Raw genomic sequence first — 72,089 nt, forward strand, 5'->3', positions numbered from 1 at the left:
ATTAATTGTAGGCTAATTAATGGCATAATTATGGGATATGTAAGTAGCTCAGAAATAATACCTAAGAATGCTTGTCAATAATTTCTCATCAATTTGGAATAAGATTCTGAATGGGGTAAGATTCAGTCCTGGGTCATGCATTCAATTTTTTTATTATTAATAGCTTGGATGCAAAGATAGAATGTATAGATGACAATATTTGAGTCAGATATCCAATATCATGGAAGACAGAAATAAAATTCAAAATCTGCGTGAAATAACAGAAAGACATTTGTGTTAAATAAATATAAATACTTTAAATATACTAAATTAAATACTAAATTAAATACTAAGTAGTTTGGGGGGGTATTCATACATAAAGGAATACCTAGTTTGATAAGAATAACTGAGAAAATATAAAGTTGGACTAGTACATGTAGTCTTGTACTGGTGACCACAATTTGAGCCCAAAATTTCCAGTGCTAAGAAAGAAAATTGTTAAATGAATTTTGCCCCATTTTATGACCTTCCTTACTACAGTTGTTAAGTGAATCACTCCAGTTGTTAAGTTAGTACAGGGGTCTTCAAACTTGGCTCTTTTATGACTTGTGGACTTCAACTCCCAGAATTCCTCATCCAGCGTGCCTGGCTGAGGAATTCTGGCAGTTGAAGTCCACAAGTCATAAAAGGGCCAAGTTTGAAGACCCCTGAGTTAGTATTACAATTGTTAAGTGAATCTGGCTTCCTCATAGATTTTGCTTGTTGGAAGGTCACAAAAAGTGATCACATGACCCAAGACACTGCAACTGTCATAAAGTAATGACAGTTGCCAAGCTTCCAAATTTTGATCACATGACCATGGGGATTCTGCAAAGGTCATAAGTCTGAAAAATGGCCATAAATGGTCAGTTTTTTTTCAGTGCTATTGTAACTCCAAATTATCACTAAATAAGTGATTGTAAATCAGTGGTCCCCTGTAGTTGATTGTCAGCTGAATAGCAATCAGCAGTAAGGTAGAGCTGCAAAGAAAAAAAAAAAGCAATGCAGTTTTAAATTGAATAAATTGGAATTCAGTTTCCAAATCACAAGTAGTAATGATGCTGCTTTATTGTACTTTGATCAGATGTCACTCTGAGGACTGTCTGCAGTTCTGGACAGCCCACTTTAAGAAGGATTCAGATGAACTTGAATAGTTTCAAAGAAGGATGACAAGAACAATCAAATGACTAGGAGACAGACTTAAGCAACTGGACATGTCTGACCTTGAGAAGAGTAGACTGAAGCATTGCTCAGTTTTCTGAAAGGATGTTACCCAGAGGAAGGTCAGGTGTGTTCTCTCTCCTTCAACAGTTCAGAGGATGGAATAATCCTTTTAAATTACAGGAAAGCAGGTCTTAGTTGAATGTTAAGGAAAAAAAATTCTTAACAGGGCAGTTAGGTTATAGAATCAGCTATGCCGAGAAAGAACCAATTCTTTGCTGGATATTTTCAAATGGAGGCAAAACAGTCACTCATTGGGAATGTTTTAATTCTCTAGCCTGATTGGATATATCAGTGGTGGCGAACCTTTTAGAGACCAAGTGCCCAAAATCTGGCCCCACCTCCACTCCAACCCCCTGCCCTGCCCCACCTGCCCATAGGACCACTCATTGCCTCCAGGGCCCGCCGCAGATGGCCCAGGCAGCCCAGCAGCACTAGGCGGCCAAACCCTCTGCCGAAAGAACCTGAATTTGCATGATGAACTGAACAGCAGTAACATTTTATCAGTGACTGCTGTGTAAAACTAGCCTACAGTGTGCTTACTGTTTGTGCTTTGTTCAAAAAGAGAAAAGTTGGCTGAGTAAAATCATGGTTAAGTAACAAAAGCATATGTGTCATAGGATCATCACATTTATTATGCCTCAGGGCCCAACCTTCTGGGGTAAAATTTATGCCCTTTATAGGAAAGCCACAGGAGAGAAAGAATTAACTAACACTATAATACATTAAATGAAGATATATACAAGGAAATTCATGTCCTTTCTATAAGGATTTCTTCAGTTTGCTGGAGCAAATCATGAGAACCACAGCTCCTTCTCCCTTCTCATCTGCTTTTTCAGTGAAAATCATCCCAGTCTGCCTATCTATTCAGTCAAGACCAGGAATCCAAGAATCAGTCTCCAAATAGTTTATTTGCAAGGGTTTTCATAGCCTAATCCAGGGGTCTTCAGACTTGGCCCTTTTATGACTTGTGGCCTTCAACTCCCAGAATTCTTCAGCCAGCATGACTGGCTGAGGAATTCTGGGAGTTGAAATCCACAAGTCATAAAAGGGCCAAGTTTGAAGACCCCTGGCCTAATCTATCACACAAAGGATATTAACAACATTCCCAAGGTGAAAGACACACTCCATCAAACCTCCTCCTCCTCCTCCTCCTCCTCCTCCTCCTCCTCCTCCTCCTCCTCCTCTTCCTCCTCTTCCTCCTCCTCCTCCTCCTCCTCAAACCCAAAAAAGTCCCTGCAATATTCTTGGCAAGATTTCAGAAGTGGTTTGCCCTTATTTGCTTTCATGTCCTTTGGGAGAGAGCAACTGGCAAAAGTCACCCAGCTGTTTTGGTGACTAAGATGGAACTACAGTAGAAGTTACTATCCCTTTTAGTCTTTACCATCACATCAAACTCTCCTCACCACCATAGACATGCTATATCTACTATAGGAACAAAGAGCCTCAATTTACAAACAGATTATTGATTGCAAATTAGGTGTCAAGCAACTCTGTAAAGTGATAGTAAGATAAGCATGCATCAAATTAGAAAAGCATGCATTAAGTACTTACTTATCTCTATTGTGCTATGTACTAACCTGTACCAAGTGCAGCAACATCTCTATTTTCATCCATCCATCCATAAACACCAACAGAGTGAAATCTAGAATGTAGTAGCAGTGAGAGAGAGAAAAATAAGGGTTTTTTTATGTGACATGCTATCTCAAGAAATGAAAGTCTCAGGGTCCCTTGAGTATATGGAATCAGGAGAGGAACAAGCAATCACATTACAAAGAAAACTGCACAAAACTGTTCTTGCATTCATAATGTCTGGCTACATATACAAAACTTGCAGCCAGAAACCAAAGTAGGCAAGATAAAAGGTACTCAAAGAAGCTAAAAAAAAATTCAATCCTGCTTTTCAAATCAGGCAAGACCTTTCTGGATTAGGTGAGATGGAAGGAACACATGAACAATCGAGTTGGAAGTGATAATATATAATGGCTCTGGCACTGTCGCTGGAAAATGGTGCCAGATGGAAAATATGGCTTTAATCTAAAGCTTTCCAAAGATAGTCAATATCATTACCATTTCTACCATCAACATACTGAAAAGAAGATCTGCAAAATCCAGGAAAACCTGGACCGATGCTGCATATTCATGCTTTCACAATGGTCCAGGTTTCTGTCTTAAACTGAAAATAGAAGCTGTCCAACCAGAATGCTTCTATTTGATATCCTGGCACGTGAAGAAATGCAGAAAATAGCAAAATCAACTCCATAAGATGCTATTTAGTATTTCTTAAAAACAAGGCTCTCAGTATAGAACAATTACCGAGAATGGCTTGTTTGGAGTCCCACTAGTTCTTGGTGCTCTCTGAACCTGGTTGCTTTGTTACCAATGTTTCATTACCCAACTAGGTAACATCACTGGTGCACAGATAATGTTACCTAGTTTGGGTAATGAAACATCTGCAAGAAAACAACCAAGCTCAAAGAGCACCAAGGACCCCTCATTTCAACCCTGGGTTACAATTTTTCTCCTTTATTGGTCCCACCAATCAAACTGTGTATTGTTTTCCATCTTGGTTATTTTCTGATGGAAGCAAAAACAGCAGGCAGCTGGCAAAAAGGGAAGAATGTGAAGCAAATGTGAAGAAAGGTCATTGGCTGTGTAACAAACTTCCTGAATGACAAAAAAGCACATATGATAACACTTGACGTTGCTAATGGAAAGAATTGCACCATCCATGGTCAGGTGATCATGGAAAGGACAGTGACGTTCTAAAACAAATCTTAAGAGAAGCAGTGAGATGGAAAAAGTATTGAATATATTCTACCTTATCTTGCTTCAAAAGGTTTAGTATTTCCTGCAGACAATCCGATAATGTTTGTAACCCACACAAAGGCCATTTCCTTGAAACTCTTAATAGCTTATTATGATGGCATCACTCAGGAGCATTTGCCAATGTCAAACAGAGGCCAAAATGATGGAAGGATGAGGTCCTTATCTCGTTTGTGACAGTGAGAATGAATTTATTGAATTCTGATGAAAATGTGTAGAAAGCCATCCTTGTAAGGGAAGGACAAAAGCATTCATTATTACTTCAAATGTGGTGTTATTCCTGATATCTCTGGTCAAGGTGTTATTCCAGTTTATAATTCACCACAAAGATATAAGCAGATTCAACATTAAGGAAAGATTTATTGAGTGCATCAGTGGAGAACAAGCAGCAGAAATACTCATTACCAACTTGAGAAACCATAACATTTATCTGGATGATTATAATGATCAAGGTTTTGAAAATGGCTCTAATCGTGCAGAAAAATAAAAGGTATTCAGGCCTGCATTATATCTAACATGAACTTGCTGCATACTTTCCTTCTGCTTCCCATTCATGTAACCTTGTAGGTGTAAATGCTGCTAGAGCAGTATGAATTGAAATATTAACTTTGCAGGGCTGTGTGCAGCAACCTTTTTGTTCTGCAGTGGTAGCCTTGTGAGGTAGAGGATTATAAGAGAGAAGAAACACAACTCCCTTGATTCTCAGCCACATACTGGTGTGTTATTGTTACTATTTATCTTCTTACAAAAAAAAAAACAAAACAAAACCTGCCAGGTATTTTAAAAGCATTAGAATATGTGGACCTCCACCTAGTTCTGGTAGCATGAGAATCACTAACTGTAGCCTAGTAATCAAGAGATTTTTAAAGCATAGGATACATAGATTAGTTTTTCCAGAACAAAAAAAAAAATGCATTGCTGATTCCTTTAGCTTCTCTTCAATTCATTAGTAAGAAGAGGAACAGGGATTAATTGCTGCCCATCTTGTGGAAAATGAAAGGACTCTTACGAATTCCAGAGGGTTTTAGCAGAGAGATTTATTGCGCAGGTTCAGAAGCAATAGCAACCAGCAATTCTGAACCCGAGGGCAGGTTCAGACTTCAGTTTTATACTTTCCTTTTCTCAGGAACAAAGGAATACACATTGTAATACACATTGTAATACATTAGGTTCATTTCTCACGGGTATACAATGGAGAGTTTGCTACATACATTGTATCCAAGTGCAATGCGCATTAGGTTAGTCACATACTACTAACACAGCATTATTCCAGTAATTATGCAGACACATCATTATTCTAGTGATTGATTATTATTCCACATTACCCATAGGCACACAACATTGGAGAGCACTGCTGAAAAATTGGGTGTGGCATTCAAAGTTTAGTGTGGGTGAGGCATTTGGGGTCTTTCATTATTTTTAACAAGTATACTCTCTTTTACCACTTCCACTAGAGCTGTAAACTGTTCCCAGTCTGAAAAAGGCAGAACACTATGCTCTCTCTTTTCAGGAATCAGGTCCTGTATCCCTGGGGCTACAAGGGGTTCATTTCTGATTTACTAAAATGGAGAGTGAATCAATTAGGATTTGGCAGTCCTAACTGATGATGATGATGTACTAGAAATTACACAGATTACACAGATCTATCACTTCAGGACTACCTCTTCTAACATAATCTAGAGACTCAGTTTGTTAGGGATTAGGTACGAAACTAGAAACCAGGAGAATGTGAGTTCTAGTCTCAATTTAGGCATGAAAGCCAACTGCATGACTCTCTCTCTCTCTCTCTCTCTCTCTCTCTCTCTCTCTCTCTCTCTCCAAAAAATAAATGTGGCATAGAATCAAGATAACTCAAAGTATTAGTACCGCTTTATAAAACCCTAGTAGGACCACATCTGGAATATTGCAGACAATTTTGGTTACCATATCACAAAAAAGATGTTGAGAGTTTGGAAAAAATTCAGAGAAGAGCAACTAAGGTGATCAAAGGCCTAGATACTAAAACATATGAAGAACGGCTGCAGGACTTGGGTTTGACTAGTCTAAAGAAAAGAAGAAATGGGCGACATGATAGCAGTATTCCAGTATATGAGGGGCTGCCACAAAGATGAGGGGAGGTCATGTTATTCTCCAAAGCACCAAAAGGCAGGACAAGAAACAATGGTTGGAAACTGAATAGAGAGAGAAGCATCCTAGAATTAAGAAGAAACTTCCTAACAGTGAGGACAATTAATCAGTGGAACAGCTTGCCTCCAGAAATCATGGGTGCTCCATCACTGGAGATTTTTAAGAAGACGCTAGATAGTTACTTGTCTGAGATGGTATAGATTCTCTTGCTTAAGCGGGGGCTGGATTAGAAGACCTCCAACATCCCTTCCAGCTGTTCTATTAAATTAAATATTTATTTTGTTGTTTTCTATTTTTGTTAATTAAACAAGAAATGAACTTAGTTCATTTCTTAGTTCATAAGAAATGAACTAAAACAAATCAACCCAAAAGCAGAATAGGGAAAAAAAAAATTAAAGCTGATGCCTTGGGGTAAAGAATTGTTAATATAAATGCCATTGAAAAGAGTACACAAATTAATCATCACCTTTTCATATACCTGAAGTGACTACCTATCAGGATAATAAATAATATAATAATGTAATAGATTTGATAATGTAATAGATTTTATTTCAGAATCTTTCAAACATTGCTGTTGCTCATTTAATTTTTTGGGGGATAGATGCATTTTATTCCAGACAATGGCAATGACAAAATCTGGCTTCTAACAATAGACATTATTATTTTTTTTTTAAAAAAAGCCATATGTTTTATATATTGATGGAAATATAGAGATCAGTTCTGTATCACAGGGGTCCTCAACCTTGGCAACTGTAAGACTTGTGGACTGGCTGAGGAATTCTGGGAGTTGAAGTCCACATGTCTTAAAGTTGCCAAGGTTGAGGACCCTTGCTATATCAGATCTATTTTGAAAGGTTTTGATATCATTTGCTTTAAACTGGACTTCTAGGGGACATATGGTGAATTGAAGACAGCTCTCCAAAAGACGATCCAATTACCACAGCAAAGACTAAGGAACAGGAAGATAGACTGGCTCCTTGAAACCTCTTTGGACAAGGAGAGGATGGGAGATCACCTTCATATGATCTGGAGAGTTGGTCCACATGAGAAGACCACAGGGCAGTGGTTTCTGTTGATTTGAGTGCCAGGAGATGGCAGGATTAGCCATCTTGGTTACAACCTCAGGGAAGGCTTATAAAGGACACTAAATTACAAATCTCACTTTCTAGTTGCTTCCAGAAATTTCTCATTAATTACTTCTAAACTATTAGAAACTTTTGCAATGACAAATTTGAAAATGCCAGGTGAGTCTGATTTCAATCCAGAATGAAAGAAGCTTTTAATCGTAACCTTAAAAATGGAAAGAAACTGAAACAAACCACAAAATGCTAAATAGAAATTGGCTCTGATCTAAAATTGTATTGATCATATTTATTTATATTGCACCTGGAAAGGTATTTTGAAAGCCTATTATTGAATATGCATCTGATCTTCACTCAGGAATAACTACTAAGCCTCTTTTAATTATAATATTCAGCAATTGAATATATACATTTAGAAATGGATCCCCAGCAGCTGAGAGTTGCTTAATGGCCTCTGAAGAGTCATAATGAATACACAGGAAATAAGCAAAGATGGATTAATAAAGAGGAAAAACATCAGAAACAGATCTCTAAAATACCCAGAGTGGTCCCAGATGCTTTCAGTATCAATGAAATCTTTCTTAATATCCTGAAATCCTCTAAAAGAAATGAAACAATACGACTCATTTTTGCCTATTCAAAAGTTGAGGAAAGAAAAACCTACAGACCAAAACAAAAACAAAAAATAAAAAACCCAACCCCAGAGAATTTTTAAATAAATTAATAATCCATTCCCTTCCCCTTCTGCAAACTGCCATTGTATTGCTTCTTCCCTGTGGATCTGCAGTAGTAGTTCTTCAAAAATTCCAGGTCCAATCAGGAACAGATCAGGGATGTCTGCAGGGACTGGTCAAAAAAGTCAAGATGGCAGCAGCAATAGTTGATTGAAGCTCCGCCTGTTATTTACAGTCACATGTTTTAAAAAAAGAGCTTGAGCATCCTGTTGTGGCTGCCATCTTGACTTTTTAAAAACACCTCCTATGGACCCATGAAATTATATCTCTGAAGCACTGAATGGCAAAGATGAGAATATGTTTCCCCTTCTATGTCAGATGACACTTCTACACAGTTTATTGGAACCCCATAAAATTGGTTTTGATTAGTTTAAATCCAGTCAAGGTGAGCACTTGGTATTCAGCTATATTACTTTTTTTTCTCCATGATTTAGAACAAAATGGACTCTTCAGTATTGTGCTTATTGTTCTGGTTTACATTTAAATCCCACTTGATGTAAGCTTTATTGTCACCATAAATGTGCTTTCTATAACAAAGGCTAAACATATTCAGTTTTTATTTTAATATACTGGTAACTATAGTATTGTTGAAATGCTGAGCATGATCTTGCTTTGTAAAAATCTTATCAGCCATCAAAAGGGAGAAAAAACCCGGAACACTGAGCAGTCAATCAATCATAATATGCCTTGTCCCAGATGTCATCTCACCAACCCAATTTGGAGAGTTCTTTTAATCAACAGTCTAAATCCTATTTTAAAGCGGGTGGATGTGTTTGATTTTTTTTTTTACTATAGAAGTACAGAGACATGCAAAATGCCTCAGCAGCTGCAACTACTTTTATTTGCCACTGTCATTTACTTATATATTTGCACAGAACTATAGCCAGATATGCCTAAATATAATAGTGTGTGTGCTGTAGCTTCTCTTCCTCCTCACCTCTCCCCCCCCCTTTAATTTGGAGATGAACAATCTTGGCTCTAATTAAACCACTCAATTTAGTAAACAAGAAAAATATGTGAGCCAGAAGAGTGGAAAAAAAGATAGAAATTGTTCTTGAGCTGCGTGCTTTAGGATTTGGGCTGGGAAACCTAACATGTTATGACTTGAAGCTAAACTAGTTCACTGCTTTGGACATTCCATGTTGGAATAAAGGAAGGGATGAACTCCTTTTTTGACTGTTCCTTGTAGACACCCCAATGTGGAGCCTAGATATGTTCTTGTGTAAAAGCCCAAGGGACTACATAATTCATTTCCATTCTTACAAAATCACTAAATCTTGAGGTTTGGGTCAGTCCCACTCAATCTTTTGCTAAGTCTTATGTAAAAATGCTGAAACTGCTCATGTTTTAGAGATGTAATTAAATTAGTAAAGGAAAACGTCAATTGGGATTGCAGTTTTAGGCATCTGTGGGACAAGGGTGGCAAAAGGACAAGTGACATCATGTTAGTGATGTGGACAATGCAAATCATATAATTTTCCATGATGGTGTATTGTATCCTTCATCTGACATCATCTACATAATTTGCCTTCCACCAAATACGTAAGGCTGCACATATTTTTTGGGAGATATGTCATTGGTAGCCTGACACTAATAGGTGCCATATTGTTATAATAAATAATTGCTTTGCAGTTATCTCATGTGCCTAAAAGAAGTGCTGATTAAGGAATAAATCAACCTACATTTGCAGTTGTTGCAGTTGGATTGCCATGCTGCAATGAAAACTGATTTATGCTAAAATTGATTGATTTAATTTATTAAAGCTTACAAGAGTTATATACCACTCATTGTAGAATTAGGGTGACATGTGTTAGAAAAAATTCATCTCTGAAGGAACATTTTTTTAGAATATGTTTTTTCAAGGCTGGGGAATTCTGGAAGTTGAAGTCCACATATATTAACTTGACAAGTTTGAGTGGAAGCTCATATATCTTAAAGGTTCCAAGTTTGAGTTGAAGTTCACACGTCTTACAGTTGCCACGTGTGAAAAACACTGCTTTTAGAAGATAACAGAAGTGACTTTGGAGATCTTCTACTCAAACCCCTTGCTCAATCAGGAAATCCTATAACATTTCAGACAAATGACAAATCTCTTCTTAAAAACCTTCAGTTTTGGATCACCCACAGTGCTGCCTTGTCTTCTGCAGACTATATTCTACCTAATTTGAAACATACCATTAGCAACTTTAAATTTACCTAGTTGTATCTCCCGCAGTTCTAGTTCTCTAGAATTCTCCTCAAAATGTCATAAATCATTACAAACACTTTGGGACACAGTAAGAATGCTGAGAAAACAGCCTTTGAATCTTGGTTGTGTTACAAGAGCCACAAGCCATGCATCAGCCATTATTATTATTTTTTTTAAAAAAAGGTGAAAATGACTATTGTTAGAACAAGTGGTTCCTGAAGCCGATTACTCAGCAGGATGTACAAATTCCTATATAAATTACTTGGCATAATGAGAATTCTTTGTTAGCCTCTAATCAAATTGTTTACTATTGCTGATACGTAATTATGAAGCCTTCTAGCAACATAAAATATATTCATTTGGTTTAATATTCATTTGTATTCCAGGTATATCATTTCAGGGTTTGGTTTTTTTTTTTTTTTGAATGGATCTCACAGAAAATTATAGACCTTAGAAACAAGACCCTTCCTGCTTTTCAAAAGGGACTTTTTCCCACTATTCAATTACTCTTAATAGTTCACTACAGCTATGACATGCGAGTTGTCATTCACACTGTAAGCTGTCATACCAGACTGGCAATAATAAAATGCTCTTCTACCCCTATGGGTGTTTCATGTCTTCCTAAATCTTGGGTCCAAGATTCTGCATAATAATGCTGTTTCTAGCATTGCACTCTTTTGGACAGGGAGCTTCATTGCCATTCTTTTGCTGTCCCTTTTGCAGTGAGACAGCAAAATCTGGGCTGCAAGGCGTTCAAACCGGTCAGCCCTACTAAAAAGTTCCATTTATTTTATGAATAAATTATTGAATATTATTATTGTTATTATTATTAATAGTTTAGTGTAGTGGAATTTTTATTATATTATATTGTTTATAAATTGGGATTTTAATTTGTTTATATGATAAAGTTTATTTGTAAATTGTTTACTCTGTGTTAAAAGAGAGTTAAAGTGCATTATATTTGTTTATCTACATAGTTGGTTAATGTTAGTTAGATTATGATTATTATATTTGTTACCCTGTATTCAGCTCTGGGAAGTGGGGGAGGGGGGGAGGGGGGTGGGTTTGGGGTATATTTTGTAATTTTTGTAAAGCTTTTCAATAAAAAAAAAAACAATCGGTCAGTCCTAGAGGAGATCAACCCCAACTGCTCTTTAGAAGGCCAGATCCTGAAGTTGAAACTCAAATACTTTGGCCACCTAATAAGAAGGAAGGACTCCCTGGAGAAGGGCCTAATGCTGGGAAAGATGGAGGGCAATAGAAGAAGGGACAACAGAGAATGAGGGGGCTGGATGGAGTCACTGAAGCAGTAGGCATGAGCTTAAATGGACTCCAGAAGATGGTAGAGAACAGGAAGGCCTGGAGGAACGCTGTCCCTGGGGTTGTGAGGAGTTGGACACAACTTTGCAATTAACAACAGCAATAACAAAGGCAAGGTCTTTGTGAATTATCGAATACAAGGCTGGAAGAGCCTTCTAGTCCAACCATCTCCTCTAGGCAGAAGCCTTATGCCATCTCAGTCAAATGGTTGTCCAGTTTATTTTTTAAAACTTCCAGTGATGGAGAACCCACAACTTGGGAAGGCAGGGAATGCCATTGACTAATTGTTCTCACTGTCAGAAAATGTGTCCTTATTTCTAGGTCAGATCTCTCTTTAACATGCTTCATGGTGCTTTGGAGAATAAATCAATCCCCTCTTCTCTCTGACTGTCCCTCAAGTACTGGAAGACAATTATCAAGACGTCCCTAAACCTCATCTTTATTAGGCTAGATCAGGGGTAGACAACCTTGGTTCTTTTATGACTCGTGGACTTCAACTCCCAGAATTCCTGAGCCAGCCATGCTGAGGGGAAGGGAGAGGTTTCCAAGTTGAGCCATGCTGGCTCAGGAATTCTGGGAGTTGAAGTCCACGAGTCATAAAAGAGCCAAGGTTGCCTACCCCTGGGCTAGATGTACCTAGTTCCCTTAACCATTCATCATACTATTGCCTCCAGACCTTTTATCATCTTTGTTGCTTTTCTCTGTCCTCTTTCTAACCAATAGGATAATAATCAACATGCACACTTTCTAATCAAACACGAGTCAGCAGTGTGCAGCAGCAGCTTAAAAAAGCTAATACAATCCTTGGTTGTATAATCACAGGCATAGAATCAAAATCATGTGAAGCATTAGTACCATTTTATAAAGCCTTAGTAAGGCCACACTTGGAATACTGCATCCAGTTTGGGTCACCACATTACAAAAAAGAGACTTTGAGACTTTGGAAAAAAATGCAAAGAAGAGCAGCTAAGATGATTAAAGGCCTGGAGACTAAAACATGTGAAGAACGGTTGCCAGGACTTGGGAACGGCCAGTCTAGAGAAAAGAATAAATAGGGGGGACATGATAATAGTATTCCAATATTTGAGAGGCTGCCACAAGGAGGAGGGGATCAGTTTATTTTCCAAAGCATCAGATGGCCAGACAAGAAACAACAAATGGAAATTAATCAAGGAGAGAAGCAACCTGGAATTAAGGAGGAACATCTTAACACTGACTCAAAGATTTTTTTTCATGAGGAAACTGGACTTTCTTGTTTTTCTCGAAGACATTTTGCTTCTCATCCAAGAAGCTTCTTCAGCTCTGACTGGATGGTGGGGAGTGGCAGGATTTATACTCCTTGAAGACAGTCATTTGCATTCTTTTAGTGAGTTGTTGAAGCCCCTTGAAGCTTTTTGGATGAATAGAATAGAATAGAACAGAACAGAACAGAACAGAGCTGGAAGGGACCTTGGAGGTCTTCTAGTCCAGCCCCCCCCCCCCCGCTTAAGCAGGAGAACCTATACCATTTCAGACAACTGATTGTCTAGTCTCTTCTTTAAAATCTCCAGTGATGGAGCATCCACAATTTCTGGGGGCAAGTTGTTCCACTGTTTAATTGTCCTCGTTGTTAGGAAGTTTCTCCTTACTTCCAGATTGCTTCTCTCTTTGATCAGTTTCCAACCATTGTTTCTTGTCCTTCCCTCTGGTGCTTTGGTGAATAATGTGACCCCCCTCTGCCTTGTGGCAGCCCCTCAGATATTGGAACACTGCTATCACGCCTCCCCTATTCTTTAGAAAGTTGTTAATGCAAGATGTTTAAAAGATATTAAGCTTGACCAAACATCAATACTTAATCAGTAGGGATTTGCAGGGGGTTTTTTTGTTTTTTGTTTTGTTTTGCTTTAGAAGAATCAAGACTCTTTGGAAAACAAATTATACTGCATTCATTAGGTGAGTTGTCTTTTCGTTAGATAAAGATTTTTTAAAAAATGATTTTAAAAGATTTTGAAAAATATTACTTTCCGGATTAAACAGAAAAAGGATTAGAATGTGGATTTTAGAAAGTTTTACAATGGATTAAGTGCTCAGATGGATTTGGAATTCTAATTTTAATTTTTTGGAGAAAAAAAACCTCTCATGAGAAAGTGCGATTGTTTATTCTTTCTTTAATCATAACAAGATAAAGGGACTTTAAATGTTAGATACTAGAGGGAGTTAAAGGATTACAAAAGAATGGAAAAAAATAGTTGATTTATTAGAAAATTGTGGAATGTTTGTGAACATTTATGATAAATGGTCTTTGAGCTCTCAGAAATGATTGAAAAATGGACAGTTAAGGATGCAATGAAGCAAAACAAGATTCCCAGAGTAAGTTTGAAATTAATCTGAATGTGGATATCAATCTGGCAAAGAATGAAAGGATGCAACAAGAAAAAAAGATCACCTGGACTTTCAGATGGAAGAGAATGATGCTTCAATGCATAAAGAAGAGATACAACCATTAAACCAAAAAAGAGAGATGTATTTTTTTTTTTACTGGATATAAAAAAGAGATCTATCAAAGTTTTGAAGGACTTTCTTAGAAGTGAAAAAAAGATGAATTTCTCTTACTGGATTTACAGACTTGCCAAATTTCTGAAACATCTTTTGGGAAACAATACAAAAAAAATGATAAGAAATTAAGCTGTGGGACATTATTTGAGGGGATTAAGAATTAAAGTTCTTAAAATGATAGGGAAAGAATAAAAGGTTGACTTATTTGATCAAGGTTTAGATAGCTAATTAGTTGTCTCTGACAACCCTTACTGTACATTTGCTGATAAGGAATAAATGATAAAGCTTTTGTTTTTAGTTTTTAGTTAAGAGATGAGATACAGGATGAGGAAAGTATTTGTTGTACTTTAAAAGGTGATCAATTTATTTAAATTGTGTACTTCTTTAGGATAGAGGGGGAAAGTTACTATTTTTTCTTCCCTTTTCTCTTTTTCTCTTTTCTCTTTTATGTTACATGTTCTATATTTTGTAACTTGTATAGTTTTTATTTCTTTTATTGTGACCTCTAATAAAATTATTTGTAAAAAAAAATAAGCCTGTGTACCATTATGGTTGAAATATATAATACTATGTATCTTACTTTTTACTGCATATTCTAACTTTACTGGATTTCACATTCTTTATTGAAAGCTTCAGCCCAATTTAATTTTTCCCTAAGCAAGAGGTTAGATGTTATTCCTCCAGGGCTGTCCACGAGCACGTGTTTTATAAATGAGATAAATAAATAAAATATGTTATTGATTTTTCCAAATTAGTTTTAAGGGCAATCACAAAGCTGACCATTTGTTCTTTTAAGGCAAGCCAAAAAGTTGTCAAGAAAGTCATTACTTGGGCGAAGGTTGTTTGAAATGTAGTCTTCTTACTTCTCCAATCATATTCCTACTAAATATGTGGATTTCACCTTCCCAAATTCCCAGGAGAATATCCATTTCTGGCAAGGAATTATGGGATTGTAATCTAACAAAACTGAAGGAAATTTCAAAGGGAAGGCTAGAGACAAAACAGTACACTACATGTTGCATCCAATAACTACAAGTCAAAAATGTGGGGTAACTTTATCTCTCAGTTACATACCTCAAGAGTATAGCTAGGTATTCAAGAGGTGCAGTTCATCCATTCTGCTAGTGTTCCTCCCTTATCAATACTGCTGTTTTATTTTATACCAGAGTGAAATATAGCCTTGCCCTCATAAAATATAGTGCTTAGAGTTCTAATACTTTCTCTCTGTTTGCATACATTATGGAAGGTCATTCATTCAGAGTCCCAGAAAACTATAGACCAATCAGCCTGACATCAATACCTGGGAAGATACTGGAGAAAAATAATAACAAAACAGATCTATCTAGAAACAAATAAAGTTATAACTAGTAGCCAACACAGGTTTGTTAAAAACAGATCATGCCAAACCAATCTTATTTCATTCTTTGACAGTGATTAAATTAGTAGACCAGTGAAATGCTGTGGACATAATATATTTAGACTTCAGCAAAGCATTTGACAAAGTAGACCACAATCTATTTCTTGGTAAGCTAGAAAAATATGGGATAGACAGCATCACCACCTGATGGATTTATAACTTGCTGACAAACCATACTCAATGAGTAGTCCTTAATGGTATTACATCTATATGGAGGAAAGTAAGCAGTAGGTACTACAAGGTTCTGTCTTATGCCCAGTACTCTTCAATATCTTCATAAATTAGGGAATAGAAGGGGATCTCATCAAATTTGTAGATGACACTAAGCTGGAAGGAATAGCCAACACCCAAGAAGACAAGCTCAGAATCCAAAAACATCTTGACAGTCTTGAAAAATGGGCCCTATCCAACAACATGATATTTAATGTGGAAAAAAGCAAGGTTTTACACCTAGGCAGGAAAAATCAAAGGTACAAGTACAGATTAGGAAAATCCTGGTTCAAAAACAGTAACAGTGAGAGGGACCTTGAGTTCCCAGTGGACAATCACTTAAACATGAGTCAGCAGTGTGCGGCAACAGCCAAAAAAACTAATACAATCCTTGAATAAAGAGAGGCATAGAATCAAAATCATGTGAAGTATTAGAACCCCTTTATAAAATCTTAGGCCACATCTGGAATACCACATCTAGTTTTGATCACCACATTACAAAAAAGGTGTTGAAACTTTGGGAAAAGTGCAAAGAAGAGCAACTAAGATGATTAAAGGCTTGGAGACTAAAACATATGAAGAACAGTTGCAGGACTTGAGAATGGCCAGTCTAGAGAAAAGTACTAGGGGGGACATGATAGCAGTATTCTAGTATTTAAGAGGCTGCCACAAGAAGGAGGGGGTCAATTTATTTTCCAAAGCACCAGTAGGCAAGACAAGAAATAATGAATGGAAACTAATCAAGGAGAGAATTAAGGAGAAACTTGCTAACAGTGAAGACAATTAACCAGTGGAACACCTTGCCTTCAGATGTTGTGAGTGCTTCATCACTTGAGGTTTTTAAGACTGGACGGCTACTTGTCTGAAATGATATAGGGACTCCTACATGAGCAAGGCGTAGACTAGAAGACCTCCAAGATCTCTTCCAGCTCTATTCTGATTATTATTATTTTTCAGAGTCTGCAAAAGACACAAAATCAAGCTGCATAAAACTCAATGCCTTCCTTCTTTAATAGCTGATGTTAAATCAGTGATAGCCATGCTAAGTCCACCCTATTGGGATCTGACTGATGGTTCTCAAGCAGGCCTCCCTTACAGATTGATAAGATTTTAATGAGCTTGCCTGGAAGACTGAGGTTCTGTGAGGCACACTCTTTGACCCAAGAAAAAGGCTCATCTTCAGTATAGCACACTAAAACCAGACGTTGGAAATTTTGCACATTCAATTATTGTTTCTGCAGAGTAGGGCTGAACACCACTATTGTTGCTAACAGACAGGAGAAGTTCAAATGGTCAACCCAAAAATAGACTAAGGAAGTTTAATTAAAAACCTAGAGCTCAGAGCCATGGAATAAAAGGGGCATCTGTATAACCATATTAAAGGTACTGTAGATCAGGGGTCTTCAAACCTGTGGACTTCAACTCTCAGAATTCCTCAGCCATCATGCCTGGTTTAGGAATTCTGGAAGTTGAAGTTCATAAGTCATAAAAGGGCCAAGTTTGAAGACCCCTGCTGTAGATGTTTATCCTGTCCATCTTTTAAAAGAAGGGTAAAATGGAAACTTAGCAGCATAATGCCATCAATCCTTTTACCATCAACATGGTGCCAAACTTATAATGATTCCATAGTTATCAGCTTCAACAAGCCTTGGTTATGAGCCAATATTTTACAATTTTTACATTTTGCCATCCCCAAATGCATCTTCTTGCCAATAATTTATTGATACTTATTGTAGATACCTGTTATTCAGCCATTCCCATTGCTTTGCTTTACCCTCAGTGAGCTCAGCCCTAATGCAAAGGACTAAAAAAATGCCTCTCCAATTCTGTGTCAGAAAATGATCTGCACAGTAGCTGAAAAGCACACTTGGAATACTGCATCTAGTTTTGGTCACCATGATGTAAAAAAGATGTTGAGAATCTAGAAAGAGTACAGAGAAGAGCAACAAGATGATCAGGGGACGGGAGACTAAAACATATAAGGAACGGTTGCTGGAATTGGGTATGTCTAGTTTAATGAAGAGAAGGACGAGGAGTGACATGATAGCAGTCTTACAATATCTCAGGGGTTGCCACAAAGAAGAGTGAGTCAAACTATTCTTCAAAGCACCTGAAGGCAGGACAAGAAGCAACGGATGGAAACTGACCAAAGAGAGAAGCAACCTAGAACTAAGGAGAAACTTCCTGACAGTTAGAACAATTAACCAGTGGAATAACCTGCCTCCAGAAGCTGTGAATGCTCCAACACTGGAAGTCTTTAAGAAGAGATTGGATAGCCATTTGTCTGAAATGGTGTAGGGTTTCCTGCCTGAGCAGGGGACTAGAAGACCTCCAAAGTCCCTTCCAACAATATTATTATTGATATCGCATAGTCAGCCAAATGTTCAGACTGAATTTGGCATTTTTGTCTACCTATCGAGTCCTTCCCAAGGACCTGGGATAGGCAGATGTGGATGTTTGATGGTATTACAGATATTGTCGCAGGATGGAAGCAGTTCCTAGTAAGGCCGCCTTTTGCAAGTGACTAATGGCGAATTTGTCAATGCCAAAGGTGTTCAAGTGGTGCTTAGTTGTTTTTGGATTGCCCTCAAGGCGCCTATTACTATTGGTACTATCCTTGCTTGCCTTTGTCACAATCTTTTTATTTCTATTTGTAGGCCTTTGTATTTTGTTATCTTCTCCAGTTCTTTCTCATCTATATTATTATTATTATTATTATTATTATTATTATTATCCTTCTCTGAATCCAATGAAATTTTGAAAGTTTCACAATGATATAAATAAAAATGGTGTCTTCAGAAAGTCCTGGTCTTCTAGTCATGTTCAGATGCTCTCTGAAGGTTTTGAAGTCTGAAGACTCTGTTTAGGCTATAATGACAACAGGAGAAGGAAGAGACAGAACATGATTTCCTTGACTGTCATTCAAAACTCAGAAGTGACATATTTTGCAATTACAGTAAACCAGTGAAACTTAGACCAGATTCCATTAATTATTCTTGTACTTGATCAGGTAACCATAAAAGTAGGCTGCTTGTCAGTCTATGTTTTCATTTGTCCTAGACTGGTTTTGTCCGATCCATCAGCTTCAGCTTGGCACCTTACTGGTGTTCTGCACCAACTGGGGAAGGGAGGGGGGAACAAATGGGCAATAAAGCTGTATACCTTTATGATGGGGAATTGGGAGGGGGGACTGGACAGTTGAGAAAGAACAGAGTGTTTTGGAATCTGGTTCGCACTGGCACACCAGCATCTTCAAGGCCGTTTTCCCTGAGAGCTTTTCCCAAAACACTTCAATGGTGCCAGATTGGCTACACACAGATGGACCAAGGGGGGAGGGCTAAGGGAAACCAGGGGTTTAGTTCTGTATTGGCATGTGGGAATTTTAGATTCTGCTTAACTTTACTGCAATCAGGATCTCTTACCGTGTTTTTTCTGAAAATAAGACCTACCCCAAAAATATGTCCTTGCTTGATTTTGGGGGATGGGCCTAATATAAGCCCTACTCCAAAAATAAGCCCTAGTTTTGGGGCAAGGGGCATGCCTAAAAATCAAGCCAGGGTGTGGGGGGGAGGTGGAGCTTCCCCACACACACCACAAATGCTTATCATTGCAGCCATGCCTCCCCTGCCCAAACACTTGCCTTTCCTCACTGGCCCACTTCTTCTCAGCTGCTCACTGCCCCTCACATGCGTGCATCACCCTCAGCCAAGGGAACCACGCACATCAATCCAGAGCTTGGTTCTCTGGATGGTGAAATGGAGGTTGGGGGGTGTTGCATACATCAATCCGGAACTCCCTTCTCAGTTGCAGAGGCCGTTCCTGAAAGCCTCTGATGGCAAAATGGAGGCCGGGGGCAGTGGGCATGAGCACTGGTGAGCAGCTGCAGAAGAATTGGGCCAGTTGTGTGGGGCTGTTGGTACTACTGCCACGAAGTGAAACCATGGAAAAGACATTGCCCGAAAATAAGATCTGGTGCCTCTTTTGGAGGCAAAAAAAAATTAAAATAAGACTGGGTCTTATTTTCAAGGAAACACGGTAGTAAAAGTGCCTTTTCATGTCAACCAAATGATGTTGAGAGTTTTACTTCCCTAAGGGATCAGACTGGAGCAGGTTTGTATTCTGTTGTACTTATTGTCTTCCTTTCTGTATTTTCCTATGAAACCAACAGCCAGTTAGGGTGTGAAAGATCTCACAAGAACATAAAAATTAATGAGAATCTCACTGTCATAGGTATGTCATTATTAACTGAAACATGAAGTCTGTTCACCATTAGGAACAGTATATTATAGAAAGAATATTTGTTCCAACTATATTTTGATTAGTTTTAGTATTATTATATATTAAAAGAATAGTGTTTGGAACGTATGTTAGTGTAAAAGTTGTGTTTTAATTATAAGTTATTTGGAACAGTGATATATTGCACATTCGCCCTGCATTTAAAATCAAATTGTGTAAATAAAGTGGTACTTACGCCATTTTCAAATGTCTTACCAAACATGTTCAAGAAAAGTCAACTTCATGAATTTTTATAAAAATTTACTTTATTTGTTCTTTCTTGATTGATGGGCTAATCAGAACATAATTATCTACCATTTCCAAAGTGTTGCATTATACTTTGGAGTTTTTTCATGTAAAAAGATAGGCAGGTATTTAATAATAGAATAATATGGAAATCGGATAGAATAGTTGATGTTTGAAGAAATAAAATATGAATGGGAAATACATTGATTCTTTCATTCTGCAAAAGCCATTCAAATCATTTTTTCATTAGTATTACATTGAGAAAGATATAGCTGGTATATATAATTCATTTATTAAAGACACATTTATATCTCCTTCAATTATATATCCAGTCTGATTTGTCTTTCCTCAATGTTTTGAAAACTATTGAGCTCAATAGGGATGTGATATCTGCACATTCTATGCATTTTATCATGTCTGATTAGAATTCTTGGTAATTTTAGTTGTAGGTAGAGTGAGCTGGTGACATAACTTCCAATGGATATAATGATAACTGTCTTTTCATAAGATGCATTTAACCAATTCCTGCACTTCAGATATTTTTCATGCATCTTCAGCAAATCCTACAACTGAAACTTCTACAACAGATTTGAAGGCAATTCAGGAAAGCTAACCTAGCAAAATAGTCTTTGTGGGATAGAGTAATAATGTTATGATCAAGAATGACTAAATAGACTCAGTTAATCATTTGGCCACCTAGAACAGTGTTTCTCAACAATGGCTGGCTGGGGAATTCTGGTAGTTGAAGTCTACATGTCTTAAAGTTGCAAATATTGAGAAAGACTGGCTGACTATGTAGAATTGTAAAATTTTGGAGGAGAGGAAGGAGATAAGCATTCCAACACCTACTAACTTTGTCTGTGGGGAAGCAGCCTGTAGATCTCCTTCAGAACACCAATAAGCAAACTTCGTCAGACAGAACCAACACAGAATGTTCAGACAAACTTTTCAAAGAGAAGAATCAACAAAACAACATCAAATAGCATAGAAAATAAACTGGAGGAGGGAAAAGCCTCAGAAGAGAATAGTCTTAAAACTTAAAACAAAAGTCAACTTTTGTTGTAGACTTCACTTGATTTATAGGTTTGATTCCTTTTTCCCTTTTAATGGCAAGAAACAATTTAAAGCTGTAGTTCTATTTCTATCTATAGGCAGCTACGAGGGGGGGGACTGTCCTTCAGAAAAGTCAAGATGGTGGATGTAATCACACAAATGAAGCCCTGCCCCTTTTTATATGCAGCACAGTCATGGTTGCCATTTTGATTTTTTGACCCTGCCCTTCCATGTCTCAGAATATTTCTCAGGCTTATTTTAAAAGGACGAACAGCATTTTGTCCCTTGCTAGACACTAATCAGCAAACATTTTCCCCAGCTTTCCTTCCATTAGCGCAAGTGACACATTTTAATACATTTAGTGCCAATTTAACTTACTAACTACACCGCCTGTCCTTTGTAAGACTTCACTCCCTTGTGCTGTTTCTAGGCATTCAAGTCATTTTCTGAAGTTACAGTAAAGAATAATTCTTATTGAAGAAATTATTGCAATGTGAGGCTTCATTAGGGGAGCTCTAGGCAAATTACGAATTCTAAAATCAGCCATATATCACATTAAAAATCAAACCCAGGGCCCTATTTGTGTTTGCAGTAACATTTTAGAAAAAAAAAAAGTCTGCAAACTGTCTAGCCAAATGACAGTAATTTTAAACGCTGTGTTCAAATGCTTTTTAAATATGCACATTTGTAGTCTTTAAAAATGCATGCAGGGAACAGAGACTCCTTTTGTGATCATGCTGCTCTTTGACTAAATATAAAACTTTTCTGTGAATTCCATTTATAGAATAAATTGTGTGATATTACTATGGATGTCCAAAACTCCTTTGAGAAATCACCCATTTATCCTAAGGATCCTCAGATTTTTTTTCCTCCCACCATCAGCAACAATTCCACCGTTCTATTTGGCAGGATAACAATTCCACCATCCTATTTGATGTTAGGAAGACTTTGGGCAGATCACCAGGAATCCACTGAGCAGAAGATGCTATAATGTGCGTTGCCAACTAAACAATAAAATTCTATGAGTGCTAGATCCTCAATTTTGCATAGAGGCTAAGCAACAAAAACAAACAAACCAAGGTCAACACAAGCACCATTTAGCATGTTGTGTAGATGTATTTAATTCACCTAACAAAGTCCACAGCTGGCTTCAAAATGTAGGTGCTGGTGAGCAGTCAAATAATGAGCATATACAAAGGGCCAGAGGGTTGATTGCCCAGTCATATTTGGCAGTTGAAAATTCACAACAGTCACTGTGGACAGTTCACCTGGCTAAGGATATTGCATGTTTGCAGCCTAAATATTTCTTAAAGAAAGCTTCATTCAAGGAATTGATAAAAGAACACCTATCTGCTTTGGACAAGTTCAAATCTCCAGGACTAGATTCTTTACATTCCTGGGTTCTGAAGGAGCTGGCAAATGTGATCTTGGAACCACTGAGAAAGCTTTCAGAGCTCCTGGAGCACAAGAGAACTGCCAGAAAAGAGCCAATGTCGTTCCAGTCTTCAAAAAGGGTAAAAAGTAGATCCATGAAACTTTAGACTAATTGGCTTGACGCGAATACCTGGGACAATCTTGGAAAACATAATCAACTAACAGATTTGTGAGCATTTAAAAATAAGCAAGGTGGTTACTGGAAGCCAGCACTAGTTTGTTAAAAACAGATCATGCCAAACCACATTGTCTTCTTTGATAAAGTGACTAAATTAGCGGACCAGGGAAATGGTGTGGTCATAGTTTCCTTGGATTTCAAAAAAGGCATTTGATAAAGTTGACCCCACAACTTTCTTCTTGGTAAGGTAGAAAAATGTGGGAAAGACACTTTTCTAGCCAGCCACACTCAGCCTGATGGTGCTTTATCCTGATGAAAAGACTCAAATGAAGAGGCTGAGAAAAGAATGAGAATGGCAGAATGTTCCTAAATCAACCAGAGATCATTTTACTCATCCCTTTGCTCTTTAATTGAGTAGCAGCACTGTTCATGGTGGCTATTTTTAAAAAACAGCACACCAAAATTGGCCATCAATCAGTGGTGGGATTCAAATATGTAAACAATCGGTTCTTTGTGTGGATGCTGCTTCCGGAAGTACATTCTGGGCCTGGGCAACAAAAAATTAGCTACCAGTTCTGCTGAAGTGGTGCAAACCAGCTGAATCCCACCACTGCCCCCAACAGCCCATGATCTAGCCTCCTGAGCCTCAAAAATATCCTGTTCCTCCAGTCACTCTGGCATCTCTTCACAAATGTAGCATATAACATGCCATGCCATTACTCATGTCTGCTTTATTTCTTAGGACCTAAGCAATCCTTTCTGAGAGTAAACAGTCTTAAAAGTATTCAGGTTGAAGGCCACATCATCATTCTGAATCTTCCTTTGCAGTAGTTACTTCTGTGCCCAATTTGTCTGCCTGCCTGCCTGGCCCCCCACCCTTTATTTTGCATGTGCATAATATTCCTGCCTCTTTTTTCCCCCCATACAAACAATCCTGACCTGAGAAAGAGATTGGCCCCAAGTCATCCAACTGGTTTCCATGCCTAGTGAAGAACTAGAACTCACCAGCTCTAGTTTTCTAATTCAGCACCTCAACACCAAACTGGTTCTCTATGAGCTTATATTAACCGAGAGAACATTCTCAAATCTCATGCTGATTTTTTTAATGCAGAGTTGAAAATGAATTTTGTCTTAATATAACTTGCTCTCTGTTCATAGTTTAGTCTTTACTGTAGAATTATTAGGCAAGGGAATAAACAGTGTTTTTAATAATTATGTATAAATTAAATGGGAGCAAAATTGAAATAGTTATTGCTAATTTCTTCTAATTTCTGTACTGGTGTTGTGCGCCTTGTCTTTCTTCCATAAGCTCTTCCAGTCCTGCTTGGTTTCTGCTGTTAGTGTTGTTGCATTGAAGTTGGGAATCACTTGGTTGTTTTTGTTTTTTTGTTTTTTGGGGGGAAAACAGGGCATTTAACTTTTTGGCCTCATTTCTCTAGTGTATCTTAAAAACCTTTAACAGTTTTTAGGGCTTCAGATAGTGTCAGACTCTTGTATTTTTTTTAATAGCTCATTTTTAAAATCTCCACCTCCTTCTGTAGTTCCGACTTTTCTCCAAGTTATATATCTGATTGTTTCATTCAGAGGTGTAACAAATGAGTTAATTTTTCTGCTGGCACAATATAGCGGACCTTATTATTCCATTCACCTAAGAATAAAATTCCTTGTGCTCATTTTTAATTACCATTGTCACCACTGTTATAGATGCATAGAATTACCAAAGGGACCACAGGAATCATCCGGCCTGGTGTTTCTCAACATTAACAACTTTAAGATGTAGAGATTTCAAATCCCTGAATTCTCCAGCCAGCATTTTCCTAAGTGGGGCAATGACAGCTGGGGGAAATGCTGTGACTCCTTTTAAATAAGATTATCTTTGAGACAAAAGGAACTTCTGTGACAGGCAGATAACAGTGGGTATAAAAGGGGCTTTGAAGAGGCATGTGGGCTGGGATCTCAGGTTCCTGCACAGCATGGCAATGGGTTTGTCTGCAATAATGCAGAGAGAACTAAAGAGAAGGATCATGGTGTGATGGTCAGCTGACATTGAATAAATAGTTGGTTGGTATGAAGTCCTCCTGTTTATATATGTACTGCCGGTTATGGTAGCCTAACATACCCAGTTCTATCTAAAGAGCTTTGGTGAACATATGCTGTCAGATGACAACTCTTATTGTTGGAGGTTTGAGGGCCAGGAAGACATTACTTGAGGAACCACACTGACAAAAATCACTCAAAACTCCTAGCTTTCCAGGAAGAGGGGAAATTATCAAAGAGAAACATGGCAGACAGAGAATAACTAGAGATGTGAAGTTTCAGCCGGAAGTGGAACTGACATAAACAAACTCTAAAATCATATGGAATCAATCCCATTTTTGAACAAAGTGCTGCATTTGGAATAGCATCTAAGAATCTGGATTTTTTTTTAATTAGGTTGCTGTATGTGTAGATCTGAAAACCATGTAGCATTTGGGAAACAACAGATTTAATTTTAATAAGTCTTAGGGTAGCAAGTATATTCTTAAGGTGGTGACCACAGAACTGATGTATATATTATAAAGCAAAGCCAGGATACAGCCCTGATTCACTCCTATTTTGTTGGGAATATCTGCCGGAAGATGGCCTCCACTGCTATGTGGGAAGAATCCAGAGAAAGGAATATTTTGGGAAATATTAAAAAGACAGAATATATTTCCCCAAAGGATTTTAAAGGCAGATTCCCCCCCCCCCCCCAAGTCTCACTGCCCCAGACAGAAACCAGATCTCAGAAATGCAGATGTGATAATCTTGTCAGAAAGATTGGAGTCAGGAAACTGGGATTAGAAAAAAGATCTCTAGAATCAACAATCCCTCACACCAAATAATCCAACAGTCATCAGCCACAACCCCAGGGAAGCAGAATATGACCTTTGGCACATAATAGGATTAACCCACCACCCTCAGAATACCAGAAAGGCATACTCAGATTCAGGTCAAAGTTCATACCACAGAAACACCTCCAAACAAAAGCTCAAGAAGGTATAAATGCACCACTCCCTACTACATGCGGTCAGTTTTTCCAGAGCCATCTTTCTGTCTGGCTCTGCTCTTCAGTAAACTACAACCTTCTTTCTAAAGCAGTCTCCATGTTGTTTATTCCTGGTTTGGACTAGACCCTGATGAAGAATTTTCTTTCAATAGCTGCATTTGTGGGTGTGTTATTGTACCCTAATTAGTCAGAGTAGTCTCTAATCCAGAAATGACTATGATGGCTTTCACCAAAACTTCTCTCTAGATATGCAATCAAATGCTGATTATAGATCAATGAAGGTGACACATAGGGTGTGTGTGTTTCTCTCTCTCTCTCTCTCTCTCTCTCTCTCTCTCTCTCTCTCTCTCTCTGTGTGTGTGTGTCTGTACGCACACACATGTACATTTCTCTGCTCAAAATGGCAACATAGTACATTGATCATGGTTGATCAGGCATCTCTAAAACTGGCTTGTCAACTGGCAAAAAAATTTTCCTTTCCCCTTTTATAATCAAGAAGCTTATAAAATAATAAAAGTGTCTATTGTTTACCATGAATCAATTTATCTATAATCTAGGTCCATAAGTACAGCCATTTAACCAGCAGTTTAAGATACAGTTGATTCCATAAAGCAAATATTAAGATCATTTTTTAAAAAATCAAATCAGATTAACTGAAAATTCATAATAGACAAGGTTTCACAGCTTATTAAGTACAATGCTAAAATTTATAAACAAATCTAAAGAGTCATTGTCTATTAATCAAATTAAATACTAATGCTTGTTTCATAACAGGCCATTAATAATGATGTGATACCCTTTTCCAGACAAGAGAAAAAGCTTTTTTTCCTGGTAATTAACCACCTCAGGCAAAAATTTTCTTGGTCACCTGCTACATCCAGGCTATTGACATCAGAATGTGAAATGAGCCTCACACCTAATTTTAATGACACAAAATTCTGCTTCTTAATATGTTAAACTTTTAATATCACTTTTAGCACTGGAAGCAAAAATGCACTGCTGCTAACCTCTGAACTTAAGCTAATTTATCCTTCCATCTCTGTAACACATATGTAAGAAAGATTTCTGATTAGAAAAAGCTCTGATAAATGTTTCTAGAGCAGGGGCTAAACATTCCCCACACAAACTCAAAATGGGGCAAAACATTTAATTTGACCCCTTTTTAAGTTACATACATATGATCTGTGTACCAGATGTACACATAGACAGCCATTTGTCCGAAATGGTGTAGGGTTTCCTGCCTGAGCAGGGGTTGGACTAGATGACCTCCAAGGTCCCTTCCAACTTTACTACTATTATATTATATGGATTGCTCACATGAGAAACAAGTTTTTGCATAGAAGAATGTAACTGGAGGGTGTTGTGTAATAGAAATGAAAGCAGAAGGGAGAGTTCTTCTCTTTCTTTCCCCTCCAGACTATTCTGGAGAGAAAACATAATTCTGAGGGAAAAAAAAAAAACTTTTGGAAAATCTTCAGCTGACTTATAGACTAACATTTGCAGAAATTTTTATGAATCACTGCCCACTTAATTCTAGGCAGAACACTACACATCCTCTTCATGACCTGTTTTCCTTTTTACTTTCTGGGAGGAGGCTTCGTGGTATCTGAAGCAGAACATCCAGATTCAGCCAGAGTTTCATTCCATACAGCATTAACCTTGCAAACTCTCAAGCTTCCTCTACATATATGTAGGGATGTGGGTCTATACATATGTTCTTCATAGTATGTTTAGATGTGTGTCATGTATGTGTTTCACTCTGAGAGCGGGCAACTAAATTTCATTTTTAATCTATGCTATTGTGCCCACAGTATAAAAATGACAATAAAGGTTATCTTATCTTATCTTATCTTAAAACTAAATTCTCACCTACAAAAACCTTATACAATAATTTGGTTTCCATTAGAACAGAGGTTTTCAAACTTGGCCCTTTTACGACTTGTGAACTTCAACTCCCAGAATTCCTCAGCCAGTGTGCCTGGCTGAGGAATTTTGGGAGTTGAAGTTCACAAGTCGTAAAAGGGCCAAGTTTGAAGACCCCTGAATTAGAACCTCTGTTGTTTGGGTACAAACTTCTAATGCAGCTGCTCCTCTGGAGGCTGTTCTCTGGGCAGAATCCCCTGACTCACTAGAACATCTGGAAGAGCTTGGAGAAGACCTGTATCCCTTAAACAGAAATCTACTTAGGATAGGCTGGATCTGGTCCCTTTAATCCCTTTTCCTCCTTCCTTCCTTGAATGATCCTTGTCAGATAGAGTTGATGGAATCACAGAGAAGAAGTAATTATGATGTATAGATAATTAAATTTGTTTTGATAAACAGTTAAAGATATTTACATTTGGATAGGAGTTGGCTTTATATCTATATCTATATCTGTAAAATTTGCAGAAAAATACGACTCCTGGGCATGTCTATGGTACGAATAAAAGGACAGATGAGGAAGGCATAGCCCCCAAATGTGTAACACCCGTATGAAGGTTACTCATGACAGTGGAGGGGCGAGAAGAGAGGGTGTGGAGCAGGGATTGAGAAAAACATGGGGGGGAGTGTCTGTGATCCCAGAGAGGGCTGTAATACTGACAGAGGAGAAACGGATGCCTCCAGGGTAGAAAACGAAAAGAAAAGGAGATGAGGGTTAATACTATGGAAGGAAATAAGGATAAAGAGGTTGTGGAGGAGATGAATGTTAGTAATGGAATGGTGGGAGGAATGATCAGGAAGAACGATAGAAGGAAGAGCAAGGAGAGTAATAAAGAAACATCTGGAACACAAATTAACTGGTTGGAACCGGTGACATGGTCAAAGAGCCGGGTGCAAATGTCAGCCAAACCCATTTAAGTCATCATTGTTTACTGGCTCCTTAGCCCTGATGATGTTTGGAGTTTCCAAATGAAAGCTTGGCAGCTTTTAGTAAAGTATATTTTTATATTTATATTCTCCTGGTGTTCGTATTTTATTCATACCATATCTATATCTATATCCATATCCATATCCATATCCATATCCATATCTATATCTATATCTATATCTATATCTATATCTATCTATATCTATCTTCCACTAGGCACTCCCACAAGTCATAAGAACAGTTGTTTCCCAAGATTACTCTTCAGTTAACATATTTGCAAAAGCAGTGCTGGAAAATAATCCGAGTAAGAGAATCCTTTGCTATCAAAGATTTGCAAGAAAGACTTCTTAAGCATGTTTCCCTCTCCCTCCTTCACTTGTGCTCTAGTCTAGGCCAGTGTTCTCACCCTTGGCAACTTTAAGATGTGTGGACTTCAACCCCCAGAATTCCAACATCTTAAAGGTGTCAGGGTTGAGAAATGTTTCTCTAGCCTATAACTTTAAATGCATTTACTTAGATCATAGAATAACAGAGCTACAAGGGACCTTGGAGATCTTCTAGTCCAACCTCCCATCCATGGCAGGAGACCCTATACCATTCCAGACAAATGCCTGTCCAATCTCTTCTTAAAAACCTCCAGTGATGGAATACCCACAAGTTTTGGAGGCCAGCCATTCCACTAATTAATTGTTCTTACTGTCAGGAAATTTCTCCTTAGTTCTAGGTTCCAGATCCCTTTATCATCTTTATTGCTCTTCACTCTTTCGGCAATCTCAACATCAGTTTTAAATTGTGGTGACCAAAACGAGAAGCAGTATTCCAAGTGTGGTCTCCCCTGTGCTGAATAAAGCAGTACTATTACTTCACGTGATCTTGAGACTACCCCTCTGTTGATACAATCTAGGACAGAGGTCTTCAAACTTGGCCCTTTTATGACTTGTGGACTTCAACTCCCAGAATTCCTCAGCCAGTGTGCCTGGCTGAGGAATTCTGGGAGTTGAAGTCCACAAGTCATAAAAGGGCCAAGTTTGAAGACCCCTGAGCTAGGACTATATTAGCTTCTTTGCCTGATGCTCCATTATTAATCTTTCAACTCTGCTGTACTAATAATATGCCAGTAGCACACTTTCATTTTTATTGCTAGGAAGAGTGTAAACCCCATAATCTTTGTAGGTTTTCCACATCTGAGCACTTTAACATTTTCTTTTTCTGTGTGTTTACAATATTTGTGAAGACTATTTGATCTGATCAACAGAGAAGGCAATTATAAGTATTTAGGGTTAAACCATATGATGCCACAAGTACATTAAGAATGATATTTAAGAAAATAAAGGACTGGTTAAAAATTCTTTATTACTCATACAACCATTTTTATTTAACTATGGAGAAAAAATATACTGCTGAGATACCTGAATACCAGGAAACTGAAATATCAGAATATCATTCAAAGTAGCTTATTCACTATCCAGAAACTCATTTTTGTATTATGCTGCATTGCGTAAAAAGTTGAATTATGAGATAATTAATTAAAAGGAAAAATATATGGTGCTGCAAAAAAATCAATGCAACTTACGGTATATTAACCAGTGCAGATAATGAACACTACCTATCACTGTCATAATTATTAAATGATTCATTTTTGTTAATCAAAAATGTTTGGTGTATTTTATTTATAGCCTAAAATGGAATCTGAAATATTTACGAGTGATCAACCCCACCATGGTAAAATACCATTTCATGAATGACTAAATATACTACGATGAGCAGACTTTTACTTATAAAGAAATTGCTTTTGTAACTTTGTAATTAGAAAAAATAACTTGGTAAGGATTTGTTCTACAAAATGACTGGAAGGGGAAAAGGGAAAAAGAATAAAACTAATCATCTAAAAATCAGCTGTCCCGTACTTTCATTTTTTTTTTTAAAAAAAGAGAATTTTCTGCATGTTCACTGTAGCAGTAAATTGCATAATGCTTTATAAATTACAGTTAAGAGGACAGATTTCTTTTCATAAGCAATACAAAACCCAAAAAGATAAGGACTGTAATCAAGATCTAACTGTGTTTTCTGAGCAGAGTAACAGCTTTAGAAAAAGAAAAGTGGGAATGAGAATGAAGTGCCAATCTCTCTGGAGCCACTCCACCATGGAAAGACTTCTTAAAATTTAATAGCACATTGAGTTTTTATCTGCATCACATTTTTAATGCTGTTATGAACTACTCTAGAGTTAATAACGATAGACAGACATCCACAGTGGCTTCCAAGAACTAGCATTTAGTTGAATTTGTATATTGCAGTTTGTTTTTAGTGTACCACGATGTATGAGTATGGCTATTGCAGTAAGAAAACTGTGGTTTATACTAAGAATTATATGAGAGCTCGGCCATTTTGCTGATTCAAGAAATGGTTAAAAAAGTGGTTGGTATGATGTGTGAACCCAATCACCTTTTTTCAGAGGTGGGTCTTGCAGATGAAACAGAGAGCAACATCTTTAGTTCAATGCTTGAGCAATGAGTTGCTTAGAAATAAGATATGGATTTGGGAGGAGGGAATGTTATTGTATAATCAGATTTGGACAGGCAATTTGGTTAAGGCAACAGGCTAGAAATCAAGAGACTGTGAGTTCTAGCCCCACCTTAGTCATGAAAGCCAGTCAGTGTGACTTTGACTTCAATGGTGAAAAAAGTAAGGTTCTACATTTAGACAAGAAAAACCAAATGCACAGGTACAGTATAGGTGCTACCTGGCTCAACAGTAGGAACTGTGAGAAAGATCTTGGAGTCCTAGTGGACAATTTATTAAATATGAGCCGGCACTGTGCTGCAGCTACCAAAAAAGCCAATAACAGAGGGATAGAATCACATGAAGTACTAATACCATTTTATAATACCTTAGTAAGACCACACTTGGAATACTGCATCCAGTTTTGGTCACCACGATGTAAAAAAGATGTTGAGGCTCTAGAAAGAGTACAGAGAAGAGCAACAAAGATGATTAGGGGATTGGAGGCTAAAGCATATAAGGAACGGCTGCTGGAATTGGGTATGTCTAGTTTAATGAAAAGAAGGACGAGGGGGGACATGATAGCAGTGTTCCAATATCTCAGGGGCTGCCACAAAGAAGAGGGAGTCAAGCTATTCTCCAAAGCGCCTGAAGGCAGGACAAGAAGCAACGGATGGAAACTAATCAAGAAGAGAATCAACCTAGAATTAAGGAAAAACTTCTTGACAGTTAACACAATTAATCAGTGGAAGAACGTGCTTCCAGAAGTTGGGAATGCTCCAACACTGGAAGCTTTTAAGAAGAGATTGGACAATGAGGATTTCCTACCTGAGCAGGGGGTTGGACAAAGGTCCCTTCCAACACTGTCATTCTGTATTCTGTAATTCACCTCACAGAGTTATGTATTGTTGTGGTTGGGAAATAGGAAGAGGAACGTGGGTTGGATATATTTTCTGCCCTGAGTTATTTGCAATAATAATAAAGGTGGGATACAAATAAAATTAGTATATGAATAGATATGTAGCATTAGATTTGAGCAGCAGCTCAATAGAGTAGCAACTCCTGGTAGCTCATTAAACACAACATAAAGGCACCTGAGAAAGTGATGCTGGCTTGCTTGTACTTCTTAGCATTTTACCTGAATATGAAGCAGGAATAAAGTGGAAAGAAAGGAACACAATCTTGCAAAAAGCCCATCCACAGAAGGGTAGTATCAAGATAACAGGAAGTGATAGTACCACTCTATACTGCACTAGTAAAGCCACACTTGGAATATAATTTTGGTCACCATGATACAGAAAAGATGCTAAAGCCCTGAAAAGCATAGGGCGAAGACCAGCAAAAATGATAAGGGGCCTGGAGGCTAAAAATTAGGATGAACAGTTAAGGGAACTAGGCATGTCTAGCCTAATGAAGAAAAAGATTAGGTGTGACATGATAGCTGTCTTCTGGTACTTGAGGAGCTATCACAGGGAGGAGAGGACTGACATATTCTCCAAAGTATTGGAGGGCAGGATGAGAAGCAATGTATGGAAGCCTATTAAAGAGAGATCCATTCTGGAACTAAAGAGAAACTTCCTGACAGTAAGAACAATTAATCAGTGGAACAGCCTGCCTCCCAGAATTCTGGGCACTCCATTGCTTGAGGTTTTCAAGAAAAGATTGGACAGTCATTTGTCCAGGATACAATAAGGTCTCTTGCGTTGGGAAGGGGGTTGGGCTAGCCCAGGGGTAGGCAACCTTGGCTCTTTTATGACTTGTGGACTTCAGTTCCCAGAATTCCTCAGTCAGCGTGCCTAGCTCAGGAATTCTGGGAGTTGAAATCCATGAATCATAAAAAAGCCAAGGTTGCCTACCCCTGGGCTAGACCATTAAGACCCCTTCCAGCCCTATGATTCTATGATTCTACTCAGAAATGTATCTTTTGCTAATGCCAGAAAAGAATAGAAGGAAGGCAAAAGCCACAATCCATTTTTATCTGATATAAAATATTTTTATCCTCATTCCATTTTACCTTTACTTATTGGCATGGGATAGCTTATTTTATCTGCTACTTCTCTTTCTATGATTAGGGAAACTGTAGCCCTCCAGCTACTGTCAGCTTTCTCAGTGGTAAAGGTTGTTATAATAAAATCAAACAGAAAAGGATTAATATTTAGAATATGCTGCATGAAATACTTATGAGTAAAGGAGCATGAGAAAAACTGTACATCAAGTATCCTCTCTCTATATCCATGCCATATTTACCATAGTTATAAAGTACAGATTCACTTGGAACTCAGTAGACAGAAATTGCCAGTATCTTCATGCACCATGATTCACAAACAGAAAAGACAAGAATAGCTGCTGGCCACTAAGAAATGCTGGAATTTATGGCTATAAACAAGCTTCTACTCCTATAACATCCAGTATACTATGTCCACAGCATGTCGCTGATCCACTAATTTAGTACCTTTGTCTTATTTCATTCTTTGACAAATTAACTAAATTAGTAGACCAGTGAAATGCTGTGGACACAGTATATTTGGACCAGCAGGGCATTTGACAAAGCAGACAATAACCTACTTCTTGGTAAACTAGAAAAATGTGGGATAGACAGCATCACCACCAGATAGATTTGTAACTAGCAACAAACCATACTCAACGAGTAATTCTTAATGGTACTACATCTACATGGAGGGAAGTGAGAAGTGGGGTACCACAAGGTTCCATCTTGGGCCCAGTACCTTTTCAATATCTTCATAAATGATTCAGGTGAGAGGATAGAAGGATAACTCATCAAATTTGCAGATAATACCAAGCTGGCAGGAATAGCCAACACCCGAGAAGATAGGCTCAAGATCCAGATGGATCTTGACAGACTTGGATATTGGGAACTATCTAATAAAATGAAATTCAATGTAGAGAAAAGTAAGATTTTATACTTAGGCAAGAAAACCAAATATATAGTTGCAAATTAAGTGAAACCTGGCTCAATAGCAGCAACTATGAGAGGGATCTTGGAATCCTAGTGAACAATTACTAAAATATGAGTCAGGGATAGAATCAAGATCATATAGACTGTCAGTACTAAGGCCTTGATAAACCACGCTTGCAATACTAAGATGTTAGGACCCTGAAAAGAGAGTAGTGAAGAGGAACAAAGATGATTAGAGTATGGAGGATAAAACATATGAAAAATGGTTGCAGGAATTCAGTATGTCTAGTCTAGTGAAATATAGGATTAGAGGCGGCATGATAGCAGTGTTCCAATATTTAAGCGGCAGCCCAAAAGAGTGCACGTGTACTTGCCGGCCCACCACTTACACAAGTTGAGTTGTGCATAAGTACACTCCAGCCAGCCACTCATGCAGCCCAATTCTGAATAGGCCACGGCCCGGTAGTGGACTGTGGCTGGGGGTTGAGGACCCCTGGTATAGGATCTCCTGCTTGAGGTCCCTCCCAACTCTGTTATTCTCTTATTCTGTTAACAATATTGGAATCTCACACATTGTTTAGTGATTTGCTGAACTCAAGAGTTCAGCTGGTGCTAGTCTTATAGAAATTTCTTTCTTTTTTCCTCTAGGAGCTGTCCAATGTACTGAAATACTGGTACTTAAAGGATTTTTCAGACTTGATAAATTTAAAAGTGTGGACTTCAATTCCCAGAATTTCCAAGTCAGAATTCTGGGGTTGAAATCTACATATTTTAACATTTACTAAGTTTGAAAAGCATCAGCCTATATCCTCTCATCCTTAAAATCTGCCTCATGCTGCTTCCAATCTGCCTCCACTTGACTATGTTTGTTCTCTTTCAGTTTTCACACTCTCTGCCAGTTGCTCCTCTTATCTGTAATAGGAGTAAGACATTGATAGGAGAAGAGATTAATTTTCAGAATTCTTGAAGAGCATGCTTGTCCCTGGACCCTGTTTTCCACAGGGTTTATTGTTGTTGTTACTTTTGCTATCTGTATTCTTGAGATGTAATCAGCTCAAAATGGAAGACTCTGTAGTAGTAAAAAAGGAAGTAATCCAGTCTTTGATTTTATAACTGTCCCTTTTGCCCTCCCCACTGTATTTTCTTTTGAGCTTAAAAATGTACTGTACTGGCCTTTTAGATAAGGTTGTTGTCACAGATACTAAATGGATTAGTTTCATTTCTCTTTTCATGCATTGAAACCTCTAACAGGCTGCCATGGAAAATCTCCTGTTTTATACAAAGATATGTCATCTTTACTGACTTCTCATGGAGTTTCTTTTTTAATGTACAAGCTCAGGTACTTAAAGAGTGTCATAAACATACTCTGAATTACAACAGCTTTAGCAAGAGAAACACTATAGTATTTTTTGATTTTTTAACTGGGAAACAGAGGATGATACCTTTAACAATCACACTAAAGAAGAAGAGATGAAACCTTCCAAGCCTCGTTAATCTTTACTTGATAGTTAGAACAGGTTGATAAGCATCTTTGAACTTGATTCTGCTATTTAGACTTATCTAATTAACTGTCAAAACCCTGAAGGACAATGTGTGCCATTAATCCAGAAAAAAACATGCTCTATTGTTTTAGAATATTTTAACATAGATGGATTTCATATCTATTTCACTTGTTCAATAGTTCAGTGTTTTGAAGTTGGCAAATAATATCCTCTTTTCTCAGGAAAATAAATTCATTTGCATATGGCTCTTCATTTAAACACATGGTTATTTAAAAATGGGCAGCCCGCCCTTAGAAATTTTGTTTCAGTAAATACCATTATTTATTCAGTCAACAAACAGTAAAGATTTTTCTGGTCTCTGCCCAATCAGTGTTTATTTGGTTGAGCATGCATTGTATGATCAAATATCATATGTATAACAAAATAAATTTGAGGCCAGACTGTGGAATACTAGTTTTCTATGTACAGATAATCTATTTGTCAAGCACCAGGAAAATCAGGCGATCAGACAGTTCAAATGGGTATAAAGATCTATTGCTAGCTTAGGCTCTCTACCAAAATTTGAACTATTAATGGCCAAGGGCAATTAGTGGAAGTTAAGGAATTCAAGGTGGGCTGGATTTAGATCTCTTGGGGGCATGAAGGGACTTTTGACTGATGACATGTTTGACCCTCCCTTGGGCTTAACCTGGTCATCTCCTGCACTATTTTCCACATGAAAAGGCTCAGTTTATCAATCAATTCTCCTCGTTGTAGTCATGATCCAAAGTAACAAGCCAAGCAGCAAATCTACATCATGTCTCTTCTAATTTTCCAGAATTCTTCAAACAGTGTGGATTTCATTCAATTTTTGATGTACTAGTACAATAGTTCTCACTCATCAACTCATCTCAGATTCCAAGAAGGTTCAGTGAAGAGAAAAACAACTCAAAGTAGGCACAAAAAGCTATTGATCAGTATTTTTCAACCTTGTCAAATGTAGGATGGGTGGACTTCAATTCTGGCTGAGGAATTCTGGGAGCTGAAGTCCACCCAATCTAAACCTGCCAAGGCTGAGAAACATTGCTATAGATTAGGGGTCTTCAAACTTGGCCCTTTTAGGACTTGTGAACTTCAACTCCCAGAATTCCTCAGCTAGGCACACTGGCTGAGGAATTCTGGGAGTTGAAGTCCACAAGTCCTAAAAGGGCCAAGTTTGAAGACCCTCACTATAGATTGTAGACCTCCTGGTTGCTTTCACACCTCTTTAAAGCACAAACTTGCCTGAATTAAAGAAGCATTTCCCCCCAATTTTTATCAGATAATATATAATATATAGAGAAGGTTGGCCCAGAAATTCTGGGAATTGAAGTCCACAGGTCATAAAGGGCCCATAGTTGCCCACCCTTGGCTTAGGCTACTCCTACAGCTCTATCTTCCATCAACACAGTTTCTCCCCTTCCCAGAACAGATGGCTACTGCACTCTTAAGAAACTAAAACAAATCATATCTCATCCCCTGAAGGTCTCTTGGCTCTCTCATGCCAGGTTTGCAAAGTAATGTATTCATCAACAGCAACAAAAATATGCAGGGAGAATTTTATCATCAGCACTTAAGTGTCAAGACTTGCTTCTTGGAGAACTGGAAAGAGGGAGTGTCACTAAGTTATTCTTTCTGGTTGAAAATGTCTTCATTGGTATGTACTTTGGGGTGCTGTTTTGCATCTCATTGAGCCTCTAAGGCACAGAAACGTTCGAGCAACTAGGTTGGAAAATGTTATGTTTTCTGTTTGTAGTATATCTACTTACATCTGTTCAAATGTGCAAGGACTAGTCATATTAGAGTCCATCTTCCATCTTATCATAACCTTAAACCAGTGGTGGGATTCAAATACCTGAACTGGTTCTCTGTGTGGATGCAGGCCTGGTACTCCAAGGCCTAGAATGGACTTCCAGAAGTGACATCCATGCACTTCCTGTGGGCCGTTCTAGGCCTGGGAGGCCTCCTCCAGGCCTCCAAGGCCTAGAATGGCTTCCAGAAGCAATGTAGGTTCAGCCGGTTCTCCGAACTCAACAACATTTAGCTACCGGTTCTCCCAAACTGGTGCGAATTGGCTGAATCCCACTACTGCCCTGAAGCATTTACCTTGGCTCACTGAGTATTTTCAATGACTATCTATGAACATATGAAGATGACATTTAAGGGAAGGGTCCACACACTATACCAAAAATGTTTTTTTAAAAAATGTGTGTTCTCTGTGCCACCAAAAAAGAGGTGAAGTTTTAATCACATTGTTGTGGTGACTGTCTTGACTTTTTTCCCATACCCTGCAGATATCTTTGAGATATCAGCTTATCTTCTCAGAGATGGAACAAAATTAATACATTTTAAGGAATAATAAGAAAAACAATAGGTTGAGTCTGGGTTATATATCTCTTCAGGATATCTTGAATATAATTGTCTTGAATTACACATCGACATAATTGAACTATGGTAATATCAATTATATAATCTTAGGGGTTCATTCCTGTGAAGATGGTGGTAGAAGTACAATATAATTCAAGTGCTTTTACACTTTCCTTTGGAGCCTGAGATTCCTGGTGGAGCAGAACCAACCTTGTTCCTCCTTGTCCTTTTCTTCCTCCAAAAATCCTCTTTAGAGGGCCTGGAGATCTTCTGAACAAAGTAGATAAATATGAAGACTATTGATAAGGGAGAAAGCCTCTCTAGATGATTGTAAGTCGTAAGAGAATTGAACAGGTGAAGGTTATCACAATGCTGGAGACCAAGCGATAAATCCCAACTTTAATTTCTGCCATGTCCATATAAAATTGAAGAAGCACTAGCTGTAATCCTAATGATCCTCTGCCACTGTATCAACAGTATCAACTTCCAAGAAAAGTTAAGCTTACTTTGGCTGTATTGCATGTGAGAAACAGCTTTCTGGGTCTCCTTGCTGTTATTTCTCAATCATGACTGCTATCATTTCATTCTAGATGCTCACTTTCTATATGGAGGATTTACAATGGATTCGACTCCTATTCTCTCAGTTCTGATTATGGGCAGGGGTGTTTGGTTACACTTGGCTTTTTTAGCTATCAGTTGAATGTGCTTCATCTTGTGTCACTGAAGCCTTAAAGTTCTGAGCCTTTATAATGGCCTGTTTCAATGTCAAGTAGTTTGCCCAACTCCACATGGACTAGATTCACTCTGGCATGAAGGGTAGTAATGGACTTTTCTGTCACCTACCATTCTTTGGACAAAAACTGCCCTATGAAATATGTATCTGAAACAATTTTGGGTAGGGGCTGAGGACATATTACCTTTACAAGTTCATAATCAAGGGTATTTTTATTTTTAAAAAATATTCATGAAAGAAATGTCCATTAGCATATCCATTAATTAGTATATACTATTTAAATGCTTAAATACTTCATGTTTTAATTATGTGGAAATGTACATTAAAACAGACTGTTTTGTGCAAAAGCTTTATGTTTCAGAGGAAAGTCACAAACAACAGACTGAATTAAAAGAAATGCATAGAAAAAAATTGAATAAAATATATCCCTAGTCTGAACACTAATCTAAAATGGATTTGTACTGATCCATCTATCTCTACTCAATCACTCTTTGTAGGCACAAGAATAATTCCTTTTTAAATGTATGACTTTTTGTACTTCTTGAGTTGCTGTGACCTTTTCTTGTCACCTCTGTATCCAACAAATAACAATTAAACCATCCCAAAGCACACAGACTGCAGAATAAGATTATAAACCAGCAAGAGACTAGAACTTTTCAGTTTGGCTAGCTGTTCAAAAGTTTTAATATAATTTCTGATATTTATGAAATACACTGCTGTGCTTGACCTCCAGTAGAGTTTTCCTTTGTAAAGCTTTTTTTTACACCACTTGTTACAGTATGCTTTTAAGTTGAGGAGAGAAAAAAATATTTATTACTCAGAGAAAGTTAAAAGTGACCAATGCCCTTTTCTGCATATCAGGACAGCTGTTGCATAAATCTGTTTTCTTTATCTCAACTTTGTAAGAAATTTGTTTCTACAAGGCTCCTTAGCAAGGCAGTAGCAAAAGGGAATACACAGTGCAGAACAGAGCCTGTCAAATGAATTGGTCTACTTCAGCCACTGAGCTGCAGAGTGAGATAATGAGAAGAATGAATGGCAGAAAGTCTCATTGTGTAGCAAAAGATACGAAGGAATGCAGGACCCTTTGAAATGAGGGGCATCCAGGCTTATGAAGCTAAGAAAAAGAAGAAGAAGAGTACAGCACACACAAAACCTTCTTCACAAGATGTGTGTCCTAAAGAAGGGGAAAAATATTAGCAACAAAGAAGATCAGGGCTTTATTATGTATTTCTATGTAGCAGAAGCTCATATTGTATCCTGGACAAACTTTCAATTTAGTCCATCTTTTCATGAAATTCAAATCCATCATCCTGGCAGCAAGCAATAATATTGTGACCAGCAGACGATAATATATAGGAAGCTGCCATCTGATTGTTGTTCAGAAAAAATGACCACAGACCTTTCTTCCTCCAAGTTGCAGCCTAGCCAGATCAGAGTGCCAATAGTGATGGACCTTCCAAGCTCAAAATCCTGCTGTGTAATGCCTCTAACAGTTGTGGGTTAAAATCAGTGGTGGGATTCAGCCGGTTCACACCACTTTGGCAGAACTGGTAGCTAATTTTTTGTTGCCCAGGCCCAGAAGGGACTTCCGGAAGTGGCATCCACACAGAAAACCAGTTGTTCACATGCTTGAATCCCACCACTGGTTAAAATATCTATTTTCCAAATGTTAACATGGGAAAACCCTGGCATGTGACATGACAGGAAAGACTTATCTCTCCCACAGAGCAGGAATGGAGAGTGAAACGATTTAAACATATTTCATCTCACTGATCAGATTGCTCCAGTTATCATTCTGCCAATTTTGAGTGCATTGTGCTGCCGTTGAATGGACAAAATTGCATTAGGACTGTTTATATAATATCTATCCTACTGCCTAGCAGCCCTTTTCCCAAGAGAGCTGGGGATATCTTAATTTTGAAATTGTATTTATCTAGGTTTCTTGTTCTGGAGGATTTCAATATCCTAAGTTGTACATAGGACATCAAGTTCTCCATAACAGCCATGAACCTTTGCTAGCTGGCCTTACACACGCAGCAGGACACAGGTTGGAACTGAGTTTCTCTTTGAGTAGCATTGATAACCTGGAGATACTAGAGATCTTTATAACTCTTTTGTTATAGACAGACCTTTCTCAGCTCAGCATTCATCTGACTGCCATAGATATTTCTGAAGGGATGGAGGACCATTTAAAATGATGCAGCCTAGGTATCTGATGGATCTGGATGGTTTCCTAAATGCACTTAAGATTTCCTAGCATTATTTCTTGGTGATGCTGACAATGCCTTGGTTTATCTGTAGAGCTCAGGGAATGAACACAATTACTTTTCACAACCCATTTTCCTATTGTAGAGCCACATTAGGTTTTTTTTTTCAGGATTTAACAAATGAGCAAACATGACATTCAGAGCCACTTTAGTCATATTTATAAGAAAGTCTATCTGCCTGTAGTGGGATAAGTAATTTGTGTGCTACTCCTTCCTTCATATATCCCAGAGGTCCCCAACCCTTGGTCCATGAACCAGTCCCGGTCCGTGGCATGCCATAAACCTGGCCACACACTCAAGCAAAGCCATGGGATGCAGGCAGCACACGAAATTATGCCCCCTCCGGTCCACAGAAAAACCTTTCTCTACGAAAGTGGTCCCTGGTGCCCAAAAGGTTGGGGGCCACTGTTGTATCCCCCTCCATATGGAGATGATGAGGGTTAGTATATTGTGGATAAAAGAGATGCCCTACACCAGGGGTCTTCCAACTTGGCCCTTTTATGACTTGTGGACATCAACCCCCAGAATTCGTCAGCCAGCGTGCCTGGCTGAGGAATTCTGGGAGTTGATGTCCACAAGTCATAAAAGGGCCAAGTCTGAAGAACCCTGCCCTACACATATATTTAATCACTCTGCAAGGAAATTGTCTGCAACAACACAACAACTCAAAATCATCCACAACATAGATTATAAAAATGGGTTTGAAGTTGACTTTGAAATATCTAACATTTGCTTTTCTTTACAGTTCCCAACATATTAAAAGAAAGTCCATTTTAAACTGTGGCATTTTACCAGTACAATAATCTAATCGTAAGGTGATATCTTGCAAGCAACTCAATTCAGGCTACATTTTGGATGGCCTTTATCTCAAAGCCCACCCTCTAAGATAGTCAATATGAGGTTTGTATTTCCCATATTTATAATTACAAATTAAACCAGCACTAGCTCTTTTTGTTTCCCTCCTTCTCAAGGGATAAATTGTAATTACTAAATGCTTTCTTTTTGTTGAGCCCATCTGCTCCCACTGGCTATTGTCACAGTTGTAGGCCAGAACAAAATGTTTCAAAGGATTTAACTGTTCAGCAAAAAGGAATAGAACTAAACTGCACAGACCTTTGATTTCCCCATCATTGCTGTCATCTCTTCTGTTTATATATTTCTCAAAGTTTGATGGCTGACTAGACCTTTCTTCAAACCCTTGCAAAAAAACCCAGGATTATCTTTGGCTGTTAAAAAAGCTACAGATACCGCATTCTAATGAAGAAGTTATTGATTTCCAGATGCTGGTAGACAGCTATTTCCAAATAAAATTAAATGTTCTTGTATCATTATCGTGCTGCTTGTAAAGTACTCTTAGTCAGCCATCTGTGAGGCAGCTGGTCCCAATTTGACATCCTCCAGATGTGTGGAGTTTCAATTCCCATAATGCACACTTAGGCCAGTAATTGTATATTGCAATTACTACATTTGGTAAAGCAATGGGAATAATAGAAGCAAATATTTTGTATGTAGTTACCTCTCAGTCCCTCTGAACTTATGGAGATCATTTTTCTGGAGCCATCTTGTTGAGGATTGGCAAGTCTAAGAAAGAAGGTATCATCAGACTATCCACCCACACTCTATTACTGGGATATTTTCATGGATTAGTAGGGTGATCAATTCTTCTGGTAACAGATAGAGGTATTAATTCCAGATATCCCCATCTATAGTGCCTTCATTGTCTCAATCAGAAGAGGTTTTGAAGCAGGATCATTCATTTTGAGGTTAGTCTGAATCAAGGATCAAAATCACATTGGCAGTTGATCCCTCTAGAAACCAATTCCATTGCCATGGATGCAGCTTGACTTCATCATGGTGACATCACAATTGCCAGGTATTTCACATCAGTCATCATAAGAGCAAGTGATGCTCTTGGAGGTGATCAGTAATCATAGGAGTAGGTGATATACCTGATGCTCTTCAGATATTTTGGGCTTCAACTTCCATCATACCTAGTAGATGAAGCCAATGAAAGAGGGATGATGGGAACTGTAATATATAGAGGGTGTAGATATTAGATTTCCTGCTCCAGGTTTGATGCTTTATTTAACTGCCAAAAATTATTGCTTGCTTATCTTTTTTCTACATATTAATTCCTTTTTTCTACAGCTTCTAGAACTTTGCTAGTTAATCCAACTGTGTTCCTTGACCAAAATGTGATAGTCCTGTTTTACATCTAGGATTTGTAAAACTAAAGCAAAAAAAAAAAAAAAAAAAAAATTATCCCAGAAATTTATGACATTTAGGTCATACGGAGAAAATCATATCAGAGCAGTCTCCTTGGAAAACCTCCAGCAAGATCTAGATTTCTGTGCTGTCACAGTATGTGGTCGGTTGTTGCAACGACAGGTAAGTACAGATGAATAGGCTACTGAAAACAATGCCCTTGAATGAGACAGAAAAAATAGACGTCTTTAGGAAACCCTTTGCTAATATCCAGTAGATATAGTAATTGTTGGCTCAATGATGGCTGTCACAAGGAGGACGGGGTCAACCTATTCTCCAAGGCTCCTGAGGGCAGGACAAGAAGCAATGGACAGAATCTCATTAAAGAGAGATCCAGCCTGGAAAACTAAGGAGAAATTCTCTGACAGTTAAGAACAATTAACTGGTGAAAAAGCTTGCCTCCTAGATTTGTGGATGCTCCATCCCTGGAGGTCTTCAAAAAATAGATTAGATAGCCATTTGTCCAGATGAAATAAGATCTCCTGCCTTGGGCAGGGGATTGAACTAGAACAGGGATAGGCAACCTTGGCTCTTTTATGACTCATGGACTTCAACTCCCAGAATTCCTGAACCAGTCGTGCTGAGGGGAAAGGGAGAGATTTCCAAGCTGAGCCATGCTGGCTCAGGAATTCTGGGAGTTGAAGTCCACGAGTCATGAAAGAGCCAAGGTTGCCTACCCCTGAACTAGAACACCTAGGGTTCCTTACAGCCCTATGATACCAAGATTTCAGTCAACATTTTAAACAAATCTGGAGGCAAATGTTGATTTAATGAAAGTTTAGAAAGTGTAGGGATCTGCCCCAACTGTCCCTCTCAGGAAAGCACAACTCTTGACGTCATGTGGTTATTTTTTTTTTAAAAAAAAACATTTACTGAGAAACAGTGGTTGCAATAAAGCCAAGTGGAATCTGACAGCAAAGCAACAAGCTATTCTTCCCACTTTAAAACCCAAGCCCTCCCCCATGACCAGTCCATCGGCAGCCAATACAGTGCCCCAGGGTGGGTGGTTTTGAGAACACTGAAGCACAAGATAGATAACGGTTCATCTTCAGGGCAAAGTGATCTTGGAGTCAGGCTGGAACCGGCTGGGAAAGAGTCCATTCCATCTCTGAAGATGATCCTCCTCCCTAATTCCAAGCAGCCACAGTGTTAAAGCAAAAGTGCAAGTATGCAAAGAATGCTCTCCTAAAACAGCCTCCTCCCCCCCTCTACCAGAATGGCAGGGCATCCAAAAAGGGGATCTGTCAGAAAGTTTGGAAAGCAAGATAAGTATAGTTTATATGCAAGAATCAGGCTTTGTATTATCTTATTTCTGCAGCAACCTTGTTTTGTAGCAATTCTGTTTTCTGCAAGCATCAAATATTTGTTTGTTAGTTTTCAACCTATATGCTGCCCATCTCACCTGGAAATGCTTCCCATATTTCAACCATCTCTGCTTAATTTCTTTCTTCCTACGTTTTCCATACTGCAAAGCCCATTTTCTAGCTTGTGATGTATAATTGTGTCTATACTGTAAAATCTGAAGATAATGTATGATAGAGAATTAGTAATGTGAAATATTTGGACCTGGAAGCTTTTACACGGTCACTCATGGTCTGAAAACCTCACACATGGACTGTAAACCACAACCTACTACATATTTTACTTAAAGATCAGAAGTATTTAGTTAACGCCTGTCTGGGATCTCATTTTGTATCTTCTGCTCCTGGGAAAAAGGGGGGAGTGGTTATCTATGTGAAGCAAAATTTACCAGCTTGTCTGGTAGAATCAGATCCCCAAGGAAGATATGTGATGATTGAACTTGGTTTATATGGTAAGAAAATACTTATAGTGGGACTATATGCACCAAATCAGCAACAGGAACAATTTTATAGATTGTTACATAAAAAATAACTTTGCTGGACTATAGATCCGTGGTACTAATGGGTGATTGGAATGGTGTCTTAGATATACAAAGGGATAAGAAAGGTTCTTCTCCTCTTTTTAAACAGGCAAAATTACCTAAAGCTTTTTTTGACATGAAGGAGGATTGGGAATTAAGGGATTACTGGCGGGAATGTAATCAAGAGGAGAGAGACTTTACCTTTTCTTCAGATAGACACCAATCCTTTTCAAGAATTGACTTCTTTTTGATTACAACGGACTTATACAATAGAGTAAAGAATGTAAAGATTTTTCCTAGATCGTTGACGGATCATAGTCCAGTTTGGATGGAGCTGATTCAAGAAAAAGAGGAGAGAAGATCCTGGAGGGTGAATGAAAACTTATTCAGACAAGAAAAGAATGTTCAAAAGTTAAAGGAGTGTTTAAAGGATTATTTTGCTTTAAATATGTATAAGGGGACTTCAATGTCAATGGTATGGGATGCAGGTAAAGCATTTATGCGTGGGATCTTGATAAAAATGAATAACTTTCATAAGCAAAAGCAGACTCAGAAACGTAAAGAATTGGAAGATGAAATTAAATTAAAAGAAAAGTCTTTGATTTTAAATCCTTTAGATGAAAGCATTAAAGAATCTATAAAGTTGTTAAGAACACAATTTAATATGTTGCTGGCGGATCAAGCTGCAACTAACTTATTGTTTATGAAACAAAATACATTTTGTAATGCCAATAAACCAGGGAGATGGTTGGCCTATCAATTAAGAAAGAAACAGAGAATATTAGATAAAATAAATTATAAGGGTAAATTAGTTTTTCAGAAGGAATTGATTAAGAAATCCTTTTTAGACTATTATCAAAAACTATACAAATCTACTAATGTGCAAATCTTAGATATAAACAAATACTTAAGCGAGGCTAGTTTTCCCAAATTGACAGAGGATCAGAAACACGAAATTAATGGCTTAATTACTAAAGAGGAAATTGTGATAGCAATTAAACAATTGAAATCAGGGAAAGCACCGGGTACGGATGGGCTGACAGCTGTTTATTATAAAGCTTTAATGGAGGAGATGATCCAACCATTAGGTGATCTTTTTAATGATATCTTACAGGGCTCAGAGATTCCTCCTTCATGGCGTAGTGCTTTCATATCTTTGATTCCAAAGGAGGATCAAGATCTTACTTTACCAAAGAATTATAGACCTATATCTCTTTTAAATGTTGACTATAAGATATTTGTTAAAATCCTAGCAAATAGGCTTATGAGGGTTGTGCATCATCTTGTGCATAAAGACCAATCTGGGTTTATAACTGGTAGGTACATGAAAAACAATGTTAGACAAATCATTAATTTATTAGAATATTTAGACAAGAACAACCAAGTCCCCGCAGGGCTGATATTTTTAGATGCTGAAAAAGCCTTTGATCAACTGAATTGGCATTTTATGTTAAGAGTAATTGAAGAGATGAATTTTGGTAAAAAGATATTACAAGCTCTTACGGTAATATATCAAAAACAAACGGCACAACTTATTGTCAATGGAGGTTTGTCAGAGGTTTTTACAATAGAGAAAGGTACTAGGCAGGGATGTCCATTATCACCGTTGTTGTTTGTTCTAACACTGGAAATACTGTTGATCAAAATTTGAGAGTCGCAGGAAATTAAAGGAATAGAAGTTAACAAAAAAGAATACAAGTTAAGAGCTTTTGCGGACGACTTGGTGATTACTTTGTCGCAACCTACCCATTCTGTAGTAAAGCTATTACAGTTGATCCATTATTATGGTTTGGTTTCGGGTTTTAAGATTAATGTTAATAAGACTAAAATCCTACCTAAAAATATGACTATTCAGGAGAAGCAGACTCTGGTTAACTTGACGGGTTTTGAAATTGTTAATAAGGTAAAATACTTGGGGGTGATGTTATCTGTTTCTAATGCAAAATTATTTAAAAATAACTATGAAAGGTTGTGGGCTAGTGTACAGAAGGACTTGAAGAATTGGGAGAAGTTGCAATTATCTCTCATGGGAAGAATTGCAGTGATAAAAATGAATATTCTACCCAAGTTTCTTTTTTTGTTCCAAATGTTACCGATTTTGAAGAATGAGATTAATTTAAGTGAATGGCAGAAAGGCGTCAATAAATTCATTTGGGCAGGGAAAAAGCCAAGGGTTAAGTTTAAAATCATGCAAGACTTCCGTGAGAGAGGTGGACTCAAGGTACCGAATTTGAAATTATACTATGATGCGGTGGTTTTAACACTAATTAGTGACTGGGTAAATTTGACAAATCTTGAGATACTCCATCTAGAGGGATGGGATTTACTTTTGGGGTGGCATGCCTATTTAATATTCAATAAAAAAGTGGATTGGGCTTTCAAATCTCACATTATAAGAATTTCCTTACTTAGGATTTGGAGAAAATATTATAAAGGTGATTTTAAAGTACCATTATGGGCTATACCTTGGCATGCGATAGAAGGAATAAAAAGAGGTGTTAAAATGGACATGGTGTCTTACAGACAGCTACTCAGATGGGATGGACAAAATTGGCAGTTAAAATCACGGGAAGAGTTAGCACAAGAAAATATTATTTATTCTTGGTTTCAATACAGGCAATTAGTAGACAGATGGAAGGTGGATTGTAAGGTGGGTTTTCTTAGAGAAGATGAAAATTTTATTAAGCAAGTGAAAGATCAAAGACAAACTCATATTAAGAGAATTTATGGGGTTCTAGTTGAATTGGACTCAGAAACGGAATTAATTAAAGATTGTATGATTAGATGGGCGCAGAACTTTAGTGAACCAGTTCCATTGGATACCTGGGAAACCATTTGGGTGAGAAATGTCAAATTTACACAAGCACAGAATTTAAGGGAGAATTTTTATAAAATGTTTTATAGATGGCACCTTGATCCACAAAAAATGTCTTTCATGTACCCTGACTTACAGCCTAAATGTTGGAGATGTGGTTGTTTGGATGCTACCTATTATCACATTTGGTGGTCGTGCAGAGAGATAAAAGCCTTCTGGATTAAGATATGGTGGAATATTCAGAGAATTTTTAGAAGGAGGGTAAAATTTACTCCACAATTATTTTTGCTAGGCATAGTTACTGATTGTGATAGAAAGGAGGTTATATTAATGTTAAATTTGATTACAGCCGCAAGGCTGTTAGTAGGACAATACTGGAAGAAGGAATCTTTGCCTACAATGCAGGAATGGTTCCTTAAAGTGTCTTATTTGGCGGAAATGGCAAAGATTTCGGCTTTTTTAAAGGAACAAACGCAAGAGAAATTTCTTGCTGTTTGGGATAAATGGATAAAATTTATACAATTTAAATTGGATATAAAAAATATCACATAGCTTTTTCATAACTTTTATTTTTATATATATATATATACATATATTTCAGTGTTATATTTTTTTTTTATATATATATATAACTTTTTTAATTCTTTTTTAATTAAGCCTATATTCTGCTCTGGGAAGCTCAGGAGGGGGGGGGAAGGGGGTGGGTGTTTTGGGGGGGTCGGGGAAGGGGAGTTTTGTTATGTCATGTTTAGCTTTTTTGTATATGTTGTTTTTCGTTTTTGTATTGTTATTTTGTTTTTTTGTAAAAATTTATAAAAATTTTCAATAAAAAAAAAAGATAGAAAAATGTGGGTTAGACAGCATCACCACCACTGGTGGTTATAGCTGGTTGACCGGTCATACTCAGTGTATGATCCTCAATGGAAGTGTATCTACTTGGAGATGTGTAGTGGGGTGCCCCAGGGCTCTGTTCTGGGCCCAGTGCTCCTCACCATCTTCATCAATGATTTGGATGAGGGGATAGATGGGGAACTCATCAAATTTTCAGACAACACCCAGCTGGCAGAAATAGCCAACACTCCAAAAGATAGGCTTAAGATACAGAAAGATTTTGATAGACATGAACATTGGGTACTATCAAACAAAATGAAATTCAATGGTGAAAAAAGTAAGGTTCTACATTTAGGCAAGACAAAACAAATGCACAGGTACAATATAGGTGGTGCCTTGCTCAATAGTAGTAACTGTGAGACGGATCTTGGAGTCCTAGTGAACAATAACTTAAATATGAACCAGCAATGTGCTGCAGCTGCCAAAAAAGCCAACACAGTGCTAGGCTGCATTAACAGAGAGATAGAATCAAGACCGTGTGAAATGTTAATACCACTTTACAATGTCTTGGTAAGGCTACATTTGGAATACTGCATCCAGTTTTAGTCACCACGATGTAAAAAGGATGTTGAGACTCTAGAAAGAGTAAAGAGAAGAGCAACAAAGATGATTAGGAGACAGGAGACTAAAACATATAAGGAATGGTTGCTGGAATTGGGCATGTCCAGTTTAATGAAGAGAAGGATGAGGGGGAACATGATAGCCATGTTCCAATATCTCAGGGGTTGCCACAAGGAAGAAGGAGTCAAGCTATTCTCCAAAGCACCTGAAAGCGGGACAAAAAGCAATGGATGGAAACTGACCAAAGAGAGAAGCAACCTAGAACTAATGAGAAATTTCCTGACAAGTTTTAGAACAATTAATCAGTGGAACAACCTGCCTCCAGGAAGTTTTTAAGAAGAGACTGGACATCCATTTGTCTGAAAGAGTATAGGGTTTCCTGCCTGAGCCGGTTGTTAGAATTGGGGGGGCAGCAGGAAAATGCTGCTTGCATGCTACTTCTGCTGGGGGTACCTGGGTGGAGGCGGCAGGCCATGGGCAGTAAGCGTGGCTGCTGAGGCTGCTGGGGGGGTATGGCAGGCCATTGGTGGTAAGTGCTGCTGTTGGGAGTGCCGGGGGGTGGCAGCAGGCCATTGGCGGTAAACACTGGATTGCCTGGAGGGATGGCAGGCCACTGGCAGTAAGCATAGCTGCTGGGAATGCATGGGGGGGGGTCAAACAGTGGTGACGTATGGTGGGAGGGCAGCTGAACTGCCTGTTAGGTGTCAGGCTGGAGTCCAGGTGTGGAGCCAATGGGGAGGGGGAGTGATAATGAGAAGCTGCTGTGGGCAATGGGCAGGCAGCAGTGGGTGGGGTTTCTCATTTTGACCTCGCCCCACTGCCGTTTTCTCTACCTGGACTCTGGCCTAAAACCAAACAGGCACTTTGGCTGCCACCAGCATCCCCACATCCGATACTGCCTGCCTGATGCCAAATGGGCAGTTTGGCTGCCACCCCTAACACGTGCCAGCACTGTTCAATCCCTCAGGCACCCCCAACATCTGCATTTACCACTGAGGGCCTGCCATCACCCAGACAGCAGTGTGCAAGTATCATTTGCCTGTGGCTCACCCCCCTAGATATTGCTCTAATCACCAATCACAGCCCCCTCAAAGTCCCCTCACTCTCCCTTCCCAGCACCATCGTTGCTGCCTGCCACCCGATTGGCTGGTAGCTTCTTCTTCTGTGTAACGAAACACCCAGGACAAATGGTGAGGGCCAGGGGAAATGGCCGGGGGAGGGCCAGTGGAGGAGGAAAGCTGGCTGTGAATGGACTGAGGCAGGCGGCTGGAGGTGAAGTGGGTGGGGCCAATGGTGGAAGCCTAAAAGTTCTAGACCCTTCCCAGATTACACACTAGGTCTGAATTCCACCTTATTCAGGGATAGAAATAGAAGATTCCCCAGCACCAAGAGTTATCAGTATTGCTAGGGTTCTTTTCGGAACTTGTTTCTCCCAAAAGCCTTCGGGCACTGGATCATGACTTCAGCAATATTGCTTGGCTGGCCCAGGGAAGAGATGTACAACTGGATATCATTATTATACTGATAATACTTGACCCTCAGTCAATAGACAACTTGACTGGAGCTTCATGTACACATTAAATAAGAAAGGTGAGAGAATCAAGCCTGGAGGAACCCTATAGATCAGGGCCCTCTGGCTTGGCCTTTTCCTCCTACAAACACTGACTGGAACTGACCACAGAGAAGGGAGAACTGCCATGACACCATGCTTCCTACTCCCACCAATTATTGTTGGTCTTGAAAAACAATGAAAGATTATGAAGTACCAGGATGGTGGCAACTTCCCATTATGATTCCATTACAGGTAGCACACAGGCATGATCAGTGCTGTCTCAGTACTACGCCCTGGCCTGAAACCTGCCTTCTTTATTTTAAGTTGTTAGGATGCAGATCCACTAATTATCCTCTTTCCCAAATATCATCAACATCTCCTATTTCCTTGTAGGAGATTGTTCTTTCTTGACCCAGTGAGAGACCTAACACCGTATGCCTTTCCTTGTCTCTTTTTCACATACACAACATATGCCTCCTTTAACAGAGAAAACAAATATGTCATTTGGAGAGGAAAAAAGTGTTTATTTTCAAGTGAAGAATAGCAATTAGGCATGGTGTGCCTCAGTGAAATATTGTATATTCAATATCACATCTAAACCATTTCCTACACCTGAGTGAATTCTACCCTTCAGAATTTTCAATATGCATATGTGTGCCAACATGCCCACATGTATGTTAGGGGAAGAGTTATAGTCCTTATGAACCATTTCCTTACACAATCCCTTTATTTAAAAAATGGTTCTATAAATCCAATTTTTAACCTAGTAATTGAGGATCTGTACTCCATTAGTTCATAAACCCTGAAAAACCATCAAGTGTGCAACCGTCATCAGTGTTTTCTTGACTGCTTTACGATACAGATGGATTGAGTAGGTTGTGCCTTAATTCCAGTTTTATAATAATGCAATGGGTTAGACGTGCTCTGGCTTTCAAATCACTGCAGCAATGCAGATGAAAAAATTAAAACGTATTTTACTCAGAAAGAACATAACCAAATAATTTCCCCTGCATGCTTTTAGGTTTTATTTATTTACTAACACAAGACCAGCATCACTCCCCCCTCCTCTATACTACACTGATTATCCGGTTGCTGAAACCAGGCAGGAGCATTCAATGGTGTCAGCTATTGCAACGGCTCTGAACTTCGATCATTGTCGGACGTGCTTGTCAGTGACAGGCCTATTGTTAGTATGGCTTGTAGCAGAAAAAAAGAGGAACATCAGCTTCTATAATTCTTAAAGTTATTCTCATCAATTGTTCTCCAAGAAAATTCCACATGCAGATGTATCACACACATTAGATATCCAGGGAGTACTGCTCATGCATATGGCACTTTGCAGAGTGAGGAAGGAAGGGAGGGAGGGAGGGAGGGAGGGAGGAAGGAAGGAAGGAAGGAAGGAAGGAAGGAAGGAAGGAAGGAAGGAAGGAAGGAAGGAAGGAAGGAAGGGATGAAGGAAGGAAGAGAGGGAGGGCAAGGCTATAGCAGGTGGCACCCTGTTTCTCCAGCTTGTATCCCAGTCCCAGTTTTGCCTTTTCATGGTCAGGACCCAAATAAGAGTATCTATAAATACCTTGATAGATCTAGAACAGTGTTTCTCAACCTTGACAATTTTAAGGCATGTGGACTTCAACTCCCAGAATTCTACAGCCAGCATTGCTGGCTGTGGAATTCTGGGAGTTGAAGTCCACATGCCTTAAAATTGTCAAGGTTGAGAAACACTGATCTAGAACAATGTTTCTCAATCTGGCCAACTTTGTGTGGACTTCAGAAATTCCCCAATCATATATGGGTAGCTGGGGAATTCTGGGAACTGAAGTCTACTCCTCCTCACATGAATTATGATTTGCATTTCAGTGGGATACATGGATGGTGGTAAAGTGAATATTTCTAAACTGGTAAAATTGTTAACTAATTTAGAACACATATGTTGAAAAGAGACAGAAACCAATGAAAAATCTGTGAATGACAGAAACTGGACGCACCTATACAGAAGCCAACCTGATATGACAAATTTATACTAGAACAGTGGAAGTTTGGGGAGATGGGAGACAGTTAGCCATAGCTGATTCTTGCAGTGCTGTATTTATTTCCACTCAGTGACTCCCTAAGTCAGGGGTCCTCAAACCTGGCTACTTTAAGACTTGTGGACTTCAACTCCCAGAATTCCTTAGCCAGCCATGCTGGCTGGGGAATTCTGGGAGTTGAAGTCCACAAGTCTTAAAGTGGCCAAGTTTGAGGACCCCTGCCCTAAGTTCATAATAGGGCATCTCTTCCAGTTCCAGACTTTGACCATTCCTAATAGGAATTTTAGGAGTCATAATCCAACAAGTCAGAAAGGCCTCAGATTGATAAGACTGACACTCAGTGGCCATCTGGTCTAATTGAAACAACTGTTGCATCCCCAAAAATGTTCTGGGAAAAGATTAGCTAAGTTTAAATTAGGTTATAAATTTCAAAGAAGATCAGTCATAAGAAATATTTCTCTTTGAGATCTTCATACTTATACATACTTATGATATGCTATAATTAGAGCATAAATATTTTAAAAATGCATGACTATAGACATGATCTTCTGACTATTATCTTGACTTTTTTCGCCCTGATTAATAGTTGCATTGACCTCAAAGTATAGTTCAGGTGAGGTTCAGCAATTTTCTATGTGTAAACTCAAGAAATTGCTGCAGTTTAATAGATGAGGTTAAACTTCTCTCCTTCCATGTAAAAGAGGCACAAGTTTGGAAGATTTAGTTCTAGGATTATTTAAATCAGGGATGAATGATATATATATTTTAGATGTTAAGCCAATATGTGCAATAACATCTCGAAGATCACCTTTTGAAAGAAATTTATAACTTTTCTGTTTTAAGCCAGAATTATACATACATACATACATGCGTAGATACATACATGCATGCATCCATACATATAATTGCACTTGAATGACTAATTTCACTCTGAATAAACACATATGAAGAGTTTTTACATGCAGTATTGGGGTGGCAACCTGACGTTTGTTTTTTTTTTTTTTTTTTTTTTTGAAAGTTTTATAAATTTTACAAAAAAGGAAAAATAATACAAAACAAGAGGCAACATATACAGAAAAATAAAACTAAACAATACATATATTAAATAAAAAAAAAACCCCATCCCCCAGCCCTCCCAAAAAAAAAAACAAAAAAAAAAACAAAAACCCTCCCTTCCCCCCCCCCTGAGCTTCCCAGAGCAGAATATAGGCTTAAAAAATAAAAATAAAAATTAAATTAAAAACTTTATATTTATATATATAAAAAAATTATCTATAATATATATGAAAATAAAACTTATGAAAAAACTATATAATATTTTTGTATACCCAATCTAAATTGTATAAATTTTATCCATTTATCCCAAACAGCAAAAAACTTCTCTTGCGTTTGTTGCTTTAAGAAAGCCGAAATCTTTGCCATTTCTGCCAGATAAGCTACTTTAAGAAACCATTCCTGCAATGTAGGCAAAGATTCCTTCTTCCAGTATTGTCCTACTAACAGCCTAGCGGCTGTAATCAAGTTTAACATCAATACAACCTCCTTTGTATCACAATCTGTAACAATACCTAACAAAAATAATTGCGGAGTAAATTTTACCCTCCTTCTAAAAATTCTCTGGATATTCCACCATATTTTAATCCAAAATGCTTTTATCTCTCTGCATGACCACCAAATATGATAATAAGAAGCCTCCTTATAAACCTGACGTTTTTGTAAGGGGAGCAATAATTAACAAAACAACTAGAAAATGGAAAGGTCACACTTGGAAGAAACTTGCCTAATTACTTCCTTAATTTTGATTTTTTTTTTAAGGAAAGGATTAACCTTTTTGTTTCTGAATAAAAAAGATAACATTTGTAAGCAAATATAACACAATTCCCCACTCCTCTGATTAGAAGCTGGTCTAATCAGACTCCCCTTTCTATGGTGAAGCAGGACCTAACTGTTGTGCAGGTGTGCTTTTACAAACTAGGGCAATGGTGACGAACCTACAGCATGCATGCCAGAGGTAGCACTCAGAGCCCTCTTTGTGTGCATGCATGCCATCACCCCAGCCCCGCCTTCCCTCACGGCCCCCTCCTCACCAGCAAGCCCCCCAGAGGAGAATAGCCCCCTGTCATGGCCTACATGGAGCAGCACAGCCAAGGACATGTCTAACGGGCAGCAGGCACAAGACTCCGCCCTTGTGCCCCATTACGCGCAGATGATGCTGCGGGGTGTGGGAAGAGGGCTTGGCCGCCATGGGGCTGCAGGGCCACCTGGGTGATCTGTGGCAGTCCGTGGAGGTGGTAGGTGGCCCTGTGGGCGGGCAGGGTGGGGGGCGGAGTGAGCGGGGGTGGGGCGGTTTTGGGGCACTCGGTTTCTAAAAGGTTCGCCATCACTGAACTAGGATCTGCCTTACTACAGTGTTAAGTGCAAAGCATCATGATACTCTTGAAGCAATTATTGACACTTCACATACTTCTCATTTTGCTCCCTGGAACCAGAAGAGCTACATATGTGAGCTGCAAAACTTCAAGGGTCCTCTAGAGCAAAGAAACAAAGAAATCTCTAACGCTAGGGTTTACCTGGAGTTTTATAGCTCAAGTAAGATAGCCTTACAAAGTGGTTATCTTTGATTTGGAATTCAAAAGCAGCAACAGATGTTCATAACATAAACCACTGTATTCATAGTTGATCTGAGAAATCAATTATTACATTTCTCAGATGAGAAACAGCTGGGACTGACACTGTACCATTTTGAAAGCTATTTATTCCATCATGACCAATCCTGATCTTGCTTTCCTGTCTCCTAACTTCTACAAATAATAATAATAATAATAATAATAATAATAATAATAATAATAATAAAAATAGGTAGACAAAAATGCCAAATCCAGTCTGAACATCTGACTGACTGTGCGATGATCAATAATAATAATATTATTAGCCGAACCTCCTGCCCAGGCAGGAAACCCTATACCATTTCAGACAAATGGCTGTCCAGTCTCTTCTTAAAGACTTCCAGTGTTGGAAGATTCACCACTTCTGGAGGCAGGTTGTTCCACTGGTTAATTGTTCTAACTGACAGGGAGTTTCTCCTTAGTTCTAGGTTGCTTCTCTCCTTGATTAGTTTCCATCCATTGCTTCTTGTCCTGCCTTCAGGTGCTTCGGAGAATAGCTTGACTCCCTCTTCTTTGGGGCAGCCCCTGAGATATTGGAACACAACTATCATGTCACCCCTTGTCCTTCTCTTCATTAAACTAGACATACCCAATTCCAGCAACCATTCTTCGTATGTTTTAGCCTCCAGTCCCCTAATCATCTTTGTTGCTCTTCTCTGTACTCTTTCTAGAGTCTCAACATCTATTTTTACATTGTGGTGACCAAAACTGGATGAAGGAGAAGGAAGGAAGAAGAAGTTTTTATCACTTAAAGACAGGAAAGAGAGGGAGGGAAAGAGGGAGAACAGGAAGGAAGGAGACACGAATCATATTGCTACCTATCTGCTCGCTGAGCCTTTAAATAAAAGTCCTACTAGAGGTTAAAAAAAGATAATTTTTAGAAACTTTTTTATCATGCAGTAAGGAATAACTCAACTCTCTACTGGTTTAGAATAACTGTAAATAATGTGGAACTGGATAACATTTTCAAGTAACTTGTATGTGCTGAGGATGGAAGTGACTTCTCTATGTTAAACACATTGCAAATAACACTTGGTATGCCATGATAAAAGAAAGATTTGCAAAGTGCACCAAATGCAACTGGCTTAATAAAGTGTCCCTTGAGGAACCTGAGAGGGAGATGGTCAACCATCCCATCTGGCACATTCAACAAAAGAAACTCCTGGCTCCTTAGGATTACCAAGAGTGTAGCTTTATTGAAAGATCCATCTAGGCACAGCAGAAGCAAAGTCAGTTCTGGGATTTTCCTATAAAACTCCCCATAGGTAAAACCCCTTTCCCCCCTCTGGCTGAGCCCCAGTTCATAATTCACCAATTGAGTTCAGTTCTGTTTTGGGAAAAAACTGTCTGCATCACTCAGTTTTCATAACTTAACTTTGGTGGATAACATCTCACCGGCAACAGAAGGCCATCATGCATTCCATAGTCTCCTACCACCCTTTAGGAATTCACCAACCCCCCTCTCATCATTGTTTGGCAAACTGCAAGGGAAAGTGGGTGCAGGCAACTATGAAATTGAGTCAGGGTTGACAGAAATATGATGAACTGAAGATGACTGTATGAAAACAGAACCAATGACTATGGCATAGACCAAGGAAATGGTATGCAGACTATTTCCTTGAAACCTCTTCATATAAAGAGAGAATGGTTGATCACACCCATGTGCTCTGGATAGTTATTCCCTACAAGGATACCACAGGACAGATGTTTTCTGCAGATTTGAGTGGCAAGAGGCCGTGGGATTAGCCATCAACTTGATTGCAACCACAATGGAAACTTTTAAAGGACATTAAGTTCACAAAACTCACTTTCTAATCACTTTTGGAAATTGCATATTAACTACTTCTAAGCTATTACAGACCTTTGGAACAACAACACCTGGTGAGTCTGCCTCTAATCCTGATATGAAAGAAAATTTTAATCCCAAATATAAGAATTTAAAGAATTGAAAATAAATAGCAAAATGCTAAATAAGATTTTGATCTTAGAAATTTATCTGGAGTAAGAGTCCAAACAAATTTGGAATATTAAACATTTTGCAATAAATTTTTGGAATTAACTATAAAGTACAAACAGCTTATGGGATATAGATCCTGTTTTGGTTTTTATGACATAGATCAATAATTTTTATAATTTTATATACAGACCTGCAAAATGGTGCAAAATGTCATGACAAATTATTGAAGAAGGCTTGTGAAGAATGGAATCAGAAAATAGTAGCCATAATGTCAACAGTGTCAGTATTGATGTCTGCCTCTATAAATAGATTAGGTCCAAAACATGTCATTGAAGAAATGTCTGATATAGAACAAATTTTATCTGATAAATTAGAAATGGCATCAACAGTGAATTTACAAGTGACAGGCCAAGAGGATGGCTTAGAAAAGGGTGTTTCACTGGAAGAACAAAACAAACTGGCTGGAGTTTTTAAATATATAGAAGAAATACAAAGGAATAAACCAAGAGAGTGACCTGTATGTATGTATGTATGTGTGTCTATATCTATATCGATATCTATATATCTATATCTATATATCTATATATCTATATCTATATCTGTCTGTTTGTCTCTGTCTCTCTGTCTCTGTCTCTGTCTCTGTCTCTCTGTCTCTCTGTCTCTCTCTCTCTCTCTATATATATATATATATATATATATATATATATATATATGTAGGTCTTTGGTTATTCAGGTTTTCTCCCGCGTAAAATTGGAAGTGTCTTGGTGACGTTTCAACAAAGTCCCATTCATCATCTTCAGGCTGGTGTTTTCGGCTTCGTGCTTCTAGGAGCACGAAGCCGAAAACACCAGCCTGAAGATGACGAATGGGACTTCGTTGAAATGTTGTTAAAACTTAAGACTTGTTAAAACCTTGAAGGATTCTGTGTAATGGGACAAGATAGAAATGAAGAAAAACCAAATCCTATGACAATATTTCATTTGAATTAACTAAAGATTAGATTGTTTGAAGTAAAAGGAAGCAACATAGTTAGTTTAGCTGATCAAGATTAAGAAGATAACACTGTAACTTCTAGCTACCCTTTCTGGACTTTCTGTAGATACCAGGACTGAAAATATTATGATTTGTGAAGTTGGTTATAATTAAGAGATGGGAAATAGAATGAAAAAGTAAATATATGTAACTTTAGAGAAATGAAGAATTATTAAATTTGCTTATACTTGTTCTGAGGAAAGTTGGAATCACTTCATTATATATTTCTTTTCTTTTTACGTTATTTATTACTTTCTTCCCTCCTTCCTTCCTTCCTTCCTTCCTTCCTTCCTTCCTTCCTTCCTTTCATTCATTCATTCTTTCTTTTCTCCTTGCACTTTTTATCCCTCTCTATTCTTTTCTTTCTTTAAGACCTAAACAATATGTCTCTTGTCTGCTACCTTTTTATATAAAATTATCTTATACTGCTTTGCTGTCTTAGAAAGTTTTCAGGCCTAAAAGGAAGAAACTACAAGTGACGAAAACATGGAGATGGTTTCTAGTAGGCATGTTACAGTGAAATTGCTAACTCTTCTGCAATTACTTTCATCTGAACATTTCTGGCATTATGATCCTGCCTAGGGCATCTCCAAACCTCCTCTAATGGCTGTCCTGAAACTTGTGTGTGTGTATACTGCATGTATGCATATCTAGAATAGAATAGAATAGAATAGAATAGAATAGAATAGAATAGAGCTGGAAGGTCCCTTGGAGGTCTTCTAGTCCAGCCCCCTGTTCGAACAGGACAACCTATACCATCTCAGACAAGTGACTGTCCAGTCTCTTCTTAAAAAGCTCCAGTGATGGAGCGCCCACGATTTCTGAAGGCAAGCTGTTCCACTGGTTAATTGTCCTCACTGTTAGGAAGTTTCTCCTTAATTCCAGATTGCTTCTCTCTTTGATCAGTTTCCAATCATTGTTTCTTGTCCTGACCTCTGGTGCTTTGGTGAATAATTTGACCCCCTCATTTGTGGCATCCTCTCAAATACAGGAATACTGCTATCATGTCATCCCATTTCTTCTTTTCTTGACACTAAACAAACCCAAGTCCTGCAGCCGTTCTTCGTATGTTTTAGTCTCCAGGCCTTTGATCATCTTAGTTGCTCTTCTCTGAACTTTTCCCAAGGTCTCAACATTTTTTTTGTAGTCTGGTGACCAAAATTGTTTGCAGTATTCCAGCTGTGGTCTTACTAGGGTTTTATAAAGTGGTGCTAATACTTTGTGTGATCTTGATTTTATGCTTCTGTTTATACAATCAAGAATTGTATTAGCTTTTTTGGCTGCTTCTGCACGCTGCTGGTTCATAGTCAAGTGATCCTCCACTAGGACTCCAATGTCCCTCTCACAGTTGCTGTTTTTGAACCAGGTATCACCTAATCTGTACTTAAATCTTTGATTGCTTAAATCTTAAATCTTTGCTTTTCTCCACATTAGAGCTCATTTTGTTGGATAGGGTCCATTAGCCAAATCTGTCAAGATCTTTTTGGATTCTGAGTTTGTCTTCTGGGGTGTTGGCTACTCCTGCCAGTTTGGTATCATCTGCAAATTTGATTGAGTTCCCTTTCTATTCCCTCATCTAAGTCATTAATAAAGATATTGAAGAGTACTGGGCCTAAGATGGAGCCTTGTGGTACCCCACTGCTTACTTCTCTCCACGTGGATGTAGTACCATTGAGTACAGTTTGTCAGCCAGCTACAGATCCATCTGATGGTGTTGTTGTCTATCCCACCTTTTTCTAGCTTACTAAGTAGCAGGTTGTGGTCTACTTTGTCAAATGTGCCTTACTGAAGTCTAAGTATACTGTGTCTTTGCTTGCTTCTAATTGTTTGCGGATCTGTTTTTTGATTATGTTTTCCAGGATCTTCCCAGGTATTGATATTAGACTGATTGGTCTGTAGTTTCCTGAGTCTGTTTTTTTTTCCTTTCTTGAAGATGAGAACCACATCAGCCCTTTTCCAATCATCAGGTACTTCCCTGGTGCTCCAGGGTTTTTGAAAGATATGGTACAATGGTTCTAAGATAACATCTGCCATCTCCTTCAGAACTCTGGGATGTAATCTGTCAAGTCCTGGTGATTTATATTCATCAAGGTCGGATAGGTGTTCTACTAAAACAGATGCAATTATAATTCTTCTGAGTGCAGCATTGTAGATCCTCAAATATATTCCTTTTACACAATACCCTTCTCTCCTACTTCATGTGTCAGTGTCTGTGTATTCAAAATTTTGGAATTGATACAAGAGAGGAGGAAAAACATCTAAAAAGTGTATTAAAATTAAAATATGGAACAAGGGAGGATGTTTTTTATATATCAGATAATTTGGACCTCCATATTCTGAGGAAATAGTACAAATGAGAATAGTTTTGGAACATCTGCTTTCAGAAAGTGAGTACTTCTGAAAATGATGCCCATCTTTTTGTCTTAATTATTCACTTCATGTATAGACAGTTTTATATGACATAACTCCCCTTTGGTCCCACTTTTATGTTTCTCCTCCTACCTTTTAGACATTGTCCCTGACTAGAAGCCTGAATTTAAGGCTGTACATTCCTCCAGCTCTATGGAGTTAATAATTCACAACCTTACCTCTATGAGAGCTCTGTTGATTTATCCCATCTGAAGATCTGCCAAAGGGAGTTGAGTGCTTGTGAGCATGACAAGTCAGCTGATTATAAATTAAAATAAATTGCATTCTTTTCTGTATGACTTGGAAGCTTCCTTTGTCCATCAGGGTGTCTGCAGACAAACTTTTGTGCAAAAATGTAATCCTAAATTATATATATATATAAACCCCTTTCAGGATACCATGCCCATACCCAGTTTTATTCCAAGCTACCTTTCTTGTAAACTTTGTGACAAAGTCCTTGCTCTCCCCATGTTCTAAAATCCATTTGCTGAAATACTTAATTCCATCAGGAGTTAGTACTTAAATTTATTTTATTGAATTCAATATAGATTCTCTATCAATAATGCAGTTCTGCACATACTATAATAAAGTCACATGGGTTATGGCATCGCAGCATAAATGACAAAAATTGTGTACTTTCCATCAGCCAAAGCATAATTGCATGAAAATACCATAACAGTCATGTGGTTATTTGCATCCATGCTAACAGAACAATCTATACATAGCTGTAACACATTTATCCACAATATTTTTGAAACTATGTGCTACTGGATAGTATTGCAGGCTAACTCTGCCCACAGTCTGGAGTTTGATCCTGACCAGCTCAAGACTGACTCAGCCTTCCATCCTTCTGAGGTTGGTAAAATGAGGACTCAGATTGTTGGGGGCAATATGCTGACTCTGTAAATTGCTCAGACAGGACTGTAAAGCACTATAAAGCGCTATATAAGTCTAAGTGCTATATAAGTCTATTGCTATTTGTTGTTTTTATAAGAAATTGCTTTTTTTTCTTTCATTGAACATTAAAGCTTATGTTAGTTTTGTGTCAGCTTTAGGTTTGGGGTAATTTTTTTTAAATCTCATATAGTCTTTGTTTCCCAACGAATAACAAAATAACATAGTTGGAAGGGACTTTGGAGGTCTTCTAATCCAACCCTCTGCACAAGCAGGAGATCCTATATCATTCTGGAAAAATGGCTGTCCAATCTCCTACCCTAATCCTGAAGAAAGCAACAACTACCCAAAATCAGACTGCAGAAGTATTGCCAACTTGCCACTGAATTTCAGTGACCCTAAACTGCCTTATGAGTATTTACAGATATATATTTCTTCTGACCAGCAAAGATGACACATATTCAATTAGCAATTACATTTTTTATTTTTATTTTATTGGGTTATTATTTTTAATAAAATCTGGGGCAAAAATTAGCTATGGAAGATGAATGTATGTATTTATTTCATTGTTTTAGTACAGTGTCTTGCATTTAGTATCGGTATTAATTATAAGAAGCTATAGGTTAAACCTTTAGCTCTCCAGATATTGTTGGAATAGAATTATAAAGGTAGGTGGCCTGGAATGAAAAATGATTCTTAATTTGTTGCTTGTAATTTTGATATCTTACATTCCGTATTTTCTTTACACATTTTCAAATTTGAACCCTCCCTGTAACTATGAAGTGATGCCTTAATGTCCTAAAATGATGACTTAATCATTAAGAGATACAACATTTTGAGATATGTTGGTGGAACTGGAGGAGATCAGAGACTGGATTCTGCCTTTCTAGGAAAACACCTTCAGTCTTTGGGGACAGAAAATCCCATTCCTAGCAACCTAAAATTAAGGAGAAACTTCCTGACAATGAGGACAATTAACCAGTGGAACAGCTTGTCTCCAGAAATCGTGGGCACTCCATCACTGAGATTTTTAAGAAGAAGCTAGACAGTCACTTGTCTGAGATGGTATAGGTCAGTGGTGGAGAACCTATGGCACATGCCAGAGGGTGCACTCAGAGCCCTCTCTGTGGGCATGTGTGCCATCACACCAGCCCCACCTCCCCCCACAGACCCCTCCTTACCAGCAGCCCCCTGGAGGAGAGTTGCCTCCTGGTGCAGTCTGCGCAGAGCAGCGCAGCCAAGGGCATGCCAGCCGGGCAGCGGGAACAAGACTCCACCCTTGCACCCCGTTGCATGCAGATGAGGCTGCGGGGTGCAGGCAGAGGGCGTGGCTGCCATGGCACTGCTGGGCCACCTGGACGATCTACTGCGGCAGACGGTGGAGGCGGTGGGTGGCCCTGCAGGTGGGTGGGGCGGGGACAGGAGTGGAGAGGAGGAGCAGGGCAGGTGGAGCCAGGGCAATTTTGGGGCACTTGGTCTGTAAAAGGTTTGCCATCACTGGTATAGGTTTTCCTGCTTGAGCAGGGGGCTGGACTAGAAGACCTCCAAGGTCCCTTCCAGCTCTATTCCATTCTATTCTACTCCCCCAAATCAGGCCATTGAAGTATTGCCAGTTTGCCATTGAATTCTGCGACCCTAAACTGCCCATTCCTTCGCCCTTCATCAAGCGAGGCACCTTGCAAGCTTTCTGTTACTTTTATATTCCAATGTGGAACTCTGCCCTGAAAAAAGTCCATGAAATGGCGCCTGTCAAAAATTCCAAGAAAGGAGCCAATGCCTACTATGTATATATTATATATTTGCAACTTAAACACCCACATCAAGATATACCATTATGGGCTTACTTTGTAATAAAGTTGCACCAATCTATTCTGTAATAAAATAGGAGCTGCAAAAGACTTTGGAGGTCTTCTAGTCCAGCCCCTGCTCAAGCAGGAGAACCTATAACCATCTCAGACACGTGAATGTCTAGTCTCTTCTTAAAAACCTCCAGTGATGGAGCACCCATGATTTCTGGGGATAAACTGTTCCACTGGTTGATTGTCCTCACTGTTAGGAAGTTTCTCCTTAATTCCAGGTTGCTTCTCTCTTTCATCAGTTTCCAATTGTTTCTCGTCCTTCCCTCCGGTGCTCTGGTGAACAACCTGACCCCCTCTGCCTGGTGGTAGCCCCTCAGATACTGAAATACTGCTATCATGTCTCCCCTGTTTCTTCTTTTCTTTAGACTAGCCAAACCCAAGTCCCACAGCCATTCTTCATATGTTTTAGTCTCCAGGCCCCTGATCATCTTAGTTGCTCTTCTCTGAATTTTTTCCAAACTCTCAACTAATATAAACTAAGGAAGAAAAAAAATGAAAAAGAAAATAAAGCAAAACTTGCAAGAAAAAAATAAGTTGAAGAAAAATAGAAAACAAAGAAAATATATATGTAAAGAAATGGCTTGAAATATTCTTCACAACAGTTATCAGTATAAATATATATTTAACCTCTCTCTTTCAAATTACGTCATTTTATTCTTCTTTCTATAATCTATCCTGTGTAATCATCAAAATATAAATCACAAGTTTCAATTTCAGTTGTAGGATATTGTTGATTTGATAAGAGAAAATAATTATAATTTGAAGATATTACGATCTCCTTACCCTTGAAAATTTTTATATATTTGCCACTGATCAGCCAAAGCTTTTTTGAATAATCTAGGTTTTCACAGATAGAAAAGAATTATAAGAAGTCTTGTACTTTAATCCTAGTGGAAGAAAACACTGTTAAGTTGTTACACTTAGATTCTAAATTGAATGTTTCTAGAGACTGTGATTTTTTTCATTTTCCAATTAATTACTTTTCTTTTGTAGCTTGCTACTTTTTTCATGAAGACTTCCTTAATTTCACCTTCCAGTTTTATTTTATTACTTCCTCTTAAGCATTGGGTGTCTCTTTTAAAAGACAACTGTTTTCATACTATGATGCCATCTGCAATTATCTGAATTAATAAACTTAATAAAGCATCATTTCCTCTACAACAGGTTCTCAACCTTTTTAATGCCGCGACCCCCAACCGGTCGTAAGTTGAGGACTACTTAACTGGTCGTAAGTCGAGGACTATTCAACTGGTGCAGCACCATTTGCAGAATGGGACTTTTGGCGGGCTCAGCAGGGCAGAGACAGCCTGACAATTCCTATTGGCTTTTGAAAGCCAATAGAGTTAGACTCTATTCAAGAGAGTCTATTCTATTGGCTTTCAAAAGCCAATAGAATAAAAGGGAGTAGCACAGCTAAGGAAAAGGGGGAAAAATGGCGGATTGTGTTGTTTGGCGACCCCCGTGAAATGGTCGTTCGACCCCAAATGGGGTCCCGACCCACAGGTTGAGAACCACTGCTCTACAAGTACTGTCCCTTCATAAGACGTTATTGATTAAGGGAATTTCTTCACAGTAGTTTGCAATGCTTTATTGTTGACTGATGTATTGCAGTTACATTCTTTAGCTTCAGATTTAAATGCAACTTACCTATTTCAAGCCTCTCGAGCCAAAATGCATAGATATGCTGAAACAGGAGCTTTCCGCAATTTTTCAGTGCAATTTGCCTTTCAAAAAAGGCAAGTAGAGATTAATGTATGAGGAAGAATGAACAGAGAATAGGCACAGGCATAAATGTCACCGCATGCGAAGCAAAAGCTACCCCAGACAAAATTTAAAGCAGATTTTTCACAAATGAAAAAGAGAATAAAGAAAGGTGAAAGAAGCTTTCAGCTGAAAAAAATAAGGAGGTTGCTTTCGCAAGTTCACTATTACTAACACGGATGTAAATCTATATCAGTAATTTGTCTTGATAAACGGCCTTATTTAGCATATAAATAGAGATTAAAGAAAGCAACGTACATCAGGATCAAAGACAAACTCACATTAAAAGAATTTATGGGGTGCTAGTGGAACTGGATTCAGAATCAGAATTAATTAAAGATTGTATGATTAAATGGGCGCAGAATTTTGGTGAACCAGTTCTACTGGATACCTGGGAAACTATTTGGGTGAGAAATGTTAAATTTACACAAGCCCAGAATTTAAGGGAGAATTTTTATAAAATGTTTTACAGATGGCACCTTGATCCACAAAAGATGTCTCTCATGTATCCTGACTTACAGCCTAAATGTTGGAGATGTGGTTGTTTGGATGCCACTTATTATCATATTTGGTGGTCGTGTAAAAATATAAAAGCTTTTGGGATTAAGATATGGTGGAACATTAAGAGAATTTTTAGAAAGAGGGTAAAATTTACTCCACAATTGTTTTTGCTTGGTATTGTTATTGATTGTGATGCTAAGGAGGTTATATTGATGTTGAATTTGATTACAGCCGCAAGGCTGTTAGTAGGTCAATATTGGAAGAAGGAATCTTTGCCTACTTTGCAAGAATGGTTTTTTAAAGTATCTTATTTGGCGGAAATGGCAAAGATTTCGGCTTTCTTAAAAGAGCAAACGCAAGAGAATTTTTTTGCTGTATGGGAAAAATGGATAAATTTTATACAATTTAAATTGGATATGAAAAAATACCATTTAGCTTTTTTATAACTTGTATAAAAACTCTACTTTTTCTTTTTCTTTTCTTTGCTTTTCTTTTTTAAATACTTCTTCTTTTTAAGGTTTATAATTCTGTATTCATATATATTTTGTTCTTAATTATCTTATAATTTTGTTAATTTCTTTTAATTAAGCCTATATTCTGCTCTGGGAAGCTGGGGGGGAGGGAGGGGGTGATTTGGGAGGGGTTGGGGGAGGGTTGTATTTTTTTTTTGTTTTTGTTTTTTTTGTGTGTTGTTGTTGTTATTGTTTTTTTTCTGTCTCTGTAAAAGTTTTTTAAAAATTTTCAATAAAAAAAAAGAAAGCAACGTACATTGATGCTCCTTTAGGTTGACTTACACTGTCTTAATCTCATCTCTGTATCAAATCCATTATTGCAGTGATGGCCAATTTCAGGCTGGCATATACTAAAAATTCAGCCTGAGCTATTGCTGAAAAAGATGTGTTTTCCTCTGAGCTGTGGGATGTGGGAGAATGTGTTATTGTGCATTCCCTCCTCCCCCCCCCCCCAAAAAAAAGGTAATTAAAAAGCATGCAAAAGAACAATCATACTAAGAAGCACTTGGAATCTGGTTCAGAGCAACATTGCCTAAAACGTGAGGAGTAGGAGAAGTTATAATAATAAAAAGTAGAGGTCGTCTTAAATTATTCAAGTTCCTGCTCAGTCAATTATTGGATAGAATGACACACAGCATTTTCATGATTTAAATTTATTTACAAAACTATGAGCTTCTGAGATGCAAGCTGCCCCTTAACAGAATAAGATCTGTTTGTTCTCCAGTCTTGGATCTGCAGGATACAAAGGAACAATTGTTCTGCATCTACATTCCAGGCAAGCATTTGTTGGTTGTGCCACACAGAGGAAAACTTTTGTTCCATTCCCCTAAAGGAACTAATCCCAAAGGGAAAAGAAGAATTGCATTTATTATTCATAAAGCTTCCAAGACATGAAAATTACTTGAGCTGATATAGTCAACATCCTAGTTCTTAAGACCTAAATAAGTACTTAAGAACATATAAACACAGCTCAAAAAGAAAATGGATCAAGAGTGCAGCCATTTTTAAATTTAGTTATTTATTTGTGAATGGAGGAGATTACACAATGGGGGTGGATGCTTTTGTTATAGACATTTTTTTTAAAACCGCTGTATTAAATCTCATCTTTTGAATTCACTTCGGTGTAAAGTTTAGGTACCTGCAATAATATTATTTTTTTTAAAAAAAAATCAATAACATCATAGATGAGTTGGGGATTATCCTGTTACATATGCAAGTGTATGTATCCATTCATTCCCCCATTTTCTTCTTTGCTTTATTTTCTTTTCTGCTTTCACTTAACTGATAAAAGGTATAGAAATATTTCTCTTTGGAACGGGACAAATCACCACAGGATAATTCAACAAATCAATTAAATTCAACTATTTAAAATAAATGTTAAAATTGCTTTAATTTTTGACACATTTCATTTTGTCCCTCTTTTTGCATACTTTCTTTAATGATTCTATTCCACCATTTCTTCAATATTAGTGTAATTCTTGTTCCTCAGCAAGTTGGCCATGGTGAGCTGGCCACAGAGAGTTGGCCATAGCAAGTTGCCCTAGAGCAGGGGTAGTCAACCTTGGCTCTTTTATGACTCATGGACTTCAACTCCCAGAATTCCTGAGTCAGTATGGCTCAGCTTGGAAACCTCTCCCTTTCCCCTCAGCATAGCTGGCTCAGGAATTCTGGGAGTTGAAGTCCATGAGTCATAAAAGAGCCAAGGTTGCCTACCCCTGCCCTACACCAGGGGTGTCAAACTCGCAACATCATGTGATGTGTCACGATGTATCGTGACTTTTTTTCCATTGCTGGCACAGTTTTGACATGACGCATCTGGCCTGTGAGCCGACAGTTTGACACCCCTGTCCTAGACCCTTAGGATTTCCCTCAGGATCATACATTGCTTTAATCATAAAACAAACTCCAATAACAATTAAAATATAATAATGATACTGTCAACGCTGTCTTTATTGCTATATATTAGTTTAGAGATTTTAGCTAAAGGAAGAAGGGGGGGAGAGATGTACTTTTCAGTTAGCTAAAGCAACTTCTGTTTGTGAGAATCAAGGTCAATGCTGATAACATTTTGGCAGGCTAAAGTGCTAGGAGGAGAGACCGTGTTTTGAAACAATTGGTGAATGTAATTTGGGATGGGAATTGCAACTTGTAACTTTGTAGCCTGAGGGAGGGAAATTTAGTTTTGGGTTCACCTTTGTATGTGCCGATATCTTATTTCCTAAATAAAATGCTCCTTAAGGAAGAAACCCTTGCCTTGAAGTTCTTTTAAATGGTTTCATCTAATAGATACACACTGCCCAATAAACAATATAATGAAAAATAAATTGTGCAACATATCAAAGAAATCTTATCCATAATGATTAGTCATCACTTAATGAACGAATGAACTTCATGAAGCACTCCTCAATTGCTTTCTGAAAAAGCAAGGTCTTAATAGATTCTCTAACACCAATATAGTCCTGAACTTACAACCAGTCTCTTAGTGACTGCTTGAAGTTATGATGGATCTCAAAAAAACAACAACACACATCTTATGATCTGGGTTTGAAGTTTCAACAGCCAGGGTCTCCCACCTGCAATCATGTGATTGAATTTTGGGTGTTCAGCAATTGGTCTGCATTTATGGCCATTTGCAGAATCCTGCAATCTTGACTGTGATTTATGATTTTTTTTTGTTTTTGCCAGAAATCAATTTAGTTCCAGTTTGCAGCAAACATGTTGGGGAATACCAGGGAGGAGGCAAGGAGGAAAAATCAGGCAGGAGATCAGTCCCAAATCTCTTGTGGCTGCGCAACGATTCAAAGCTAATCTCCCACTTGTGTTCTCCTTCCTTCTTGGCTGGGCATTCCCTCTCAAAAAAATGCCCTTTGCAAACAATGGGTTTGCCAAAGAACTGCAGTGTTCTCTTAACCACCACAAAAAAGATCATAAAATCAGGCATGGCCATGTGATGACCAGCACAACTTACAACTTTAATTCTGGGCTGTGAGTCAAGGACTACCTGTAGTATTGATGCTAACTTTGTTCTGGTCTCTCTGAGTTACAATTTCATAAAAGGGTCTCTGTCATGAAAAGAAAATTCCATCATTATGACCCTCTTTCAGAGTGGGAATATAAACTGTCCTTCATTTCAGATATTTATGTCCATTGTTCGTTATGTGGCAACATTTTAGAGGAAATTCTAAAACTGTATGAGATCTCTAAAACTGGACTCAAGAGATTACAGGCTATCAATCCCTCCCCTTCCCCCTCCATCAGACAGGGAATGGAAACTGTGGCTTGCAAGATCATAAGTTTCACTGTCTATTATACAGGCCAGTGAGCTATTGGAGATGATAGATCAGCAACATCATGAAGACTGCAGGTGCCCCACCGTGTCTCTAGGAAACAGCCATCTATGCTATGCCATGAAACCTAAAAAGAAAAAATCAGAAGTCTAGCACAAAACTTCTCAAATCAGCTTTTTAATATGAATCAAATCATTTTTAAAAAAATACAGTCGTAGCCCAGTATTACTTTTAATATAGTATATGTGCTGTGTATTTCCTGGGAGAAATACAAGGATTTCATTTTTTTAGGATTACGTTTTGGATTAAGCTTTCTATTCCTTTCACTTAACCAAATTTGTGATATAAAATGAAACTAGAGAAATATATTGAAAATGTCCTACTAGCTGTCATAGAGAGCAATAGCTCAAATATGCATCTGATTCTGATTTCAGAAAAAAAGCAAAAAAAAAAAAAGCAGTTTTAGGTCATTTTACAACCTTAATTCAAGCAAGAATTTCACCAATGGTCATCTGGATTTGTTTGAACAATATCAGTATTTATCTGCTACACAAAATCAATTTGCTCTATTAGGTTTGCACAAAGCTTAAGTCTAACTAGATATACCAATTTCAGTTTCCCCTTTTCACTTTCTTAAGTCTGCCTCACAGCACTTGTGCCTATTTAAAAATATTATTTTATATATATTTTCACACTATTTTGTGACTTTTATAAAACAAACTGTCTTTTTTGAGGACCTTCATCCTAACATACTGGGAAATGTGAATATTGATGGCATTGGAAAGCAAGCATTTTGCAAATTCCCTCTGAAATACAACTTAATAAAAATATTTTCTACTTCTATGGAAAGCAAAAATTAGCCTCAAAAATGAAATGGTTGGAACTGCAGCACAATCCACTAAATATGCAGTTTATTATAATGATGCAATGTTTCATAATAGCATTTCTTCAATTTTAGACAGTTTTTGTAAGTGCATAAAAATAACACTGTTTGTCACAGCCTGAAAATCACTTGTTTAGCAGAGTTTGTTTATTTAAACAATATATATTTTGGTCTTAAGGGACGATTCCCCTATCCTGAATAGAATAACTAATATCAGTGTTTACATGTGTCAAAGTTCTCAAGGAATGCAGTTTTCTTAATGTTTTGTAATAACATTTTTCTTATATGCAAATGGATGGGATAAATCATCTGAATAAAAATCCTTAATTGGCCTTGCTGATTGAGAAGGTGGACACTTAAATCTGGAAAGTAACTACCATACAAAAGACATATTTTACAAAGCAGATAACTTTGACAATATCTTAACATGGCTTGAGATACCTACTGATATACTTTGTGACATATTGCAGAAATCCTGAGCTCCAGAGTCTTGCACTATGTTTCATCATGAGAGGCAAAATGAAAGAAGGAGATTTGCCATTTGCCAGTTCTTTTTTCTAGGTCTTTTCTTAATCCTAGATAGGTCGTTAGGACCCATGAGTGGGGAACAGAATGGAGAAGACACTTATTAACCTGCCATCTTGCTTGACAATTTCTCAGGGACAGTCTGTATAAGATCTATAGCAGGGCTTTTCAACCTCTTCACCCATTGTACCACTTTTAGGATATGGCAATATCCGAGTACCACCAGTCGCCTAGCAAGATGTCAAATACTCGATGACCAAAAAAAAAAGGAAAAAAGTGATAAAGTACAGGTAGTCCTCGACTTACAACAGTTCGCTTAGTGACTGTTCGAAGTTACAGTGGCACTGAGAAAAGTGCCCCCCAAGCCACAGCAGAGCAAGACACCTGCCTGCCCGCCCAGCGGCACTCTTCCTCCTATCCGAGGTTTCCATTGTTGTGAGCATTTCTGTTGAGGATTGGCAGCGGGGGTGGGTTGGGCGTGTTTGGTTTTTATCCCCCCCCCCGTCTGTGGGTGATTGCAGCAGGTTTTGGTCACTTCACATGACCCTGGGACACTGTGACCGTCATAAATATGAATCAGTTGCCAAGCATCTGAATGTAAATCACAAGATCCTGGAGATGCTGCAACATTCCAGCTGATTGGTGCTTCTTCTGGGCTCAGCAGAAGCACCAGGATCAGTGCTGCTTTCCAGTTGATCAGCGCTTCTTCTGGGCTCAGCAGAAGCACCAGGATCGGTGCCGAGCTCCAGCTGCAGCCTGGAGCTGATCCTGACGCTTCCGCTAAGCCCTGACAGCCCTGCAGATCCAGCCATCTCTCACT

At 38.2% G+C, this 72,089-nt stretch overlaps 1 long non-coding RNA gene across 1 annotated transcript; it reads right to left on the bottom strand.

Moving 5' to 3' along the window:
- Nucleotides 1–1,087: 1,087 nt before the first annotated feature.
- LOC120308914 lies at nt 1,088–42,831 on the bottom strand. Its single transcript, XR_005556958.1, has 3 exons — nt 42,506–42,831; nt 2,820–2,884; nt 1,088–1,348 (listed from the first exon to the last, which is right to left on the bottom strand). It is a non-coding gene; the product is annotated as an uncharacterized LOC120308914 (long non-coding RNA).
- Nucleotides 42,832–72,089: the final 29,258 nt, after the last annotated feature.

This window comes from Crotalus tigris, unplaced genomic scaffold, assembly GCF_016545835.1.
Source record: "Crotalus tigris isolate CLP2741 ecotype Arizona unplaced genomic scaffold, ASM1654583v1 scf7180000017968.19369539983:2297261, whole genome shotgun sequence".
Taxonomy (NCBI): Eukaryota; Metazoa; Chordata; class Lepidosauria; order Squamata; family Viperidae; genus Crotalus; species Crotalus tigris.